We start from the raw sequence: 72,089 nt of genomic DNA on the forward strand, positions 1-72,089 counted from the left end.
ATGGGAAGCCATCTTGAGGCAGGGAATGCAATTTAAGTGGTCAAAATGTAAAAAAAATATAAACCAATACACACACCTTAAACAGTTGTAGCAACACATGTACCCTTTAATATACATAAATATACAAATATACATATAGTGTGTGCTCCTAAATTTTTTCAGTGTACATTTTTTAATTTAGGAGCACCTGTTCTCCTACCAAAATAAGTTAGCGTAAAGCCCTGTCATCTGTAATAAACCATGAGAGGCAAGGTTCCATTGATATTTGTTTCTACATGACAATGTCTGGTTTTAATTGGCACAATGACAAGCTCAGACAGTAAAATGCAACAGAATAAAAACAGTGTTATTTCTATCAAATGGCTGAACAGCCCTGTAACTTTAAAGTAGGTGATGAGACAATGCAATCAAACATTTGGAAGGCAGATTTATCATATTTTCCACCATCACAGAACTTTGTGTGTTAAGTTTACACCTTGTTAACTTGATTATTTCTAAGACTCAGAGAAGAGGAACATCACAGGTTAAGTCTCGTTTAGCAACACATTTTCCAAGCATAGTTTACAAGTGTACAAATAATTGAATATCTGTATTGCTGACACGTTTGGGGTGAATTCCTTCCAATTCCATTCCCAAATTCCCTTTTAAGATCTATTCCAACTCCATATCCTTTTTTATTGAGCAAGGTTTTTTATTGAGCAAGCAGATTTGAGCAAGTTGAATTGATCTGAAAAATGTGTATTGCAATTGTGTAATCACATTTGTGTTTGACAAGTTGTACACATGTTTGACAAGTTATCCGACTGCGATGGGACCAGAGTAAGGGCGGATATAAAAAAAAAAGGCAAATAAATGAATCCTGTTTTATATACTATTATACACAGCTGTAACAATTACTGTACTATATTATTATTGTTTTGAGATTCAGCTGTTATTACGGAGCTCTCCTAAATACCTTGTTTAGAAAGATACAGGGTATTAACCCTTAGCTGTCCATTTATTCAACATGTATCAGACGCGTCAGGTTCAATTTATTTTAGACGCGCTGTTTAAAAGTATTTTTTTTCACAGTAAAACAGGTTTAAAAGGCATTGCATATCAACAGGACACTCAGTACTGCATCTCCAGCCCCACCCCACCCCCCTTGTTCGCTGTATTTTTCACATACCTCTACACAGTAGTGCATACCGATAAATCATCTCCTGATCACTCATTTTATCACCTCATCTAAAAAAAGCTCTGCAAATGTCTGTGATATTCTTTGAGCGCTGGATGCAGAAGCAGCTATCTTGTTTGTTCATGTCCGTGTTATCTATGTGGTGTCGGGGCTATCTGTATTCATGAGATACGCCCCCTTTTTTTTCGTCTTCTCTCGGCTCCAATCGGTCTCACTCAGCCATTGAATGGTTTTCTCTGCTTTTTCCGGAGAAAAAACAACTAGAAACCTGTTTTTTATGTCTTTTTGATGATGTCGGACAGGGTCCAACATTGGACCGGAATGGAAAATTGCAATGTCGGACCAGGTCCGACATAGGACCGCAAAGGGTTAATGCTTGTGTCAGGGTATCTGTCTGCCGTGTGGGTGCGTGCATTCGCTGCTGAGTGACAGGCAAGAAATTGAGACAGAGGTTGAAGTTGATATGCCCCCTGCAGACTAAAGGATTTATTTACATATTACCACACTGAACAGCTCACGTGATACTACCAGCAATGGTAGCGCATGAAGCACATACAGCACAGTGTACGGAAACTTTGGTAGGATCTACAATCTCTAAACTTATCTTCTATATATATCATTGCGCACGAACCCTGCTTTCCTCCCTAAGTTGATTACAGCATTTCACTGGAATCAATCAGTAGAACTAGAGGCTTTCCATCCTCCTCCCTTCGCAGAGGAGTCGGATAGGAGATTATATTTCCTTTGCCCAGTTCGGGCATTGAGATGCTATGTGAATAGAATGAGCGCTGCGTCAGTCTGACCAGCTCTTCGTTTGTCATGGTGAACGGACCTGAGGTCAAGCCCTCTCTAAGCAGCGACTGTCCCATTGGTTTGTGGACACAGTTTCGACTGATTGTACTAATGCTGGCCTACCCCCGCCTGGGAGGAGGCCCACGCACTCAACCAGAGGGGTGGCTACATCATGGGCCCTCTTCAGAGGTGCCTCGTTGACCGATATAAGTACTGCGGCTAGCTGGACTACCCCGCATAGGTTTACCAGGTTCTACCGACTTAATGTCATAGATTCCTCTATGCCTTTAATAGGCACTAGGGTCCTTGGGGTTGCACGTTCACTACACCAACACTAGATGACAGTAGCAAGATGTCCCTCAGATGCTGTCTGCTCATTCTCCATCACGATGGCTCTGGTATACTTTCCCAAAAGTATTAAATTTCGTGGTCATTTTCGAATTGAAAGGGAACGATAGGTTACGGATGTAACCCCGGATCCCTGAAAGAGAAGATGACCGCCAACCTTGTGAGGTCGCATCACTCGCATTCGCGGGTTCAATGCAAAAGAGGCTGAGATCTCTGCGCAGTGACTATTTATTACCTTGGTGAGGCGGGACCGAGGATGTCACTCCGTGGAGGGGCCTATCGGCAGCTTGCTATAAATGCTCAGCGAATACCTGACAAGCAGGCATGTTCCACCAGTACATAGCAGAGAGAGGTTGTTAAGAGAGTATAACAGCCTCCCTTCCCTTTTCTCTGCTCCACCAGCACAGAGGGAGGTTGTTTAGAGTATAAGAGCCTCCTTTTCTTTTTTCTCTGCTCTGCATCAGGAGAGAGGAGAGTTCACCTCAGTCTAGAGATGATGCAGAATAATTGCTTACCTGTGGGTCTAATGGTGTCTCTCCATAAACCGAGCTGTGCAATCTAATCAGATTGCAGGACATTCAAACGGTTTCATATTATCAAGTGGCATTCAATTCAAATACAAATTACTTGGAGTCTGGGATGTAACTGAACATCAACCTTGCCAGACATCCGCAGTGCATGAAAATTTAGTTTTAATTTCCTATTAATTCCTATTAATGTAATTGAAAAACAGAGCTATGCCTAAGTCACTTTTGTATAAATCCTTTTAGCCTTCTGTAACAGGGCGAGCAGCCCTGTACATTGATTTGTTTGTTTTATTTTAGAATGGGGTCCCCCTCCGCCCCTGTGTTATTTTGTATTGTTTATTTCATTGTATTATTATTTACATGACGGCGAGCGCCGTATGTTTTGGTATTTTGTATTTTGACGGCGTAGCTGTTTGTTATTATATAGTAACGTGGATGGGAAGCCCCATCCACATGGTATTTTAAAAACTCGTGCAGATTGTGGCCGAGGGGTAATAGGATAATTACTAACTAGTTAAACCCCTCGGCCACAATATAAAAAGCCTGCAGCACTCAGTTCGAGGTGGGTGTTAGGAGCGGAGAGAGTGAGAGTGGAGAGAATGGGGAGTTTAAGATAACAGGATCAGTGAGCCTGACCTGTGTTTTATTTTGTGTTCGTGATTTGTTTCGTTTACCTGTTTTATTTTGCTCTACGAGCAGTGTGTTTTTGTTTAAATATTTTATTTATTTTTGTTTTTGTAAATAAAAATGGCACAAGCGCCTTTACCTGCAGTACATCCCTGGTGTCAGTTTTTGTTCCTGCTTCTGCCGTGACGTCAGACGACTCAGTCACCCTGCCACAACTTCACTTAGCACAGGCCTGGAGTCTACAGCAACAAGCACAGGAAAAGTCGCTTCTGTCCTCAACAAATAATCGGCTTACAATAATGAAGTAATGTTCTGCATCATTATTATGCAACACTGCTAGTGCTTACTGAAAGTACCAGTATGTCTTTTGAGATAAAATGTGTTCTTTCAGTCAGGACTTCTGCAAATTATTAAAAAAGAAAAAAAAGAAAAACTGTTGGCATAAGCACGTATCACAGCTTTTTGACTTGCTTAGTTTTGGTGGTATAGCCTCATCTTTTGGGGCACTGAGAGATAGGCAAGGATGAAAATGAGGTTGGGGAGGATGAGGTAAACTCAAAGCACATCACAAACTGTAAAACGGTTTAAACCAATCTGACTTGAATACTATTGTTAGCTGCCATTGATTGAAGGTTGACATGAATGAGTTCCCTCCTTAGCCCAATGTCTGCATCAGGGGTGTCTGTAAGGTGACTGGCTACTGTAGCTGGTGACACATTGTAGTCTTAGCTGCCAAATTCAGTGTTGGGGGCCTGCCCCAATTGTGTTGTGCTTACATTGCATCTTTACATGGCTATCATTTTTTTGTATGTAACTTGGCCCCTCTTCTTTTTATGGCTGGTTCCTTTCCACTAACATGGACATTTTTGTATATGTGAAATGTTTTTAGACGGGTATCATTTCTTTTTTTCTTCTTTTTTCTTTAAAACAATTACTTAAAAACTAGACCATGATGTTTTCTCAAATTGCTATTTTATTTTATGTATTCAAACTTGGCTTGAGTAAGGTTATTATAATCATAAAAGGTTATTACAATCACAAAAAGCATAGGGAAAAAATAATTTAAAAAAATGATAGAAGTGCTACAAAGAAATTGCATTTCCTCGTTCATCCCGATCTGCTTGTATGCCAGGTTTCATAAAGACCTGTCTTAATTTACAAAGCAGCATTATTTGCCTCTTTGACAAGGAGAACTAGAACAAGATGTTGTTCCAATTTTTGATTGCCGATCTCTCCTAATATACCCGCAGATATTATTATATTGTTTTGTATGTGAGGTCAGAGTGTTGTGATGAACTGTCCAGAAAAACAATTTAAAAGGTGTTGAAACAACTGTTAACCTCTTGTGTGCTACGGATGTACCTGGTACGTCCAAAAAATCGCTTCCCCAGTGCTAAGGACGTACGTGGTACATCCAATTGAAATACATGGTAAAAAAAAACAACAAAAAAAACCTGATTGCTGTTTTTTCACTCATATTCAGTCTTTAATTTCACTATATTACACCGACAAAATATATTTGATGTGATGCAGTTGTTCAATGTAACTTACAGCCTATTTGAACACAAGTGGTGGCTATCTTTGGCTTATACTGTGAAACATCCCAAATCAATTTAAAACAGTCTGTGTGTAACTTTCGTTTTCTTTTTCATGTGGATTGATAATAAAAAAGTTTACCTTTGATTAGTAGCTGTTTTATCGACCTGTGTTTCATGAAATTAGCAGTAACATCTGCCAAATACTCCCCCTCTGTCCTTACCTCCACTGCTCTCTCTCACCTCCCTCCTATCGACTCCTTTTCACAACTCTCCGTAGACTCTGCTACCTCCACCCTCTTCTCCTCTCTCACCTCCTCCCTCGACTCCCTCTGTCCCCTCACCTCCCGACCTGCTCGCCCCTCCCCTCCCCATCCCTGGCTCTCCTCTGCGCTCCGCTCGGCAAGAATCACACTGCGATCTGCTGAAAAGAAATGGAAGAGAACCAAACTCCCTGCTGCCCTAGACCTTTACCGCACTCTCCTCTCCACTCTCTCCTCTGCTAAATGTGCTTATTTCCAATCTGTAATCCAAGCCTCCACTAACACCCCACGTAAACTATTCTCTACCTTCTCCTCCCTCCTAAACCCTCCCCCCTCCCCTATCTCCCCTGATGACTTTGCCTCCTTCTCTTCTAAAATCTCAGATATCCGCAAACTCTTTAACACCTCTCCCTCCCCCGCACCCCCTCCTGCTCCAACCCCTACACCCACTACATCCCCTACTTACTCGCCCTCCTTCTCCACCTTCTTGCCCCTCTCCGACTCTGACCTCTCCTCCCTGCTCCAGGGTCACAGACCCACTACGTGTGCCTTGGACCCCCTCCCCACTCACCTCTTTGAAGCTGCTGTCCCTGCTCTACTCCCCTTCATCTCCTCCCTCCTCAACACCTCTCTACTTTCTGGTATCTTTCCCTCTGCCTTCAAAAAAGCCTCTATCACTCCCCTCCTCAAAAAACCTACCCTCGACCCCACCTCCCTCCAGAGCTACCGTCCTGTCTCCCTCCTACCCTTCCTCTCCAAAACCCTCGAGCGGACTGTACACTGTCAGCTCTCTGCTTTCCTGACCAACCACTCTGCTTGACCCTCTCCAATCTGGCTTCCGCTCTGCTCACTCCACTGAAACCGCCCTCCTGTCTGTCACCAACTCACTAAACTCTGCCTGAGCTGCCTCTCTCTCCTCTGTCCTAATTCTCCTCGACCTCTCTGCTGCCTTTGACACTGTTGATCACTCTATTCTACTATCATCTCTTGCTGACCTGGGGATCTCTGGCACTGCTCTGGCCTGGTTCTCCTCCTACCTCTCCAACCGCACTTACCAGGTAACCTGGCGTGGAGCAACCTCCACACCTCACCCTCTCTTAACTGGAGTCCCCCAAGGGTCAGTCTTGGGTCCTCTCCTGTTCTCTCTCTACACCCGCTCCCTGGGCCCCCTCATCGCATCCTATGGTTTCTCATACCATTTCTATGCTGATGATGCTCAGATTTTCCTCTCCTTCCCCACCTCTGACTCCACTATCTCCTCCTGTATCTCTACCTGTCTGTCTGCTATTTCCTCCTGGATGCACTCGCATCACCTCAAACTCAACCTCTCTAAATCTGACCTCCTTTTCTTTCCCTCCTCCTCCCCCTCCTCTGATCTCTCTCTCTCTCTGTTCCTCTGGAAGACAGTTTCATAGACGAGTATTTGAAATCACTTCAAGAGAATGGATATGGATCATTTACCCGTTTCAAACATGATGGACAATACAAACAGTATTTGTGTGAACGTAGTGGAATGCCCAAAGGAAAGTCAAACGGTGACCCCATTGAAACGCGAGCTAATGGTTGCACAGCTTATGTTTCATTGAGCTTTGTGAGCGCTGCTGTGAGTGCAAGGAAAGCTGTAATAATCAGAAGAACATGCAAACATACTGGACATGACAATGAAGAGAAATTCCAGGACTGGACAAAGACTATTGACTGGTCCCTGCTATCTTTTATTCAGATGCTCATTGCTCTTGGCAAAAAACAAATGAAATCCTGGTGGAAGTGAGCTGTTGGTCCAGAGAAAGAGGGTACAATGATCCCACCAACAGAGCATTTTATCCTTCTCCAACCGATATTAAATATCTATCCTCCAAATACAAGGCTGAAGGCAGATTTGACAGGAATGATGCTACCAGTGTGGCTAGGCTCCTAAAATGTGACCTGAAGGAAGATGTACTCTACTATCAGCCACTATCAAGAGAAATTGATCAACCCTTGATAATTATGCTCCGGTCAGCATATCAGAGGAGGAAGGCTGAGGAGTATGCCCAAAACTTAGTATTCATTGACGCCACATATGCTGGTAATTTTTTACATAATTGCCAAATCCCATCCCAAGTCAGCCATGGTATACAGCTTAGTCTCTGAAGTATTGTGTTTAGTGCTGTCACTTAATGCTGTCTATTTTGTGTAGCCCACAATGTACTTGTTAATTTTTTTTAAAGAACCTTAATTAGGTTTGATTGAAAATAAAACAACATTGATGCTAATAAAGTTATATACTCTCCAGGTTATGCCAACAAGGCAACATTTGAGGACAGTATTTTCACGTTTCCTGAGTTTATACTATGATTGTGTATTTATTGTGTAATTGACAGTTGCTTCTTTTGTAGGTCTCTCCTCTTACAGATATGCCATTTATGCCATGGTGGCCAGGGATTCTTTCGGGCATGGATTTCCAATAGGTTACATTATATTAAGCACAGAGACAATCCATGTGTTACAGCAAGCACTGCAGGCATTTGCTGACAGGAATCCTTCATTCCATCCAAGGTGCATTTTTCACCAAAAAGAAGCATAATACAACTGCCATTTAGCTGTTGCAGCAATTGCTTATTGTCCCTTTTAAATGTTTGAAATATGAGATTGATCAATACATCTTTTCAGAGTATGATGCTTATGAAATCACAGTGATTGCTTTGCAAGTTACTATTTCTTTTAAAGAAGTAAAATAAGCAGAATAATGTATCATGTATACAAATTCTTTCAGGGCCTTCATGGTGGATAAGGACCAGAAACTAATAAAATCAATAAAATAAGTCTTCCCTCAATCATGCATTCTGCTTTGCTGGTTCCATGTAACACAGGTACAGGTATAGTGTCACAAGTTTTGAGAGTTTAACATAGAAGTTTAATGTGATAACACTAGAATTTACATGGCCAGCTGAAGTGAAGTACAATAGCCTACTGCCCACCACTCATCCCGGTCCAAATAAGTTTGGAAAAGCCCATCTTGTTTAAAATGTTTCACATTTAAGGATAAGAGTGCCTGCATTGCGCCCAACATGTCTGGTGATTAAGGGGTTTGTTGTTCAGGCTGCCTCAAAACGGTTTTAAAATTCTAATGCTCTCGATTTTTTTCAACTAAGAGTAATGGCATGCACTGTCTGTTTGTGCCATAACTGTTTAGGCAGTTCAGAGATGGATAACGAAGAAAGATTCAGAGATAACTGGGCCGAGTTTGAAGGAGGAGCAGAATAAAGTAATGGCCTTAATGTTTCAGTTGAAGCACTGCACAACAGTAAGTTTGCACATGCTTTTAAACCAATATTTACGCCAGCAGTAGACTACCACTAATTACATCCTAAAGTTGACATCCAACAATAACATGTATTGTGTGAATGTTTATCCTGAAAGGTAACGGAATGAATGTCACAGGTGTACAGTGATTTCATTTTTCCCTGCAGGAGTCAGTTTCAGGAGGTTTTTTCATCTCACTGCAAGACTGTCCACCCTAAGGCAGCCAATTACATTAAAGAAAATTGGATTACACGTGGTCAGATGTGGTCGTCCTTTGGAAGGCGGTCCTTCCATGAGGACAGTGAAACAAATAATTTAGCTGAACGGTAAATAACTGTGAGAATACTGCTGTCAGAACTTTTGGTTTGAGATTAATATTGCTAGTTGATTATGGCTTTCATGAAATCAGAAAAGTTAAATGTATACTTATAATTTCAGATTTTTTCTCACTGTGAAATGTCAGTTTCTGAATGGGTATGCCAACTGCCGACTGGATGATCTACTACTATTACTGTGTGGACATGTTATGGAGTATTACAGGTATGTTGTTTACTATGTAGTAAGATTCAGGTTAGTATATACATAAATTATGTTATGTTTCAAACAAGTGTTATTTTGTCTTATTACTGTAGATACCTTGATGGGCTACAAGAAGCTGGACGTTTGACCAACCCAAGGGCAACCCAACCCAAGAGTCAACAGGTCTGAGGGCAGCTGAGGAACTTCTACAAAGGGACTGGATAGAGCGATGTCACTGGATGGATGACTACAGATGCACTGTTCTGTCAACCAGCAGAGAAAACTGGTGGTACACTGTGGTTCTTCCAGAGTACACTTGTAAATGTGTTGCAGCTTCTAATGGATGTATTTTGTTTCTTCTCATCTGCATAGTAATGACATACATTAGTTTTATGAAGTGTGGCCATGTGAATACAGCCTTGTATATTTACAGTATATATACAGTGGCTCTCAAAAGTATTCACCCCCCCTTGGACTTTTCCACATTTTATTGTGTTACAACATGGAATCAAAATGGATTTAATTAGGAGTTTTTGCCACTGATCAACACAAAAAAAGTCCATAATGTCAAAGTGAAAAATAAAATCTACAAATTGTTCTAAATTAGTTACAAATACAAAACAGAAAATAATTGATTGCATAAGTATTCACCCCCTTGAGTCAATATTTGGTAGAGGCACCTTTGGCAGCAATTAGAGCCATGAGTCTATTTGGATAAGTCTCTACCAACTTTGCACATCTGGACACTGCAATTTTTGCCCATTCTTCTTTGCAAAATTGCTCAAGCTCTGTCAAGTTGGATGGGGACCTATAGTGAACAGCAATTTTCAACTCTTTCCACATATTCTCAATTGGATTGAGGTCCAAGCTTTGACTGGGTCACTGACATTGACCTTTTTTTGTTTTTAAGCCACTCTAGTGTGGCTTTTGCTGTATGTTAGGGGTCATTGTCCTGCTGGAAGATGAATCTTCTCCCAAGTCCCAGGTCTCTTGCAGACTTCAGTAGGTTTTCCTCCAGGATTTCTCTGTACTTTGCTGCATCTATTTTGCCCTCTATCTTCACGAGCTTTCCAGGCCCTGACGCAGAGAAGCATCCCCATAGCATGAGGCTGCCACCACCATGCTTCACGGTAGGGATGGTGTTCTCAGGATGATGTGCGGTGTTAGCATAGCGCTTAGCGTTGAGGCCAAAAAGCTCTATTTTGGTCTCATCAGACCATAGAATCTTCTTCCACTTGGTCTCAGAGTCTCCCACATGCCTTCTGGCAAACTCTAGCCGAGATTTGATGTGAGTTTTTTTCAACAATGGCTTTCTTTTTGCCACTCTCCCATAAAGGCCAGTTTTGTGAAGCACCCGGGCTATTGTTGCCGTATGCACAATGTCTCCCAGCTCAGCCGTGGAAGACTGTAACTCCTTTAGAGTTGCCATAGGCCTCTTGGTGGCCTTCCTGACTAGTGCCCTTCACGCCCGGATACTCAGTTTTTGAGGACGGCCTAGACAGATTCACAGTTGTGCCATATTCTCTCCATTTCTTAATAATGGACTTTACTGTGCTCCGGGGGATATTCAATGCCTTGGAAATGTTCTTATATCCTACCCGATTGGTGCTTTTGAAGAACCTTACCGGATTTGCTTTGAATGTTCCTTCGTCTTCATGATGTAGTTTTTGTTAGGAAATGTACTAACCAACTGTGGGACCTCCCAGAGACAGGTGTATTTAACCTGAAATCATGTGAAACACCTTAATTGCACACAGGTGGACTCCATTCAACTAATTATGTGACTTCTAAAGACAATTGGTTGCACCAGAGCTTATTTAGGTGTGTCATAGCAAAGGGGGTGAATACTTATGCAATCAATTATTTTCTGTTTTATATTTGTAATTAATTTAGAACAATTTATAGATTTTATTTTTCACTTTGACATTATGGACTTTCTTTGTGTTGATCAGTGGCAAAAACTCCTAAATAAATCCATTTTGATTCCATGTTGTAACACAATAAAATGTGGAAAAGTCCAAGGGGGGGTGAATACTTTTGAGAGCCACTGTACACAGTATGTATATAATTTTATTATCTTCATTTTCATGATGCACAAAAATGTAATTGTAGCATTGTTCATATGTCTTTGCAAACACCTCCACATTGCTTTGGAAGCTGCAAAACAAAAGGGTCTTGACGTGGACTCTATGCAGAAGAGACTTGTCCAGGAGCTGCTTCAGCGGGGAAAGATTTCCCAGTGCAAAGACATGGTCTTAGTTGAGAGTTTTTTTTTTCAAATGTGTTTAGCTGCATTGATGTTAAGTACAAGAAATGTTCCCGCATTGCAGCTAGCCATGGGAGATTGTGCATCTGTATTCAAGTTTTTAATAGAATCTTTACATACACTGATGTACAGGACCTAGAAGAGCAGACTCCACATGACCTTGTAGAAGCTTGCCAGAGCAATGCCAACAGCAAATTATTGAAAGACTTTGCTTATGGTTCAAGGGTACAGACTTTCATGAAACATCAGAATGAAAACAAACCTTGGAAAAAGCACAGTGAATTGCTTTTGGAAATTTTGAGTCAAAATACAGTCAGAGAAGGATCCATGTATTGCACCCATGGAGAAAAAACAAGCAAAATCAATTTGCAATGAAATGCCATAATTATTATCAATCCAAAAATACAACAAACATTTTGAAAACTGAGAACATCGACAGAAATTTTACCATTAGCAGCTGTAAGAGGAAAATGCAGAGATGAAATGTCTGTTGTCAGAAAGCCATGTACTGATGTTTTTCAGCTCTGCACTCAAGATGCTCGCTACTGTGTCTTTGTTCTTATTGGACACCAGAAGAGCAGAGTCATCAGCGTAAAGAAAAAGTTGTCAGGAGCAAGCTGATTTCATGTCATTAACATGAAGCAGCAAGAACAGCAACGGACCCAGCACACTTCCTTGGGGAACTCCACATGTTATGGCTTTATCTTAAAGATTTTTGCAGTGGATACTCTACTGAAGGTGAAGGAATCTAACTGGACCCCTTTGTCTTCATAGAAATTATGTACTTGAGTACTCCCAAATTAACCAGAATTGGTTGGAAGTGTGGTAACTAGGTTGTTTGCAACTGTAGTAAACTATATTAAATTCATTGGCTAACTGTTCTCTATCAAATACGTTACCCTCCAATCAAATGCTACTGGCTTTATTTGTACTACTGCCAGTAGAACCCATTTCTTTGAGTGATTGCCACAACTTTTGTTTTTTTAACGTTACATTTTTTTATGCTCTCCGTAAATACTGTTCCTGGAGTCTGCTCCCATTCATGTGCCTAAATAATAAAAATCACCATCACAAAGAAAGCAAAAGTAATTGAGAATCATCAAATCTGCATAGAGTGATTATCTACTTAGATTCTAATGGTCTGTATATAAACATGATGAGTACACAAAATAAATGTTATCTTGTGAATATTGTTTATTTTCAGTCTTTGCGAGTTATTTTACACATTCTAAAAACATCCAATTTTGTAATACACGTTGCGAAGAGGAGAACTTTGCCAATCTAAGGTGTAACAATCTAATATAAAAAATAGGAACCACTAACTCCTCTCGGCAAGGAAATTATTTATAAGGCTGTGCTTTTGTCCAAAGGGGATGCAGCTACGTGAGTACGGCCCCTTACGCTGAAAATACTAGCACGCTGGAGTGCTTTTTGGTTTGTTTGTTGTTATTGTTTTGCAGATGAGCAGAAGCTAGGGTGCTGCAGCCACAGAGCCAGCACAAACCCTTGAGCACCACTACCTCTGCACAGCACAGCACCACTACCTGAGCACCACTACCGCTGCACAGCACAGCACCACTACCTCTGCACAGCACAGCACCACTACCTGAGCATCACTACCGCTGCACAGCACCACAACAATAACACCTTTTCTGGAGCCCTTTTCCATGCACGGGTGGATTATAAACGATTGTTATTATTTGCTGAACCTTTTTGTTGGTGACTGAAAACCAGCTGTCTTACCCCCATACCACTGCTGGTATAGGGGATGATTGGAATTTAAAATAAACTGAACTTTTGTGTTTGAAATTACCGTTATTTGGATAATTGCTTCTTACCACACCACTCACAGTGATCTAGAGCATTGTTTGTGTTTTCATGTTTTAATGACTGTGTTTTGGACACAATGGGCCAAATCTTGACCACAGCACATGATCGCTATTAAAATATGCAGCACGCTCAATAGGACTGTGACGGTGCCGCGTCCGTCCCATGTGAACTGTGTATGGAATGATATCGGGATGCTGAAATATTTATTTACAACTCGATTGAACTTGGAATATTTGTTGTAACCCAGCAACGAGGAAAAAAATAAATACTGTTGTTGAGACGGGGACAGCATGGTTTCATTCTGTACTAATGTATTGTATTGTGTGGTGAAAAAAAAACAAAAAAATAAAAAAAAAAAATAAATAAAACATACTTACCTTTGTATGGTGAAGGGCCGTGATACACGGGGTAATGATGGTAGCGATAGAAGGGAAAAGAAAACAGGAATGCAGTTTTAATCTCCCAGCAAACGGGAAAAGGTGCACATTTTTCCGCTTGCCGTGCGATCAGCATTAGCACACGCAAAGATTAAATAAATGTATATTTGCACATATTATCTTGCTGTTAGTTGCACGGAGGATTGTTGTGGTGTTTTAAAATTAATTATTTTAATAAAAAGTAACTTAAAGAAAAAAAAAGATTAGAAATACTTACCATTCAGCAGGCGGGAGGAGATAGAAGGCGCCATTTTGTGGGCGGAGACTAATATAACTTCGGGTTACCAGAAGTGATGTAATGCGGGCACTTTGAGTTTTATTTACCGTATTGCTGTTAATAGCCGGACCCTTGGATGCACCCAGTAGTAGCAGGGGGGAGTAGTTATTATTTAAACTAAGCCACATGCTATTCAGTTATGGGTTTGGGCAATAATTTCTGCATGATTTGAATTTTAATGTTTATACTAGTTATTGATATTTAATGATAAAGTATATTTTGTATGGTAACTTATGAATGGGGTTTTAGTAATCTTGGTTGAGTCCCAGGAGAGGAGTTACAGATGGGTGGCTCTATAAAGGGATTCAGTTGGAGAGAGAGAGAGGAGGTATATAGCTTGTATCAGGTACAGCGTATAATGCCGGAGGTAATAGTTTTTAGCCTGCTAAAGGAAGTTTGGTTTGTTTAACTATTTTTTGTGTGTGTGTGTGTTAAAGAAAACAAAATAAGTTATTTTATTTTTGGTGGAGTTTGTTTGCTGCACGTGGCAACTTTATTTCAAATAAAGTTTGGACAGATCCTCTATCAACTCAACTTGTCTGTCTACCTTTCTCTGCCGTTCTGCACTACACCATAATGATCATTCGACCAACCCTACAAGGACCCTGAAGAAGAAAACATGTAAATGGCTAAGACTTTAACTACTAAAGTGGCTGTACTGGGTTTTGTTATAAAATAAAAACATGTTTTTAAAAGATCATGTTGCCATTTATAATAATTTAGTTTCAGTTTTAAATAGCATTCATACATCTACTAAAGCATACTGCGAGCTTTTAGCAAATTAAACTGTATCTTATTGAACCTAACTTTCTTTCTTTCTCAGACTGCTGGTCTGCATCCACAGGGGACCAGAGGTGGTCTATCTTGTTATTTTGTTGTATGGATAAAATGTAATGAAATAAAACAATCCTGATTTTAGATTTCTTAGGCAAATCCTATGAGGATTTTTTAGTGATGTTTACTTAAAGTTCCACAAGACAAGCAGCTTATTTAATTAAAAAAAAAAAAACTAAAATATTTAGTTGAAATATGCTGTTATGTGAAGTACTCACTAAAAGTTTTGTGTACTGGCCCTTTAATACATGTCAACACAGATAAGAACATAAGAAAGCTTACAAACGAGATGAGGCCATTCAGCCCATCTTGCTCGTTTGGTTGTTAGTAGCTTATTGATCCCAGAATCTCATCAAGCAGCTTCTTGAAGGATCCCAGGGTGTCAGCTTCAACAACATTACTGGGGAGTTGGTTCCAGACCCTCACAATTCTCTGTGTAAAAAAGTGCCTCCTATTTTCTGTTCTGAATGCCCCTTTATCTAATCTCCATTTGTGTCCCCTGGTCCTTGTTTCTTTTTTCAGGTCAAAAAAGTCCCCTGGGTCGACACTGTCTATACCTTTTAGGATTTTGAATGTTTGAATCAGATCACCGCGTAGTCTTCTTTGTTCGAGACTGAATAGATTCAATTATTTTAGCCTGTCTGCATACGACATGCCTTTTAAACCCGGGACAATTCTGGTTGCTCTTCTTTGCATGCAGCAATATCTTTTTTGTAATGAGGTGACCAGAACTGAACAAAATATTCTAGGTGAGGTCTTACTAATGCATTGTAAAGTTTTAACATTAATTCCCTTGATTTAAATTCAACACTTCTCACAATATATCCGAGCATCTTGTTGGCCTTTTTTTTATAGCTTCCCCACATTGTCTAGATGAAGACATTTCTGAGTCAACATAAACTCCTAGGTCTTTTTCATAGATTCCTTCTTCAATTTCAGTATCTCCCATATGATATTTATAATGCACATTTTTATTGCCTGCATGCAATACTTTACACTTTTCTCTATTAAATGTCATTTGCCATGATTCTGCCCACTTCTGAATGCTGTCTAGATCATTTTGAATGACCTTTGCTGCTGCAACAGTGTTTGCCACTCCTCCTATTTTTGTGTCGTCTGCAAATTTAACAAGTTTGCTTACTATACCAGAATCTAAATCATTAATGTAGATTAGGAATAGCAGATGACCTAATACTGATCCCTGTGGTACACCACTGGTTACCTCGCTCCATTTTGAGGTTTCTTCTCTAATCAGTACTTTCTGTTTTCTACATGTTAACCACTCAGTAATCCATGTACATGCATTTCCTTGAATTCCTACTGCGTTCAGTTTGAGAATTAATCTTTTATGTGGGACTTTGTCAAAAGCTTTCTGGAAATCTAAATAAACCATGTTGTATGCTTTGCAATTATCCATTGTCGATGTTGCATCCTCAAAAAAATCAAGCAGGTTAGTAAAACACGATCTGCCTTTTAGCCAGACAAACCCAAATTTAGAAGTTTTACCTTATTGTTCTGCAGGGTCTTGTTGAAAGTGCTGTAGATGGTATAAGTGTTTGCACTGTGATCAAGATATAATAATAATAATAATAATAATAATAATAATAATAATAATAATAATAATAATAATAATAATAATAATTATTATTATTATTATTATTATTATTATTATTATTATTATTATTATAAATCATTATTATTGCTTATAATGATTTATTTATTCATGGCCTGTTTGGTTTACCATAATTGATTATCTGTATTTTATGTTGTTAAATTTGACAGTTTCAATGGCTCATTTTATATCTAAAAGCATGCATTTATATAGGAAAAGATACAAGTATATACAAAATGTAAAAAGGTTATACTTTGAAAACTTTAATGAAAAAAATGCATTTTTCTCAAGTCATACAAATATGAAGAACAAAAGACAGACAGATGATTACAGCCTTAATGTAGCACTAATTAATTACAGTACTGGTTAACTCTCTTGGTGCAACTTCCATTCTTTGCATCTTAGTACAGTGAAGATGTGACATGGTACACATGATACTTTTCAGCTATAATAATCAGTCAGTCCTTACTAATGACTAGGACCATTTACAGCAGCTTAGGCCCTAGTTTACCTAAACCTACATTTTACTAAAGTTTACTTAAACCTACATTTCTAGAAACTTTTTATTATAAAACAAAATGGAGTTTCTATTAATCTGATTATGTGTTGGATGTATAAAACAATCATGACTTTGTTATTAACTAAAAACAGAAACAAATATTTTCTAGCCTGTAAAAATGTATAGAATGATTGTATTCATAAATATCAAACTGTTTAATCAAAACAGACTTTTCATGTAACTCATGAGGCCTGGTATTTCACAGGTCATACACAAGCCTGTGGTGTTATTTAGGGTGAAGGGGGGGTGAAGGGGGGGTAGGGGGGTAGGGGGGATTTGAACTTGATAAAAACCACAGTATGGGTCAAAAAACTGTGATCAGTCTATTTAAAGTTTATACAGTAACTATAAAAAACAAGAAATAACAATAAGTAAAAGAATAAAATGCAAGCGCAGCACTGTAAATCAGAACTGGGGATAGGGAATATATTCACATGTTCCACTTTCCTTTAAGGTTAAATTCTACTGGGATTTTGTCATTTAAAGCTGCGTTAAAACAATAAGTAGACAACTTCAGCTAATGCCTTTAACAGTGCTATGATGTAATTTTTAAGTTATAGATTTTTAATTTTAAAAAAATGAAAGGAGCCTGCTAATTATGCACCTGGACTCTGTGCATTCAATACATAATGTGGTACTATAAATCTGCTGGTTCTACTCAAAGGTAATTTATTACACCATAAAGGGGAGTAGAAAATTAGAGCCACTGGGGCAATCCTTAATCAAAGCATAATGTTTGCAAACAGGCTCACAAATATTCAACAAATACATTTAATAATAAGGATTACCAATGTCCTGAGAATTCACTTTAATATGCATTTTACTATAATTTATGACCTGGACGTAATCCTATGATGTTTGTCAAATTCCTAATCTGTTATAACCTGGCTAAACTGGTTGTCAATGAAAGCTGCATAGACCCATCTTTGATCCCCTGTTCTATGACAGTTTGCGGTTTGTATTTCAGTGATAGCCTCCCTAGTTGCAGACCGGTGTTACACGTAGTCAAATCTAGAAGGCTGTGTTTGCCTGCCATCGTCGCTGCGAGTTGTGCTTTTCTTGTAGTCATCATCAAATCCCCGCCTGGACCTCTCATCTCCAGACTTGTAGATGGTGTTGGGTCTAGACGCTTTGTAGGCTACTGCGTTGTAGCTAAAAACACAGAAAAAGCAGGCTACATGATACGCTACATGATACGCAGTTCATCAACTCATCCACTTAAAATGTCTGCAGGAGTATCTACACACAAACTGAGTGCTTGTACCCTGATAAAAGTTTACTATAGTCATTTTGCAATGTTCCCATGCTTTTCCTACGAATATACTATGGATTTACAATAGTTTACCATGTTTTGCCATGTTTTTAATATGCTTTACAATACTTGCTATGCTTTACCATACTTTCAATGTAGATACAATTTTAAGCAAATCATTTTATGTGTGTTATGACATACAACAATAAGAAACTAAGGAGTGTAAGGAGAATACAATTTTCAAATTAGAAATAAACAATTGCAGTGCTTAAGAGAACTTGAGTTACATAAGCACCCTAATGGCATGGGGTTTGTCAAATTGACCCCTTCATTATTTGGTTCTAGATTTTAAAAGTTCCTCTTTTGCAAAAATTAGAACAATTATTAGAGTTAACCCAGAGTATATATGAACTGATCACTCTGTCCTCAGGAGGCTCCTGAAGCGTTGTCCTTTTAAGCAAAATAATTGTACAATATGTTCCTGGAATATATTCTGATTAAATATTTCCTATAACCCAGTCATCTGAATGGTTTATATAACTGTTTCCCTTTCTCTAAACATAATGTAAGATGTTAGCAAATTAAACCCTAGTTTAACTTTTTGTGCGACAAGCAATTCAAATTAAAAAGTAAAATAATGATTTTACCACTTTAAAAACATTAACCAAAAATACCACATTCCCAACCCAGACTCCGTTCTACATATTACCCTAGTAAATCCATGACTTTTGTAAAGTAACATTGAATACCATTTAGTTTGTTGCTGGAACAGTAGCAAAAGGTGTTACATAATTAAAACAGTGAATTAGTGAGTAAAATATAGTGCTTGTATAATTTAATGTCAATATGGCCTAACCACGAATGAACCCAACTGGTGATTTATCGTATTGTGAAATATCAAGGAAGAACTGTATATAGGAAACTATTTATTGCACTACTAATGTGTCACAAAACTTCTATGTAATTTCAGTGGTAATCCCTTTGAGTTAGTAGCAAGTTTTTACTGCATGTGGAACTCAAAAGAGAGGTTTGGAATACTACTTGTATCCTTTGAGGGCTGTTATTCAGGGCAATAAGTTACGGTGGTTGCCATAGAAACTTACTGAGTCTTCTCAGGTGCCATTCCTTTGCAGGCCACACACATCATGATCCCACCCACTACCAGCACTGCTCCTCCCACCCAGCCCATGAAGAGGGCGGAGCCAAAGGTGTACCTGAAATACACAGAAAAGCATCTTTCAGCAAAGCAAGAATACACATTACAAAATAAGTTCTAACAAGTCATCAACTCCTATATGAACAGGTTATTTTGTTGAAACTGTGGCAACCACATCATTTTACTGTGTGTTTGTAAATCGTTTTCAGGAGTGTGCCATTTCTGAAAAAAACTTGTTGTCCAAGGGACAAAATGCTCTAAAAATCTACTTGTCCTTCTTAAAAATCCTTGCCACCGCCCGTCGCACAAAACACACACACAAAAGTAGTAACTTGTCGGATTTTGGTTTTATTTAACAGTGAACACAATCAACCAATTAGTGATTAATTACATTGTAGCTTGACGGGTTCACTAAATTCTTCAAGATACACAAAATGTTCCCTGTGACACTACCTCACCTCAACAAATGTATAGCATAATGTAAGAAAATGTTTCTTTCAGTGCAGTTTGGAACACATTTGCTAGTATATATTGTAACTTTAATTAACTGTCAGGTTCATCTACTAATAAGGCAGTATAACTTATTTGCTCATTTACAAAAAAATGTAAATAATACCTTAAGTTTAAAAGATTAGCCTGTGTTTTGACAGAGACCCTTCCACTCAGGCAGCCATTTCTGGGTTTCTTTGTAACCAACAGAAGATCAACTTCTTCCACAGCTAGCCAATCAGAAGTAATAGGGGTGGGATGTAAACACTTTTTAAAATGTTTGTGTATGTGATTGACTTCCTGTGACAGGCTAGCTGCAGGGATGACTTCAGGCCAGAGAGAATCACACAGACAGACAGTTGTTGCAGTGAATCTGAGACGCTGCGGCGCTCAGCGTTTTATTAACACACAGAAAATAAAAAGGTTGAACAAAACAGAAGACAGGACACGGCACTTGAGGCCAAATAAAACAGACAAACAAAACGGACTAACACTTAACAAACGGTGGACGGACAGACACACAAACACGGTGAGTAAAAATAAACAAACAAGCATTGTGCTGGTCCTACCAGCACGCAATAGCAATTGTTATTAATATTTAACTTTATTTCCCCTCCTCTCTCTCCCGTTCACTACTCACCAAACACCCAACCCCGATTGACTGAAATGTGCATCTATATATACAATTGTGCTGGGATTCAATTACCAATTAATTATTCACTTGAATCCCAGCACATGAACTAAATCTGTGCAACCCCGTGCTTACATATTATTAACTACTTTAAATGCATGTGAAGTGAAGTGCAATCCCTGTGCCTAAATACAATTATATATTTTAACTACTCATGTTCATTACCCACATTATATCCCGTGTACCAACTACAATACACCAACATAAACACACGCAACATTTAACATATAACACACAAATGCACACAGGGGTGGGGCACATTGCCACACTTCCCCAATTCAGTTTTCAGAAATTTGCGTGGCTTTCTACAAATATGCCTGGAGTGTCTTTCTAACAACAGAACGAACATAGGGAAAATAAATCAAAACTACTTGTCTGACAGGCAAAGTTTCACAGCAAAACTTGTCCATACCACAAATCTTGTTGTCTCAGGCATTGGGCAATACAAATTGCACACCCCTGCGTTTTAACAAGGAAATTGATAGAACAATGTAAAAGTGTAATTTTTATGGTGACGCAGTTCTTTTTTCATGGCAGTCGAAAGATTAATTTGGGATATGCAATTTCTTTTGTGCAGCCCTGGAATTTGTGTTGTGTTACACTTTCACTTACCTTGGCTGGAGAGACCCTTGCATGGTAGCAGTTGTAGTCGTGAACATGAAGTTGGTCACAATCAGGTTTGCGAAGACGGACACGCCAGCAATGCCACAAACACCTGTGTTTAAAAAGAAGTGATAGGTGGTACATCTGGTAGTATGTTCCATAACATTAAAAAAGAGTTGAACAGGTTTTATTCTAACATTTAGTAGTTCAGGACAAACCCCACAATGCTATTGATTAGGTAGAAACAAAGTATTTTATTGATGCAGTATGTGAGGAATGAAACAAAACTAATTTGGTTTTTCACCTATCTTGATTGAAGAGCTCGTGTCTGGCCGTCGGTGGAGGAAGTTGATCCCCAATAGCTTTGAGAATAAAAGTAATTGAAGAGGGTGAGAGGGGGTGGGATGTGGGCTTGCAAAAACAAAACAAAAGCAAAGTGCGGAGTGAGTACACAGGGTATTTATAATAGTGATGAATAATCAGTAGGGAATGAACAGGTGATAAATGAATGACGTAGTGAATGAGGGTTTGTCCACAACAAACCCCACAATGCTATTGATTAGGTAAAAACAAAGTATTTTATTAATGCAGTATGCGAGGAATGAAACAAAACGAACTTGACATTTCACCTATTGTTACTGCAACGGTGAAGAGAGGGAATGAAGGAATGAGAGGAGGCTGTAATCTCAGAGCATCTTAAAAACCAGAAAAGTAGAAAAAGAGCTTCAAGAGTTTTATTGAGTGAAGCAGAGAGGTACCCAACTCTGAGAATGAAGATACACTGAAAAGAATATCTGACGTGATAGGCAAATGAAAGAGGGAGGAAGACGCTTCGGAGGAGTAAGGAGAGTTGAGAGTTAGCGAGAATAGGGCTGGGAGAACTGAATATGAGTTTATGAAAAAATGGAATGGCTGAAGCACCTACTTTTTGATGGAAGACACTTTTTGGTGACTGTTTCGAAGGAACACGAAGAATGAGGTGATAACTGAGGTGGAGTAAGAGGGAAACGGAGCACTGAAGGTAGCGTGGATGTTTTTAAAACAGGTCCAGATAGACCAGTAAGTTTTAAGGGTGCGTGGCGAAATACCGTGAAGCAAAGTTTCCTGGGCTTGAAGGATGAGGGGATATATTGGGTGATTTACAGAAAATTTAGTTCTGAATATGGAGGGGTCAAAGTGGGGAGAGGTTCGGTTTCTGGAGCTAAGAATCTGAATCTCTGAAAATCAAAACGATCCTTTCCGGTTCGATGTCGGACATCAAAAAGACATAAAACACAGGTCTCTAGTCATTTTATCTCCGGAAAAACTCGAGAAAACCATTCAATGGCCGAGTGAGACCGATAGTCTGCCGAGAGAAGCCGAAAATAAAATACACATAGCCCTGGTACCACAGAGATAACACGGCCTTTAACAAACAAGATAGCTGCTTCCACATCCAGCGCTCAAAGAATATCACCGACATTTGCAGAGCTTTTGAGATGTTATAGTAATAAAATAATGACTTGGATCGCATTATTAAGAACATAAGAACATAAGAAAGTTTACAAATGAGAGGAGGCCATTCAGCCCATCTTGCTCGTTTGGTGATAAAACGAGTGATCAGGAGATGATTTATGAAGAGGTATGTGAAAAATACAGCGAACAAGGGGTGGGGCAGGACTGGAGATGCAGTACTGAGTGTCCTGTTGATATGCAGTGCCTTTTAAACCTGTTTTACTGTGAAAAAAAATACTTTTAAAAAAGCTGAATAAATGGACCACTAAGGGTTAATAAAAATTGGTTACAGACTGCAAACCAGGTAATTCTCCTGAGAATTTTCATAATTTGTGGAGAAGATGAACAACGCTTATTAATAATGTGAACTGTGGCAGAGTTATCTGAATGAAAAACAGCTATGGCAATCTGATATATTTCAAAAAGAGAAAATTGGCTGATCAGAAGGGGGCATAGAATTAAACTCCTGGGGCCAAGGAGCTGTAAACCATCTTCCTCTGAAATAACCTCTGAACCCGTAAGATGGGGAGGCGTCTGTGAAAAGCTGCAAATCTTCAGGGAAAAGTTTGCAGAAGCAGCAAGCTGCAGCAATTAGGAAATTAAAGAATGACCCTGTGGAATGATTCTCATTGTGTAGTTTAGATGCTCGAGGAGAGACAATAGCTCACATTTTGAGCATGGGGCTTGTGATAAAAGTGATGAAATGACCGATATGATTTTTTTCCTTGGGAAGTGAGGCTTTGAAAGAGTTGGAGTCAAGATTAATTCCGAGAAATTTCAATGGAAGTGGAGGTGCAGAATGTTTTCTCTTCAGCTAAGGGAATTCCTAATTTAGGAAAGATGTTTTTTAGAATGGATAGGTTTTGAGCGGATGGAGCATGGGGAAAGTCGATTAAGAGAAAATCGTCAAGAAGGTGGAGCAGAAATGGGATGTGGTAGTTATTAAGGAGACTGCTTTTGCAACTGAAGGTAAGGCAAACAGAAAAATAGAATTTATCACATCACCTAATGCCAAAAAGGTGCCATAATGAGGGGTCTATAGGCATGATTTTGAAAGTGTTTGAGATGTCTGCTTTTGCCAGCAATGCATTTTGACCTGCTATTTTTATTAGATAAATGGCATGATCTATTGTTGTGTACTGAATAGAAAAGTCTGCATGGGGGATTAAACTGTTAATGCTGGGGATGGAAGAGTTATGAGGTGCAGATATGTCTATGATGAGACACTTCTTTCCGGAATACTTCCTAGCTATAGGATTAATGTGTTAAGAAGAAAAGGGGTGGAGGGAGCTAAGGGACCAAATCATTAATTTGTTATCAATTTCCTTTTGCAGGAGGGAATCGATAGACAGAGGATCAGAAATAGCAGACAGGATGTTTTTGCAAATAGTGCTAGATGAAGGGAGGACTATGAGGCTGGTTGAAAATCCATTAGATAGACCATGCAAAAGGTAGTAGCCGAACTGGGGGGTCGGGGTGATTAGTGAGTTCTGAAGCGAGCGCTTGGATGTTGATGGGGGTGGATAGAAACTTTAACAGTCATTTTGGCACATATTCTTTTGGTTTTAGATGAGAGGCTTGGGTCCTTGGGGGCAGATGTGTAGGAAATAGCAGGAGGAGAAAGAGCATATGCCCTGGTTAAAATTGTTGCAAACCTGGCGACCCACTGAAAAATTAATGGGACGGTTGCGGATGTCCATTGAGCGAGAAGGAGCGAATAAGACAGGAGTATTAGAGGTAGTTCTAGCAGGGAGACGGGCAGAAGCAGGAGATGGTAAAATGTGAGGTAGAGTTACAAATAGAACATGTGAGAAGACCTAAACCGGTAAAGAAGCGAGAAAATAAATCTTGATCTATGGCTCCTCAGTAAATGCGCTGATTCCATTGCTGGAGACGTGCTGTGGCTTTTGCTGAAAATGCTTTGTGGTAGTCATAGAAAGTAGAGCCTCCAAAACGGACAGAAAGATCGAGAATGATAGAAATGTAGTCATCTAATTCACGGCGGCGATCAGGATATATCTTGCAAATTATATCTCTATACTGATTGAAAATCCAGAAGAAGCTGTGAAGAGAATGAGTGTGAGAAAACAAAGACTGGAGAGCTGAAGAGGGCTGTATAAGAGAGGGTGGAAAGACAGAAACGGTAGCTGCCGGGGCTTGTTGGGAGCTCAGAGAGAACATAGGATTGGGAAAAGAAGTCATTGGGGCTGGTTGGTCATTCGTGGAGGACATGAGATTAGGGAAAGGGGCTGAGGTGGCTAGATGAACACCCTTGAAGGAAGTAGCATTGGGAAGAGGGACTGTGGGGGCTAATTGAACACCCACAGGGGGATGTAAAGGAGGGAAATGTAATGTGTGGGCTTGATGAACGCCCATGGAGGACAGGGAGTGAGGAAAAGATTAATTAGTGTGGGATGAGGCTCGGGAGCGATTTGCTGAGAAGGGGATCTAGGAGCCGGTGTGGAGGCAGCTCTGAAAGGAGCAGGAGGGATCCGTTAACGGACGTGTACGTGCCCGCCACGGCTTGGGGAGGAGAGAGAATAGGGAGCAGAGGCAGGGAAGCTGGGCCATGACGTGGCGTCATTGTGAAAGCGACTGGAACTTGTTTTCAGGGAGGTTATGTAAAGCTATAAGAGTTGATCTTTGCAAGCTGAAAGGGACATTTTTATTTCGAAGCTGCTGTTGGAGTTTTGGGCTGTCCAGGACTTAATATCGGATGCTGGGGGATGGGTGATGATTCGGGAGCTTCGGCGGACTGTGAACCGCTTACTTGTCGAGCAGGAAATCGGCGAAGAGGAACGAGACGGGTTCTCCGCCAAGATAGCTGAAAAAGCCGGATTGGGGATAACGGCAGAACGAATCTGCTGCCGAGAGGTTCCCGGGGCAGGCCGTATCGGGTTTGGGGAGTTTCCGAATCAGAGTCAGCAGGAAACAGGTCTTCATCGGTGTAATCGAGGATAGCTTCCATTGCGAAAATGAAACAAAAGCAAAGTGTGCAGTGAGTACACAGGGTATTTATAATAGTGATGAATAATCAGTAGGGAATGAATAGGTGATAATTGAATGACATAACAAATGACGGTTTGTCCATCCCGCCAAACCAGGGTATTTAATCAGGGTATTTGTGCACGAGTATGAGTGTTCAAAAGTTCTCTTAAATTAAACAATGATCCAATAAGTGTGGGTTCTTCACTTTATCACCCACAAAAACATAGTTGTGCATGGGCTCTGCAGAAGCTTAATGAAAAATAATTGTGTGTTGTTGTTTGACTGTATAAATCCTGGTGTTCAATAAGTGGTGTGGAGGTGGGACAAGCATGATTATGGAGTTTAGTCTCTCGTCTTGACAATTACAATGTACATTTGGTATGATTAAGATTGATGTGCACCCCAATATGTGTGCATGATGAGCTTCATATTGTTGCAAATCAGTTTTGTAATTACATGTGTTAAGCATCATTGAAATTGATTAAAAGTAATCCATTAATGCTGCCAAGACAAATTCATCTTCTTAAAGCAAGAACTATTGTATATAGTGGGATAAATGGGCAGCAGTTGATCAAGCTTTACCTCCCACAACGAACAAGATCCCAGATGTTAGGGTCATGTTAGCCTTCATTGCGTCCTCCATGTTGCCCATTCGGATACACTTGAGTGCAAATATGGAAATCAGTGCGCCAATAACCCCCAGCACGATCCCCACAATCATCAGGGCTCTCACTGCCTGGAAGCTACCTAAAGAGAGAAAAGATCCATCCCACAAACTTTAGTATCTTTCATTTACCATCTGTGGCAGTCACTTTTCAACACCAAGTAATATCCAGCAGCGGTTTTCAAACTGGACCACTCCTAGTAACTTCAGCGCATGTGTTTCCTATTTTAGGCTATTTGAAAATGTAGTAATTTCAACATAATGCAATTCTTTGATGCAGATTTTACAAGGTTTTTGTAGTGTTTGGCAACATTTATTATAGCTGTTATAGTAATTAAGTATTGCACTGCAAATGCCGCTATTTCCAGTAGAAATTTGCTGTAAAAGGTCAGTTTTGTTAATTTTAGTTACCGATACTTGTTACTTGTTCCTTAAACTGCTTTTGCCAATAAACCCATATCAATAAAACATCAACATTAACAATTACCCCACAAACAAAATAGTCAGAGGACTTGATTTAAATTGGCAAGGGAGAATGATTTTAAATGTATTTATTTCTGTTGCTACTCCTCCAACTTCTCCCCTTTTAAACACCCATATGGTACTTCAGTAGCTTCAAAATGTATTTTCTTACTGTTCTCTTACCATTGTACTGTGTGTGTGATCATTCTGCATTAAATCATTGGAATAAGAACGTCAGAATGTTTGCAAACATCATAACATGGGTTACAGACTGCAACATAATGTAATTCTCAAAACTACATGGCATCTTAAAAGTATAAATCAGGATTTGTTTTCCAAACTCAATGTAAGTTCTTTCGTGTTCTGTATGACTTATTCAGAAAGCAGATTTTGTTGACTTACATCCCCCTACGGTAGTTCAGTTATAGAGACTCTTGCTACCTCCACACTTAAAACAACACTCAGTGACCCAAACATATATATATGCCCATGCTACTATGTGCTGCAGTATAGGGTCATACATGGCCTATTACTTAAATCCAAGAAGCAAAACAGAATTAAACAAAATAATTACATCTCAAATTGTATCGTTATATTAATATAATATTACTGGAAAACAATACAGAACAGATTTTTACAATATGGTAAAACAACTTTCTTAAATATTGCTTGTAAAAGAAAATTGGAAAACCATACAGAGCAATATACTTTTAAAACAAGCTTTATCACAGTAAACTAAATACAATAACATTCTATACTATAAACTACCAATTTATTGCAGCAGCAAGTTCACAAATGACATACAGTATATAACTGGTGACAAATTGACCAGTAGTGATAACAACGTACCCAGTAGTCCTAGAACAGTAAAATATGGACGGCATTCAACGAGACAAGAAGTCTCACCCACACAACTGTACCAAGGTCCTTCATAGTTGTAAATTAAAGTTACAAGTTTATAATACCGGTCTTCAATTTTCCATTGGTCCATTGCTGTTGCTGCAATGACCCCGCCTAGCCCTAGTACTGACAGAATGATGCTCTCGCTGCTCTCGCTGCTGTTCACTAGACTCTGCTGAAAGACTCCAGTGTCTAGTATTAGCAGAGCTCTCCAACCCTCTTAGTTCCTTATCAGTGTTTTCAAAAGAGCCCGAAACTTATATGAAGCCTGTGTTTGCACAACATTTGACAACATCAACAGTGGAGTTTCAACCATTGGTTTTTCGTTTGGTAATTTTATTTATTTCCTGTTTGCAAGACGATGTGGGATAGGAGTCCAGTTTTGTTGGCAGTTTAAACATAATGAGTTTGTATTGTTACCGTATTTGTAAATGCGTTGTACCAGAGGTCTTTCAACACACTTCATGAAGCATATAGCAGTGTCTTTAAAGTTGATATACATATACATTTGTGTAAAAAATGAGCAGACATAATAGGGGGTCCCCATTAAGAAAATATATTTTATATTTTATTTGCAATTTCTATTATATGCTGTGGGAAAATGCTACATTTTGATTACAAATCCATGAAAAATCCTCACGAAGAGCAAAAAAATGATGTGTACACATGATAAGGTTTTATATATGAAACAAAAAGGCATATTTTGAGCATGTTCTTATTGTTTTCTTATTGCTATAATTAATTTGTTTCTTTGTTTTTGATATGTGAAAAACTTAAAAATAAACAACAGCAATTTGACTTTGTAAGATGTGTAGTCTTACAGGATGAGTTGTAAAAACTATAATGAATCCCCCTACATACCAGCAGCTCTAAGAGTTTGATCAAGGGGAAGGATTTGTTTTATATTATAAACCTGCTTGGAAAAATCCTACTTTCTGATTGGTTAGCTGCATTCTATCAGCCATCATTAATCCCACACAACCTTTCAATGCAGATGCATCACCAAAAACGTTGAATTTAAATTCATATGCCATTATTCTATAACGTTTAATATCTGTAAATTATCATTAATTAAAAAAAAAAAAATGACAGACCGATAATCAAATTTTGATGCTTTTAATTGAAAAACTTTTGACGAATGGTATGAAGATCAATTTCCTGAATCTGACGAAGTACTGGTACCAGTAATTAACTTTACTTTAAAAGAAAAACAGCACAATTGAATAAGAGAAACAGAACTAAATCAACTTAAACAAAACAAAAAAAACACAATAAAAACTTCCAAATGGGCTGCGAACATCATACAAAACTGGCTTCAAGAAAAAGGTAAACCTGTTACCTTTAATTTACTTTCTCAGGAATAACTGAACAGTCTCCTTAGGGAATTTTATGTTTCCATAAGGAATAAACATGTAGAGCAGTACAGTATTTCCAGCTTTATCAGTCTGTGAGCTGGTATTAGTCGCTTTTTGAATGATCCGCTGTACAACAGAAAAGTTAATTTAGTGAAAGATGCTGCATTTAACACAGCTAACAATGTATTTGTAGCAGTAATTAAAAACCTGAGACAAAGTGGAAATGACAAAGCAACACACTATCCCCCAATAACACCTGCAGACCTGGAGAAGCTAAACAAATCAGAAGCCCTCAACCCAAACACAGCTTGGGGATTAGTTAGAAACATATGGTTTATACAGAAATGTACTTAACATACATGCTATATTTACAATTAAACATATGTTAATATATAAAAATAAACATGTTTAAACACATTTTGTTTACATTACACTGGAACTATTTTTTGTGCATTGTGATATTTACTGTTATTTAGCATATTTTTTAATTTGCTGCGTTAATTTAAGAAGTAAATAAATAGTCATTTTAAATTTGATTTATAATAGCATTAAGGCACTCCAGGGGGTGTGTTAATGCCTTATAACGCACTAAGTGTGCGGTTATCTCATGTTAACCCACCTCCTGTCGTACCTTAATGCTTCATTCATGGTTTGTAATGGAACCCCCTAAATACCAAAAGCTCTGAGAGTTTGATCAAGGGATTTACAGACGTGCTCAAATTTGTTGGTACCCTTACAGCTCATTGAAATAATGCTTCATTCCTCCTGAAAAGTGATGAAATTAAAAGCTATTTTATCATGTATACTTGCATGCCTTTGGTATGTCATAGAATAAAGCAAAGAAGCTATGAAAAGAGATGAATTATTGCTGATTCTACAAAGATATTCTAAAATGGCCTGGACACATTTGTTGGTACCCCTTAGAAAAGATAATAAATAATTGGATTATAGTGATATTTCAAACTAATTAGTTTCTTTAATTAGTATCACACATGTCTCCAATCTTGTAATCAGTCATTCAGCCTATTTAAATGGAGAAAAGTAGTCACTGTGCTGTTTCGTATCATTGTGTGCACCACACTGAACATGGACCAGAGAAAGCAAAGGAGAGAGTTGTCTGAGGAGATCAGAAAGAAAATAATAGACAAACATGGTAAAGGTAAAGGCTACAAGACCATCTCCAAGCAGCTTGATGTTCCTGTGACAACAGTTGCAAATATTATTAAGAAGTTTAAGGTCCATGGAACTGTAGCCAACCTCCCTGGGCGCAGCCGCAAGAGGAAAATCGACCCCAGATTGAACAGAAGGATAGTGTGAATGGTAGAAAAAGAACCAAGGATAACTGCCAAAGAGATACAAGCTGAACTCCAAAGTGAAGGTACGTCAGTTTCTGATTGCACCATCCGTCGCTTTTTGAGCGAAAGTGGGCTCCATGGAAGAAGACCCAGGAGGACTCCACTTTTGAAAGAAAAACATAAAAAAGCCAGACTGGAATTTGCTAAAATGCATATTGACGAGCCACACGCCTTCTGGGAGAATGTCCTTTGGACAGATGAGTCAAAACTGGAGCTTTTTGGCAAGTCACATCAGCTCTATGTTCACAGACGAAAAAATGAAGCTTTCAAAGAAAAGAACACCATACCTACAGTGAAACATGGAGGAGGCTCGGTTATGTTTTGGGGCTGCTTTGCTGCGCCTGGCACAGGGTGCCTTGAATCTGTGCAGGGCACAATGAAATCTCAAGACTATCAAGGCATCCCGGAGCGAAACGTACTGCCCAGTGTCAGAAAGCTCTGTCTCAGTCGCAGGTCATGGGTCCTCCAACAGGATAATGACCCAAAACACACAGCTAAAAGCACCCAAGAATGGATAAGAACAAAACATTGGACTATTCTGAAGTGGCCTTCTATGAGTCCTGATCTGAATCCTATCGAACATCTATGGAAAGAGCTGAAACTTGCAGTCTAGAGAAGGCACCCATCAAACCTGAGACAGTTGGAGCAGTTTGCTCAGGAAGAGTGGGCCAAACTACCTGTTAACAGGTGCAGAAGTCTCATTGAGAGCTACAGAAAACGTTTGATTGCAGTGATTGCCGCTAAAGGTTGCGCAACAAAATATTAGGTTAAGGGTCCCATCATTTTTGTCCATGCCATTTTCATTTGTTTTATTATTTACAATATTATGTTGAATAAAAAATCAAATGCAAAGTCTGATTTCTATTAAATATGGAATAAACAATGGTGGATGCCAATTACTTTTGTCAGTTTCAAGTTATTTCAGAGAAAATTGTGCATTCTTCGATTTTTGTGGAGGGGTACCAACAAATTTGAGCACGATGATACCAATGGTACACAAAGTGTCCTAAAATTAGATTTAGACTTTTTTATTAATTTATTATGTTTCTTTTAATATTTATAAATTTAACACTATTGAGTGTTTAGTAGTTATATGGATGAGAAGAACAGGAAATCCAGTTTGTTTCATCGACTACTGGGGAGTAGATACCATCCCTAATTTAAACACACGATCCTTCTATGCACATTTTGAGAGGTTACTGGGAAGTTGTGCGAAGTTGAGTAGATTGACTTGGAGGGAAGTTCAGTTTGGGGTAAGTTTGCTAACTTTCACCTAAAAAAAAAAGTTCTACACGCGAGTTTCCGTTTGCTGCCAGCTGCGTGCTGATTTGGACTTCCATGTGTGTTTTATGCTGAAACACATTGAGTTACAGTTACTAAAGTTGCTATGATAATGTTAAATGCTCAGTATCTAAAATCTCATATGTCCCTGTCAGTATGAGAACTTATTTTCAACATTAGAGGCAGTTATGTATTGATTGCAATTCCATCTCCAGTTGGTTTAATGCAAGATGCATACTGTATTATAATGGTGAGGCTTATTTCTGTCAGGCTTGAGCGATTATCAGCTTTGCAAGAACATTAATGACGACCTGAGAGTATAAAAGAGTTTACATGCGTAGATAACGCGCATCCACTTCGCTGTGAAAGGACTTGAATACCCATCGTAGTGTACAGCTATCGAATCAAAATGTAACTGCATTGACGCTGAATTCTGTGTCACATCTGGACATTGCAGAAATACAGGCTGCAACATCAGGTTAATGATAGATACAGATGAGAACTTTAACATCAGTATTTAAATAATCCAGCTCAATATGCCTGACATTATGTCTCAGGGACTGAACATGGAAAGTAAACATCAAGGGGTATAGTTGTACTGTACTACATGTTTGTTAAAGTATTGTGATGAGCCGCGTGGCTCAATCACAGACTAAAGAACAGCTCCTTTAAATTCTAATTGGACTGACCATTGAGACCACTGGAGTTCCCTTGCATTTGGGAAACAGAAGGAGAGACAGTATAAGAGCAATGGTTAGATTGCTCTAAGGAGTCGAGAGAACTGTTTTCTTACTGTGAGGAGTCGCTGGACTGGGTTAGAAAGTGGTACATCATCAGTGGTACACCTTGCTCTTAATTGTATTAATACTTGTACTGTGATTCTTGAAATGTATTTTTGTTTATGACTGTAAGTCGCCCTGGATAAGGGCGTCTGCTAAGAAATAAATAAATAAATAATAATAATAATAATAATAATAATAATAATCAGAAAGTGGTAAGCATACCAAAAATATGACACGTGTAATGTCAGCAAGTGGTATTTTGTCAGATTTTGGTACACATGCAATCAATTGCGATCTGATGGGTGCTTCGCTAATGTGAAAAGGAGATACATTTCTCACTTTCTAATGAGTGTTTTGCAGCCGTGCATAAGTAGTACATACTTATTTAACCCTTTCAGGACCAAGCATTTTTCAGTGGGATGCTCCCCCAGGACCAAGCATTTTTTGGCTGTATTTGACTCTCTTCCTATAGAAAATCGCTAAAAATTTAATCAAACACAATATTTAATTTTTTTTATTATTATTATGTATTCTGCTTAGAGGTACATGGATAAAAATGTGTTATTCTATGACCCGAAGGACATTAAAATACTTCCTGATGTTTGGGCAAATTACAAGACATTGTTTAACCTGAGTGACTGTAATAAAATAATACATGTTTATTCGCAGGGTCTGTAACAGAGGAGATCTGTGCTGACTTTCTGGTGTATCCATGGTTCTGCAGGAAGAGGGCAGCAGTTTTGCAAGATCTGCCTGTCAGTCATGGTGATGACACGGAGAGGTGGGAAAGAGGGTGTGTTGGCTTTCCCTCTCTCCGAGTGGCTGAGAGGCAGGCCTTGGGGGATTGCTCGGCCCATAAGAACTGTGCTTGGTTGTGCATTCGGGTAGCCGTAATTGGAAAACACACAGAGACGCTGGCTGAGAAGGCCAGTGGTTGGAACGAGTGACCAAAACAGGCAAGCACGGCTGAGGAAAACAGCCAGAAAAAAAATAAACAATTTAATTAAAATCTCTGGTTACGTTCCCAAAGGGATGTGTGTAGTGATAGGGGAACCTTGGCCACCCCAGTGTATAGCGCATATCAGCATAGGACGGAGATCCCGAGCTGACCGGCTTAGCAACAGTGGGGGCACTGCGTAAGCAGCACCTTTATTTTGTAGTTTTATTACTGTATTTTATTTTCCCTTTTCATTTCGCCTTTTGTTTTCATTATTATTTTGAGCACCTGTGAGTGCGCCAGCTTTAACTGTTTTACCAGTATTGGTATTACTGTGGTCCTGTTTACTGTTGCCGGTATTCAGGCCACAGACAACAGCGCCCTCTGCGGGCTAACAGAAAATACAGAAAATAATAAAACTGGGCACCAGTGCAGTGTTCTCAATTAAACCTTCTGTCTCCCGTGTGTGTCAGTGAATTGCCCACCACCCTTCCACAAGGTCTTATAAGCAATAATGGACACTACTCTCGATTATTTTCTCAAAATAAATATTTCTAAATAAAATAGGTTATTCATTCCACTATTATCAGTAGCAAGGAAAATGTACCTGATAACTTTAGTTAATGAAATGTTTTCCTCCATGATTCACAAAAACTGTTGGCAAAAGTTGATAAATGTAATTCTCTGCGGGAGTTTAAATAGTTACATTTTCTTTGCACACAGTACAGTAGCTACATTTTATTTCTATTCTGAGATTAGTTTAAATCGTCTGATTTAACGTCCTCCTCCATAGGAAGCTATAGAGTTTGTAGTAAAAACACAAAACAAATCTTAAGTTCATTATACATATTTTTTTCAAACTTAAACTGGAAACAGACAACAATTTATTTAAAAAGAAAAAAAAACAATTCACGACGAACAAGACAAAATGAGAAGTCCACCGCAAAGTTGCAGAAGTAAAGAGATGTACAAGACCCAATGTATTGCATATGACAAATATTTGCATACTATTTTCTTAATGTTGAAAAAATATGATAAATTAAATTACAAAAAAATCGAAAACAGCATAAAGTATTGTGTTTTCAAAGTGCTGCGTACCACTTTTTATCCGGGTAACTGAAAATAACATTACACAGGGGCTGCCTGTGTGTGATTGTGAACTTTGACTTGGTGCTGTGTGTGAGAAGAAGCTTACTCTGAGGAGTGCTGGACTGGGTATCTGTGTAGTACGATGTGACGAAGAGCGAATGAATCCGAATCAACAATCTCCCTCTCGACCGGTGAGGGCTGTACAACAGGAACTGCGGGCTTCGTACTGAATGGTTGGGCAGTTCATTCCAGGGGCAGTCGGAAGCTGGCCATTTAGGAAGAGGGCAGCGTTACGGTACCTGGAGTCATCGCCCTAGAATGGTGAGCGAAGTTTCAGTCATGAATTGGAGGAGACGTGATTGAACTAGCTATCGGAGGGGGCGGGGCTTAGTGTACTTTAGGGGGACGTGACGCCGTAATCGGTTCCTTTGTTGTGATTAATGGGAGAAAACAAGGACGGGAAATGTGAATGAAACAGTGTTCCATTGATAAAAACGGTTGTGTTTGTCTTTGCCAGACGGCTGATACGAAGCCGGGAGCTGCAGCCAGAAGCCAGCCCGGACCTGAACGCACGACCTCGCGGTTGGTGGTCATCTTCTCTTTCAGGGAACCAGGGTTACGATAAGTAACCTAACGTTCCCTTTCAATTCAAAGACAACCACCAACAACATAAGGTATGGGATAATGTATACCAGAGCCGTCGCAAGGGAGAAGGAACAGCAGCATACGAGGGATGCATCAGAACTGTATAACCAAAGGTTAGCGGTGCAAGCATGCAACCTCAAGGACCCTTGTGCCTATTGAAGGCAAGGAAGCATCTACCACATTCAAGCAGTAAAACGTGGAGAATGTATGCGGCATAGCCCAGCTAGCCGCCGTACATATATCAGACAGTGAGGCCCCTCTGAAGAGGGCTCAAGATGTAGCCAACCCTCTAGTAGAATGAGCAGGTGGGAGTAAGCCAGCACTGGAATACAATTTCAATTTCCAGTCCTCCTCCAAAGCAAACAGAAGTAGATGGAAAGACTCCAGTTCCACAGATTGATTCATGTCGAATGCTGTAATCACCTTGGGGAGGAAAACAGGGTTTGTACACAGTGACACCCTGCTGCCATCGTCCCAAATACACATACAGGAGCAGTGCACAAATAGCACCTGCAACTCACTGACACGCTTAGTGGAGGTGATAGCCAAGAGGAAGGCTGTCTTCATAGACAGATGTTTCAACTCTATGGAGTGTATAGACTCAAAATGGGGCCTTCGTGAGAGCCTCCAGTACAACATCATGGCTCCACTTGGGGAGAACGGTCCTCCTAGGAGGACGTAACTGCCGATCGCTCTTAAGAAACCGGATCGCCAAGAAATGCGCATCCGGAGATACCGAATCTATGGGGGCATGGCATACAGAGATAGCCACTAAATACACCTTCAATGTGGAAGGTGACCTACCAGCATCAAGCAGTTCTTGCAGAAACTGCAAGATAACTGGCATTGGGAAAGAAACTGGGTCATGACTTGTAGTCAGACACCAATTTTGGAAATACTTCCACTTATAGGCGTACATCGACCTAGTGGAATGTGCCCTAGTGCTCTGCAGAGTACCCACAACCGTGTCTGATAGTCCTAGGGCTGGGCTGTCCAGTGATCCCGTTCAGGGGCCAGACCCATAATTGGAACCTGCCACATTCCAGAGTGTCTCTCACCTGACTGAGGAGATCCAGGCGATCTCCCAGGGCTTACCTTGTATGAGCTAGCATAGGGTTGAGAACCAGATTGTTCTGGGCCATCGAGAAGCCACTACGAGAACTGTTGCTTTCTCTAACCGGACCTTCTCCAAGAAGGCTGGGAGAAATGTTACTGGCCGGAACGTGTAAAGAAGCGTCCTGGGCCACTCTTGGGCTAGGGCATTGACGCCGAGTGGACCACAGAAGCGGTGGAGGGAATACCACAGGGGGCAATGTGTTGTCTCAGCCAAGGCGAAGAGATTGACCTACGCCTTCCCAAACCCTTCCCAAATGCCACTCTGACAGATGCGCACCCTCCCTCGACAGGAGGTCCACTGCCCAGTTTGCCACTCCAGAGAGCTCATAAATGCTTCCCTGAAAGGGGAAGTGGAGGTACTTTCTGTGTTCTGGACAAATGGGAACGTGAAAGTATGCGTCCCGTAAGTCCACGGTGGTGAACCAGTCACCCGGCCCGGTTGGAACCGCCTTTCCTTCAAGAAATTGTTGAGGAATCTTAGTTCTAAGATGGGGCGAAAGCCACCATCCTTCTTGGGTACTAGAAAATATCTCAAGTAGAACCCCTCTACGCAGGAGGTAGGGTCTACGAGACGAATGCTCGTTTACACAGCAAGGTGGCCACTTCCTCTTTGAGTACCGAGACCTGAAGAGGGTCCGACACGGATGTGTGCATGACTCCTTGGAAGGGGGAAGGTTCCAAACGGAACTGCAGCACGTAACCATTTTGCACGGTAGCGAGCATCCAGGTGTCTGAGGTGCATGCACGCCAATATTGCAGCTGTTGTGTGGTGAAAGGGTGGGTCTGAGGCCGCAAGCCTTCAGGGCCTCTGCTGGGGCTGCTGAGATTGGGGCGGAACACTCCGAGGTGGCTGCCTAGGGCGACAGCCCTGGAATTACCGTGGCCTGCGTTCCTCGTGCTCTATTGAGGGGCTCAGTTTCCCATCGCCACTGTGGCCTGTAGGCGATGCCTCAGGTCACGCAGCGGGGCCATTGGCACTGGGACCATCCTTGGGATGGTACGTGCCTGGTGGGCCTGCCAACGGTTCGACCTACCCCGCGCCGGAGCACGGGGAGGGAGCAAAGCCGCCACCTGCTGAGATGCTTCGCACTACCGAAGGGAGCGCTGTAAGATCTCCTCCACAGCTGGATCGAATGTATGCCCCTGGGGATACCGGTGCGTCCAGTACCGCCGCATTATCTGTGTCAGGTACCCTTGCTTGCGACAGCCATAGCTGTCTGCAAGCTACCACCAGGCTTGCCCGGCTCCGGCCTAGGGCTTGCCCTTGAAGACTGGAGATCTGGAGCAGCGTACTAGACAGGAGGTGGAGCTCGGTGGCCACAGGCTCTGGGATCGGGGCCCCCGTGAGCATGCCATCTAAATACGCGGTGAGAATACCTGCCGTGTTAGCCAGATGGGTCACCTGCGCTTCCGCTGCGTAAGCCCTCCTCAAATGTGTCACCGTAACTCTACATTGAGGGTTCGGGCACATATGGTCCTTAGAGAATCCATCCACCGGCGGGGCCTTAACCAAGGCCGCGATGGTGAAGTCAACCTTGGGGAATCCTGCCAAGCCCAGCTTCTTTCTGCCATCCAATGAAGAAAGTCGGATGGCTTGCTTCAAAATACTCAAAATACTGACACCGGTCGATCCCAAGAGGAGCATACTGTCACAGAGTGACCCTAAAACCCTTCCCTTGTACAAGGTGTGAGCACCTTTTTTGAGTGAAGGCCAAGAGATGCCTGACTCTTTGATAGAAACAGTTTAATATATTTGAAGTCTTCCCACTAATGATGGGAATGGGAATGTAGAGATGGGAGCCCAGCTAACAAGAAGTTTTTGCAGGTATCAAGTAAAGGCCCTGGTTGCCCACACCTCTGATGTAAAATGCTGGATGCACAGGCCTGTCGTCGTGTTCGCAGAACCAGTCCAAGCTGAGCCTGGTGCTGAGTTCGAATCCTGTTGGGAACGTGCTGAGTTATTAGACATCAATTGGATGACTTAAACTGCCCTGTATTGACTGAAATAATACGATATACTCAATAATTATAGTAATACTGTATATGTTCCTTTTAAAAAGACCTGTATACTCAGTAGAAAACAATGGATAGATGTTGTGTGCAGTCTATGAAAGCACCTGCTGGAAGGAGTTAAACTTGGCAGGCTCTTATCATAAGGCCATGTTAACGTATTCCAGTTGTATGAGAAAAAGTAGCTTCTTTCGTTACTTTACTTTCATTACTTCATGTCTCATATTAATCAACACCAAAAATTGTCCGAAGGCTAGGATGTATTAACACCTGCTTCAGCTGGATTTTGTATAAACAGAGAAAGGGGTCAGACTTAATTCAGTAAAATAATATTACCGTTTCTAGGAGCAACTGTTATACTGAAGTAAACGAATTAGAAATACATGTTATAAAATCATTTAAAGTTAAACTGTTATACAAATAACTATTATTGTTGAAATAACATATTACAGTTAAAAACGAAAGAAGTTCAGTACTAACTGACTGTCAGAATATTGTAATAATTGTACTGTGTTTTAAAGAATATAAAACCAGCATATATAATATTTTTTGCAGCAAATTGTGAACAGGTTACAATGATTTGAACTAAGAAAACATTAGTGCACATACACTTTTGGAAGCTGGTCAGATGGAAAGAAGCAGGCATCTGGGGGAACTAAACACGGAGGCTAGGTATTGCAATCGATCTAATAATCGTTTAATCGTTTAATCGGCCTGTATTTCGGTCTTTCGACGCAGGCCCCAACAACTTCGCCACACTTTTTGGTCCCTGGCCAGACCCATCCAGTCTCTGCCGATGTCTTGTCTGAGTGAGTCCCGCCATCGGGTTGTGAGGCCGCCGAGCGGTCTTTTAATGTCGAGAGGCAGCTATTCGGTCACGGGCCGCGTCCATCGCCCGTCCGACCTCCTGGCCACGTGTCCGGCCCAGCGCTTCTTGGCCTGGTCGGCCTGGTTGACAGCGTTCTTGACCTTGCTCGTCTTCCTCAGTAGCTCGTTGCTGACGTGGTCCGTCTTCTTGACGCCGACCATCCGCCGCTCGAGGGTGCGTTCGGTCACTGCCAGCTTCTGCCTGTCGGCCGCGGTCAGCGACCAGGTCTCGGCCCCGTAGAGCATGGCTGGCAGGACGGTGCTGTTAAACATGTGGGCGCGCAGGGTCGCGTCGGCCGTGTTGGTGACCACCTCTGCTATGGACGCATAGCTGACCCAGGCGGCCCTCCGTCGGCGGGCCAGTTTGCGGCTGTTCTTGTGCCCAGCAGTCAGCTCCTGGCCAAGGTAGACGTAGCTGTCGACCTGCTCGATCGCCTTCTGGCCGATGTGGATGTTGTTGTTGGCTGCCTGGAGGTTGCGCATCCACTTGGTCTTGGCCAGGTTCATCTTCAGGCCGACCGCTGCGCCGGCCTTGTTGAGCTGGTTGAGTCGCAGCTGTATGTCGGCCACTGACTCGCCGATTAGGACGATGTCGTCGGTGAAGTGCAGATGGCTGAGCCACTGGCCGTTGACGCTGATGCCCTTCTTGTCCCAGTCGAGTTGTCGAAAGACGTACTCCAGACACGCCGTGAACAGCTTGGGCGAGATGGGGTCACCCTGCTTGACGCCTCTGGCGACGGGGATGCGCAGTGGCCGGTCGAACAGGGTGATGTTAGTGGCGCAGCCGCTGTTCAGCTCCTGCAGAAGGGCCACGTACTCGTCGCCGATGCCGTGTTGTTGGAGGGCGAGCAGTACGGCGTTGGTCTCCACGCTGTCGAAGGCCTTCTCGTAGTCTACGAAGGCCAGAAATAATATGTTTTAAGTATTTTGATCTAATAAGGAACATAATGTTTAAACTAACAAGTGTTTTTGCTTGTTTAAGGCTCTACTGTAATACAAATAGACTGTAAAAGCAGGAGGGAGCATTTAATTCAATAAATTTAATAATTAGTTGTTTCTTTCTCCAACTAAACAAAAAATATATATTTTAGACATTATACAATATCCATTAAATTAAAGAATAGAAATGTTTAGTTTATATAAAGGTTTTACTGCAATAAAAAACAGGAATGTGTAAACTGTATTCAATAATTCAATAATTTTAGTACACAAAAAACCTACTGAAAAATAGCCTTGCCCTTATCTGCTTGCAAGCAGTGCGGTGCTAGATATGTAAGGTTCTTTTTGGCAGTCAAAGTGAGATTTACTTGTAGTCTGCAGTACCAAGCATTCCACAAATTAGGGGAGTTGTGTCCAGTATCAGGTTTTTTTTTTTTTTTTTTTTTTTTTAATTTAGTCGTTGCCAATTATTTTTATTATTATTATTATTATTACTGTCCTCCGAAGCGTGTGCCGTCAGCCGACCACTTTTTTTCACACTGCGGACTCACCATGCAGCCACCCAAGAGCTTCAGTGTCGGAGGACAACGCACCCCTTGGGCACCCTGGCTGACCTAGCTCTCCCTCCCCCCGGGCGGCGCTCGGCCAATTGAGCGCCGCCCCTTGGAAGCTCCCATCTTCGATCAGCAAAGGAATAGCCTGGACTCCAACTCGCAACGTCCAGACTATAGAGCGCATCCTGAACTCCACATGGAGTGCCTTTACTGGATGCGCCACTTGGGAGCCCCCAGTATCAGTTCTTATTTAATAAGTAGCGACTTTCTTTGGGAGAAAACTGACTTCATTCGGTGAATTCGGAGAATTGCTTACAAAGGTGTTTCATATTAATCAAAACAATAGTCTTGGCAAGAAAACAGTGTCTGAATCCTGCTTGAGCAGGCAACTTTTAGAAACAGAGAGAGGTCAGGCATAGTCTGAGAATGGCACAGTTAAATAAGGCTATTATACTTAACATGTTCATTATAGTTTAAAATTTAAATGAAAATAACTGAACTGACCACTGTATGCTTATTCAAAGGCAGTCTTTGTCCCATACTTTGTTAACACACATGTATATGAAGTTAAACTGGCCCACTGACAACACACTGAAAAGGTAACATAACATGCGGCTAAGAGGGACATATATTTTTGACCCAGCTTAATATAATCAAATAGAGCTGGTGTTACACATATTAAAAACATCTCTCACATATACACATATACTTGTATTATATTATAGCAAGGATTCTCTGAACTTTGGTCCACCTGACTTTTTAGAAAAAGGAGGGAGGTGGAAAAAGAGAGCGATGAAATTATGTTCCAATATTTTTGGGCAAGAAGTTATATCCAATCAGTTTTGAAAAGGGAGTTGACCAGATTCTTCTAGAATGTATAATTAACTTATAGATAAGAAATGTCAAGGCAAATGTCAAGAGTGATGATTAGATTTACTTAGGACTTCTGATGTATTCAATGGAGGGAAAATCCTATATAAGCCCAGAGCAAGACCCCATTCGATACCATTCAACTTGATCTTGCAAGCTGACATGGTCCATGCTCTGAGGGTCTCTGAAAAACTGATTGCTGTTTGGTCGAAACAAGTCTCTGCCTTTTGAAGACAGTTCTTATTTTTCAATATATCCTACAATACACTTCCATATACTGGAAGGTAAGCATATATTTGAATTTATATCTCTTTTATATTGATGCATTGCTATAAGGTATAGAAATTATGTTTTAGTCTATATATATATTGAATGTTCTAGAATGTAGCGGTGGGCGCTTTAGCTTTTTGTATTTTATAACCTAAGAGCTAAATATATGATAACCATATTTGTATTACGGTATTGAAGTATTAATGCTGTTAAACCTGTAAAGGCACTGGAAACACCCAGGCTGTTTGTCAGCTGGGATTGGAAGTAGTCTGTAACTACTCAACTACTTTTAAGCATTTAATAAACCGAAGGAGTGCTGATACTACTCTGATTCGTTACAACTACAAATTAAATGAGTCTGTGTCATTTTCTTGATTATTAAAAAGTCATCTGGATACGTTGCAAGCTCAGTGCACGAACAATCCACTTACAGGAGTCAAAACATCTTGATGTCCTCCTGAAAAGTCTCCCCTGAGTTTAAGTGTGTGCTCAGAGCATATATATAAATAAAAAGAGTATGTGCGAAAATTCTGACAGTACCTCCTCCATAAAATCAGGGAACGGTGGGAATGTCTGTGCTGTGGGAGCTACTGCCTGCGTCCGAAACATGGATTGGCGGGGCTCTGCCAGTGTCGTCCAGGGGATCTGCAAAAAATTTGCAGCTCGCCCCATTAATGCCAGCAAGGAGCTGGGCAATGGTGGTAAATAGTCTCAGAGGCAATCTCGGAGCTAAGTTCCGCCACAGTTGGTGCCAGCTCCTCCTCTTCCTCCACATCCCTGGGGAAGGAGTCTTCATCCCAGGAGGCCACTAAAGAAAGAGTGTCCTCCTGCCATCAAGGGCTATGGCTCCGGCTCAACCTGGCACAACCGAGCACCGTGTGCACTGAATGCACCGATCACCTGGGGGCAGCTGAAGCAGCGGTGCCTACCATAACCACGTGTAGTCACACGCATGTTCAGCACGCAGCGTATACCAGGGGACATACAGGCCGAATCCGCGACGGGCAAATCTGTGGACAGAGTACAATGCAATATATATAGGGCTTCTGATTTTCAGTTTTAACCAATAAAACCCGATAAAACACCCCCGATACAAAAAAAAAGAAATCGGTGGATAGCCAATAAACATCGGAAAACACCGGAATAACTGTGGAAATGGTTAATCAATTCACATTGACTTTTCCCTTTTCCCATTCCAAAATAAAAGCTACTACAAAAATAATAATGAATACATTTCCCAGTGCTGCTGGGCAATGTCCCACCTTCCTGATTTGCATCTATCTTTGATTCGTTCTCAATACTTTAAACCTGCCCCAACTACTGAATGACAGCACATTCCTACATTTCTATTGTAGACTCTGCTTGCGAGATTTAAAACAAGATTACAATCAGGATGGAGGCTTATTAGCGGGGTTTCAAGCTGTATTACAGTTAAGATACAAAAAATTGGACACTGATGTGATCAAATAAGACAGAGTGGGTGCCATTTTATACCATTTGGCTCAAAGCTTAGCTTTGCTCACTTGTATTTGCTGTTGCATACAGTACTGCAATCGTATAATGGCGGACACCATGTGTCAAGTGACAAAAAATGCCTACACATACAAACCCCAGAAGAATGTGCCGTGACCATAGGGATTTCGTTGTGGAAGACAGCAATGAAAAGAAGGTACAACTTATGGGTGCAAGTACTGTCGAGTTACTACTATACGTATTTTGACAGAGAAAAAAAAAGGCTCAAGCATTTTGGAAAGTAACCGAAAAACACTAATTTCATACAGTATATCAAAAACAAAAGCCCCGAAAAAAACAAATTTACATGAAACTCGAAAATAGCTAAAAATAAGCACAGAAAAATACAATTAATAAAACCCGAAAAACAGAAGCCCTGAAATATATACAATTACAACAATATTACACGGGAGTACACTGCTGTTGTTTTTTTGAAGGCCCGATGTACCTAGATGGGCGGGCCAGGACAGTCGGTGAGGTCTACTCTACAGTGGGTCTGCTGCACAACGCAGGCAAGTGGAATACCGCATGTGCACTGCATGTCATGTTCGAGGCCCTACAGTTTACATGAGACTCACTGGATTAATTAGGCTGCCGTTTCAGCTCGTCTGGTCTTGTTGGGTCTTCACAATCCTTGTAGTCTCTATAATGTAGAAACGTTGCTCTGGAGATACACGACTCGGACAGGTGTAACTTTGGAACAATACCTCAAGTTTTATTAGCGAGTCATGTAACGCTGCTTACAAATCCGAACATGCTCTCCGTCTAAACCTAGCCCCGCGCCAACAGCACGTTGCGTCCTGCGTAGTGATGCGGCTCAACATGATGCATAATGCATTATGTGGCACTGCAGATGTGCTAGCAAGGGTATTTAGTCAACAACAATAACAATAACAATATATATTTTTATATATATTAAAACTGCCACTCAGCAGTCAACTGAGTCGCTCGACAGCGGGGGTAAGGCTGAGCCTAGCCCCGGTGGAGGACGTGCTCCCACACGAGTGAAAGGCTGTAAAAGATTACAACACTCACTCATTTAAATTATTACTGCACAGGCAGTCGACTCACTTTCCACAGATAGGAAAGCAGCAGCCTGCAACGCAACCGCACGGCGGTTGCTAAGGAAGAAAGAAAGAAGAAGGCTAAACCATGAGTCACTGATTCTGTGAAAGTGGCAAGCTAGCTTTCAGTCTGAAAGGCAAGGGAACTGCAGTAGACTGAAGCTCTTTTTCACAATACGCTCAAATACCAACACATAGGATCTTACCTTACCGTCTTGAGAGGCAAAAAGAGCAATGGCTTCCTCAGTATGACGGTTTTAACCCCTTGGTAGGCGGGACCGAGGGCGTCACCCCAGGAAGGGCCCTATCGGCAGCTGTGGTATAGGGAGCTCAGGAAATACCTACCAATAGGCAGGCATATCCCATACCTAATGTTGTTGTTGGTGGTCGTCTTCGAATTGAAAGGAAACTGTAACTGTACAAACGTACTGTATATCAAAATACGGAGTTGAAATACAAAGCGAACAAAAAAATAAAAATTAACAAAATTAACTATATACACATTTAAAAAAAACACACACACACACACACACACACGAATACAGAAAATTGGAATCTATGGCTAACGGGTAACCCTATTTCAAGCATACTGGTTTAAGTTATTTTGCATTTATACACGTTTTTAATGAAAAAAATACAGAATTACATTAATATTTAGTCTCGTTTAGACACATTTAATTAGCACTATTATTACACATACGTTTTACGCATGTTTAAAAGAAAACAATACATTGACGAAATAAAACTAATAAGCTAAATGTATTAAATGTAGGTGTTTTTATTTATTAAAAGCAGTGATTAGAAATGATGGTATATGTACGTATTAGTATTAAACTGTGTATTGATATGATTGTGTTACAGGGGATTGTTTTCGGCGTACGTAGCTATAATGTTTTGGTCTTGAAAGGGACTGTTTTGAACGTGAATTCAAAGCGCAGCAGAGTGTTTTAAACTTACGCTCATTACACTCTGAGTGTTATCAACTTACATTCAAAACACTCGAGTGTTTCATACGGTGTAGAGTTTTAGGCATCCTACACTGGGGCTTCCTGCGATTGTGAACTTGGACTTGATACTATGTCTGAGACTATGTGGGGGTGGGGATTCGCCATTAAAAATTGAAGTTTTTATTTTTTGTATTTTAGCCATTGTTTTATTCTAAAGTGTTGCTGTTGCGAGTTATGTAAGTTGATTAAACTAATGTATAGTTTACAGTTTAAACTAGCGCGTTGCCGCACTGATTCTTAAGCACAGTCTATAAAGTACTGATACAATTAGGTAGTTTAACTAATAGTTATTGCTAAAGCTCTGTGTATAATATGTAAAGTACTGAAATAGCTGGGTGTTTAAATTACCATTTGCTGCTATTCTAACCCAGTCTACTGCTTGATTGCTGCTAAATTGCTGGGACTTGATTCATGCATTTGATGTCCTATTGTACTGAGGGTTAAGTTGCTGGGCTAGAACAACTAATCTGACTTCAAGATTGTGTACCTATAGTTATTGTGATTTAATTGTCTTTAATTATTTTCCTTTACTTAATCCTTATAATTATGTTCACTTGTGTATAATGTTCACTTATGTAGTTCCTTGTTTATTGTGCACTTGGATTAATTAGTTTTGCTGTGTGTGTACATTTCAATGGAGTCAGATTAGTTAACCTTTTTAAAGCTGTTCATTAAGTTATGACTATTCGAAAATCCTGAATATTGTAACCACTGCTATACAGTCATTGCCTCTGTATTACTTGATTGCATGTCCAGCTTGTTTGTTTAAGTAAAGTACCTTTTTACAGCACTTCCAGTTTCACCAGTCACTAGTTGATGCAAAAATACATTTACAAAATAATAAAGCACAATTTCACTTTATAGAACCGTTTTTAATAGAACACGTCAAGGTTTTGTAGTCTGTGTAACCATGAAATAGGTGGTACTGTAATTGTACCTCTACAGAAGCTTGTGTTATTAAAATATAATTTTGATAAATTAGATAAATATATTTATAAAATTGTCTAAACTATTGCTGGTTCCATTCCAGGTGAGAATCTAACAAACTGACATTAACACTAGCCACCACTACTCATATCATACTCGTATAAAATGTACTGCACAGTTTCCTAATACTATCCCAATAGTAGAGAACTGTCCCCAAAACTCTGGCAGTAATAGACTTCAAGCACTTTTGGAAAAGTAAATATTCTGAGAAAAGTTAAACAAACAGCATAAAACTATTCAGAGCAATAATGCTACTTTCTAGTTTTATTCCTTTGTGAAAATATACATTTGCTCTTCAAAATGGTGTTCCAAATCTGTTTTAGAGAAGTATTGCCAACCATCCTTTCTCCATGATGCATCAATTATATGGTTCCCCAGTCCCAAACAGTGGACCTACCTGGCAGTCCGAGAATGGTAAAGTAAGGTCGGCACTCTGTAAAGCCAGAGCTCTGTCGGACGCAGGACCGCCAGAGACCCCTGTAGTTGTAGACAGATGTTACTGGGTTATCGTACAGGTCCTGGGTGCTCCACTGGTCCATCACTGTGGAAGCGATGACACCCGCAATCCCCAGAAGGCCCAGGATGAATCCCATCACTTGACACATGGTGGCCGCCATTATACGATTGCAGTACTGTATGCAACAGCAAATACAAGTGAGCAAAGCTAAGCTTTGAGCCAAATGGTATAAAATGGCACCCACTCTCTGTCTTATTTGATCACAACAGTGTCCAAACGGTGCGGTCTTATCGCTAAACATTGGCTCACCTGTTTGACTTTCTGTTTGACTCAGATATGTTTGTAATCGGTTCCCTGTACGCCTCTGCACCTGTTTTTGAAATTGGTATATTTGTTCTTGTCCTGTGAAAGGGAGGGCCGGGGTGGGGGTAGAAATATGTTTTTGTATTTCAAGGGGGTTTGGGGCAGTTTTTATGTTCCTAAAAAGACTTGTTATTGTGTTTCATCATAATTGTCACCAAATTGGCTTTGGGTTCGCTCAATTGCATTTGAGAATTACAGTGAGCGGTTTAAACATATTAAACTTAAAATTAAAAAAAATAAGAATAATTGACATTCCACCAGGTTTTTAATGCCTTTTGGCTGGGTATATAGCCTTCATTTACCTTGCTCTAAATTAAACCCACAATTCTTAGGATTGTTTTTTTAACAGTGTTTTTGAACAATCTATTCTGTTAAACAGTCCTTAACAAAACATTCCTGAAAACATATTTTGTGAGTTTTGAATACAGCAGAGTTTCAATGGTTTAATCTAATCCAATGTAACTTTTTTTTTTTTATTTGACCTTCAATAGGCGTGGCTCTACCAGAATTTGGTTTCAGTTTGTAAAGTAATTTTTCCCCTATAAAAGGTCTGGAATACACTCAAAGCTTTCAGACTCAAGGTTAATTGATGAAGACAATTTATTCACAGATGTTTTGTGAAAAGCTTGTTTTAAGTAAGTTAATTTGTTTTACAATATCTTTTCTCTATAGCGTTTTATTTCCTAAAGCAGGGGACAGCTCTTTAACCATTTATGAGCTCCCCAATATGACTCTTTTACCCATTTTAAGGCTCTTAATGAGTTTGAAAAGCCTACAAGAGCAATCAGTAACCTTTGGTAGGTCCAGTCAAACTGCATCAAAATTGTAACCTTTTATATGTTGTTCAGGGGGAAGGAGCTAGGGCTCCTCCCCCCATTTCTACCATGCCAAAATACCTGCCAATTTCCCTATTTAAACTTAGGTCACCAGTGTTCCAATTACCAACTGTGAATGGCCACCATAAAAATTACAAACTAAGACATTTCTTTAGAGGTGATGTGGTTATATACAAATAGTCCAAAGTCATTTGGCTCAATATTATCAACAATAAGGAATGTGTTAATTACCAGTTGACAATGAAGTGGTTTCCTAAGCATAATTTAGCTCAAAGCAGCATTATGCCCTATGCTGTTAAACACTCACTGTAGCAACAACTTAGTTTTAACAACTTTTTTTTTAAATCCTTTGCTGTATTTCCAGGTAAAAGCTGTTATCTGAAAAACCTCTCTATTGCAAAGCTTTTAGCATATTGTTTGTTCCCTGTTTGTTCAGGCTTTGGTACCAACACGTATCTGATGCATATATAGGAGGCTGTGTGGTCCAGTGGTTAAAGTAAACAGCTTGTAACCAGCAGGTCTGCGGTTCAAATCCCACCTCAGCCACTGACTCATTGTGTGACCTTGAGTAAGTCACTTAACCTCGTTGTGCTCCGTCTTTCAGATGAGACATAATTGTAAGTGACTCTGCAGTTGATGCATAGTTCACACACCCTAGTCTCTGTAAGTCACCTTGGATAAAGGCATCTGGGTCATGGGTTATCAGTCTTCCTCTGCTTGGTAAACACAGGAGAATCAGCAGTGAAACTTGCTCCACAGTTTCGGTCAGTTTTTTGTAACACCAAGGCAATATTCCCCTCAGCAGGGTTATTTGCATGGAGGCTCTGGTTACATTATACAGAGTTAAGCTTAAGTGCTTTATGGTTAAGTCATGTTCCCATTTGTAATTTGTAATAATGTAGTAGAGTGTGAAGGCGGGTACCCCCTATAAAATGTACAGTTGCAGTTTCTTTGCTGTGTTATTAATATTTGCTTGCTGGTGAATGATTCTAAAGCTTCAGGCCACAGTTTGTAAGACACAATGAAAATGCTTATATTAATAAACTCCAGCAGTGTATTAAGAGCAATACAAAAGGAAACAGTCCAAAATAGCAGATCAGATTACATCACTTTGACTGGTCTAGCCTATGTTACTGGATGGAGTGGACTCTCCTATCAAGAATTGGAGGCTTTAGGTGAAGTTACCAGGCTGCCTCCTAAATTGGATAATTTATTGGATAATGAATGATAATTGAGAAAATACTAATAACCTGCGACTGATCACGGTGGTTAATAAAAAGACCACAGTTTGAATGTTCTGGTGGTTGGGGGTTGGAGACAGAGTTTGTGTATGGACTGGGAACAAAGGAAAAAAGGTGAAATAAAACAAGGAGAGGTTTAGCCATCCTGGATAGTTAAACTTGGGAAAAATGTAGTTAGAGCTCCAGAGAGGAGTTAGGTTTTGTTTTGTTTGAATGTAATAAAAAATAAACACACAGGCATTGTCCTGTTCAACTGAAAGCAATTGTGTGAGTATTTCATTTGTTACACAAAGACGGGGCTGGTGAGAGCGGACACCTGGAACAGTGGGTACAAGGGTCAACTGCATCACATTTGGTGTTACAACTGGGATTGACCACTGACCCAGCATGGAAAGAAAAAAAAACATTTTAAAACTAAAATCTGTAAGACTCCAGAAGCACAGCTGAGGGTCGTGGGAGGCCAAAGTCCTGCGCTGGAGTAGGCTCTCGAAACCATGCCCAAGATAGTCAGGAAGATACTGAGGGAGCAATGGGAGGCCGAGCAGTCCAGGTCGGCCCGGGAGGGTGCACCAAAGTGTTCTTGGTGTCAAGAGTATGGACACAAGAAGGCAATGTGCCCACTGCATGAGTGTGAAATTAAGCTGGGCTGGGGAAAGCCTGAGGTGCCGGAGGGGCTAGAAGAGCCAGAGAAAGATGTGCAAGCCGTGCGTGATCATAAGCAGCCACAAGAGGTGCTGCTGATAGAAGTAAAGATGGTGTGGCTACTACAGAAGCCAGAAGTTTTCTGTGGAGAAGTGCACACTGCAAGGGATCGTCAGCAGCCACAGGAGACGCTGCAGAAGAAAAGACAGTGTGACCTTGTGACAGAGATCGAATGAGTCTTGGTGTTAGATCTCCCTCCTGACCTGTGAGGGTGCTGTATGAAGGGAACAGAGTACCCTGGACTAAATGGCATGACAATTTATTCCATGGGTTAGGTGGAAGTTGGCCATCTAGAAAAGGGGCAGAGCTACGGTACCCAAACTCAATGACCCAGATGGGAAACGGCATGGCATCCGCAGATTGGAAGAGTGGATGCGCTCGTTAACCTAGGGGTCATGGGGAGGGTATATAGGGGTCGTAGTGTAAGCAATCTGCCCCTTTGTATATGGTTAGATAAAGACCTAAAAGGAGACCCCTGTGTTTTGCTGAGATCGTGAGTGTTTGTTTTGTGTTTGTTCGTGTTTCATAACTGTTTGTCTGTTTCTATAGACTACTCATAACACGGTCCGGAGCTGTAGCGCAAACCAGCACCAACCCAGACATCACATTCACCCCTTCATTCACGGAGGACTGTCTTGCACCAAGAACCAATGGCAGGAGGTAAAGACAAGCATGGAGGTTCTTAACCCAGAGAAGGCAACTGCCCTTGACCAGGCCGAGCAGTGGGAGAAGAAACTGGCAGAGTGGAAAACAAAGGCCGCAACCAAGTTCATGCAGAACCACAGAACTGTCAAGTCACTGCAAGGCAAGTTGACAAAAATTGGAGGAGCAAGTTGTTGAGAAATATACCCAGTTAATTAAGCTCACTAGTGCTATTGCTAAACAGTCCAGAAGCAAGTCTGAGAGGGTGTGGCCAAGCTGTTGTTGAGTGGCGTGTGAGTGGTGACGTCACGGACCAGGAAGTAACAGAAACCAAACAATGGATGGCGGATGTGAAACTGAGCGCTACGGCGCTCAGCTATTTTATTAAATAATAACAAAACAAAAGATTTAAACAGAACACCAAACAAAAAGGCACAAGGGCCAAACAAACAAACAAACGAAGAAATGGTAATGTTAAACAAGTATATTGTATATAGCAATTGTTTTTTTCTCTCTCTCTTACTTTGCAAAACACGTCTCACCTCTGACACTCTCCCAGAGGGTAGAGAGCTGCAGGTTTATATACAGTGACCATCTCCCGATTAGCAACAATTAATCATTTAATTAACTCGGGAGATGGTCACCGTCTGCACGAGTTTAATAAGTGATTTATTTAACTGGCTGACAGTCACGCATCCTCACTAGGTTTTTAAAAACACAAAAACAATAACAAATACGCAGAGCTTTTATCCGCGCCGCAAACAATAATACAAATAATAATAAAACATTACACATATATATATAGGGGTGGGACACTCCGCCACAGAGGGACAAGATGCTGGACAAGAAAGAAAAGAAAATAGGTGAGGTAACTGCTGACCTACAGAAATACGTATGCAAGACAAAGAAGCTGGAAAGACAGCTTGAAAAGAAAAGTGAGGAACATGAGCGGTGTACAGTAGAGCTGCACCAGGTGAAGAAAGAAAAGGAAACGGAAAAGGAAACCCTGGTGCTGCAACTTCAGCAAGCTCAGAGGCAGTCTTTTGAAATGGGAAGCAGAGTCAATAAAACTGCTGAGAAGTTCCGGACTCTGAAAAGGGAGACTGAGAGTCTGAAGCATGCGCTTAAACTCCAACAAGAGGGCTTTGAAAGGTCCAGCATGCACAGCAAGACAAGCGGCAGGAGCTAACTGACATCAAGGCTCAGTTGGATCAAGGCAGCACCAAGTTTCAGAATAAAAATGAGCAGTGCAGTCAACTGGAGAGCAACCTGAAGGAGATCAGGGAGAAGCTGCTGAACTCGGAGCAGAAGAGGAAGCAACTTAAAGGACAGGTTAAGCAACACGAGACTGACCCCCAAGAAGTGCAAATGAACAGAGAGCAGCTTCAATAGGATGAGGAGATGGAGTTCAGATATGAAGAACCAAGTGAAGGAACTCTGCAAGCTGCTTGAGGCAGAATAGGGAGTTGGAACTGCGAAAGAAGTCCAGTGCTCTTGAAGAAGCAAAACAATAGCTGACCAAGCAGGAGGAAGACAAGGTTAACCTGAAGGAAGACTAGGGGAAGCTGATGCGGGAGGCAAAGATGCATCAGGAGGAACTGCACAACAGAGCTCAAGCCTTAACGGGAAGCCTGCAGAAAATTCAGCATGAGAAAGAGCCCCTGTTGAAAGATATAGCAGCAATGAAAGAGAATCTGTCCAAAGTTTCACATTCTCTGAAGGAGTCACAGATGCATATAGAGAAGCAGAAACAGAATGGAAAGGAAGCCTGTGGCAAAGTGGTTAACAGTGTGCAGGTGCAGGTGATCAATGAACAGACACACAATTATAATCCCGGTGCAATGTTGTTTTGTGTTTTTGGCCACGAAATAATAACAGTCTTGTTTTTAGTTCACCCACATGTAACACTGTGACAGAAAGACAATGATTCTTGGTGGTAAATCTCCCTCTTGACCTGTGAGGGTACTAAGTAACAGGAACAGGTATTCTGGACTACTTGGCCTGACACTTCATTCCGAGGGTTAAAAGGAAGTCGGTCATGTAGAAAAGAGACGGAGCTTCGGTACACAAACTCATTGACCCGGAAGGGAAATGATGTGGCAGCAGTGGATTGGAGGAGCAGCTGCAATCATTTGCTAAGGGGTCATAAGGGACGGTATAAATAGCGATGCTATCTGTTTCTTCGTTTTGGTTATTATGAAGTGGCCTGGAAGGATCTGTATTGTTGTGAATAATCATGTCTATTTGTTTGCTTATAATCACTAGACAGCTAACACGTTCCGGAGCTGTTGCCAGAGGCCAGCACAAACCTGGAACAGCACTTCACTCGTATCACTATAAACTGTATCTGTACCACAATCACTAATTCATGCATTACCCAGACTTGTGTATGTGTATGTGTTTTGTGTTTAATTTGGGGATACAATAAAAGGACTATTATTTCGGGACTAACCAGGGATTATAACGTAAGTAATACATGCCACTGTATTACTTACCAGCATTATTATTTACTGTTTGTTTTGCTGTCAGGCAATGGACATAAAGAAATAAAAACAAACCTTTGCACCTGGATTACAATTGTTTGTCTGTTCTTTGATCACCTGCAACTGCACAGTATTAACCACTTTGCCACAAACACAAACACCGGTCCACAGTGCGTGCTCTAGTGCTCGTGGTGAATACCGTTCTTTAGTGAAAACAAAGTGCAGTGTTGTTGATCCGGCTTTAGCTTAGAGGGCTCCAAGACCTTTTAAATAATATGTTCCTACACATGTACAGACGTGCTCAAATTTGTTGGTACCCCTCCACAAAAAATGAAGAATGCACAATTTTCTCTGAAATAACTTGAAACTGACAAAAGTAATTGGCATCCACCATTGTTTATTCCATATTTAATAGAAGTCAGACTTTGTTTTTGATTTTTTATTCAACATAATATTGTAAATAAGAAAACAAATGAAAATGGCATGGACAAAAATGATGGGACCGCTAACCTAATATTTTGTTGCACAACCTTTAGAGGCAATCACTGCAATCAAACGTTTTCTGTAGCTCTCAATGAGACTTCTGCACCTGTTAACAGGTAGTTTGGCCCACTCTTCCTGAGCAAACTGCTCCAGCTGTCTCAGGTTTGATGGGTGCCTTCTCCAGACTGCAAGTTTCAGCTCTTTCCATAGATGTTCGATAGGATTCAGATCAGGACTCATAGAAGGCCACTTCAGAATAGTCCAATGTTTTGTTCTTATCCATTCTTGGGTGATTTTAGCTGTGTGTTTTGGGTCATTATCCTGTTGGAGGACCCATGACCTGCGACTGAGACAGAGCTTTCTGACACTGGGCAGTACGTTTCGCTCCAGAATGCCTTGATAGTCTTGAGATTTGATTGTGCCCTGCACAGATTCAAGGCACCCTGTGCCAGGCGCAGCAAAGCAGCCCCAAAACATAACCGAGCCTCCTCCATGTTTCACTGTAGGTATGGTGTTCTTTTCTTTGAAAGCTTCATTTTTTCGTCTGTGAACATAGAGCTGATGTGACTTGCCAAAAAGCTCCAGTTTTGACTCATCTGTCCAAAGGAATTCTCCCAGAAGGATTGTGGCTTGTCAATATTCATTTTATCAAATTCCAGTCTGGCTTTTTTATGTTTTTCTTTCAAAAGTGGAGTCCTCCTGGGTCTTCTTCCATGGAGCCCACTTTCGCTCAAAAAGCGACGGATGGTGCGATCAGAAACTGACGTACCTTCACCTTGGAGTTCAGCTTGTATCTCTTTGGCAGTTATCCTTGGTTCTTTTTCTACCATTCGCACTATCCTTCTGTTCAATCTGGGGTCGATTTTCCTCTTGCGGCCGCGCCCAGGGAGGTTGGCTACAGTTCCATGGACCTTAAACTTCTTAATAATATTTGCAACTGTTGTCACAGGAACATCAAGCTGCTTGGAGATGGTCTTGTAGCCTTTACCTTTACCATGTTTGTCTATTATTTTCTTTCTGATCTCCTCAGACAACTCTCTCCTTTGCTTTGTCTGGTCCATGTTCAGTGTGGTGCACACAATGATACCAAACAGCACAGTGACTACTTTTCTCCATTTAAATAGGCTGAATGACTGATTACAAGATTGGAGACATGTGTGATACTAATTCAAGAAACTAATTAGTTAGAAATATCACTATAATCCAATTATTTATTATCTTTTCTAAGGGGTACCAACAAATGTGTCCAGGCCATTTTAGAATATCTTTGTAGAATAAGCAATAATTCATCTCTTTTCAAAGCTTCTTTGCTTTATTCTATGACATTCTATGATAAAATAGCTTTTAATTTCATCACTTTTCAGGAGGAATGAAGCATTATTTTAATGAGCTGTAAGGGTACCAACAAATTTGAGCACGTCTGTACATACCTAAACACATACAAGTAAAAAGAAAAACAGGAACACATCCTATTATTTAGTTTCTTTGTCCAAGAAAACATTCACAATTGTTAATGGATCATATATAATATACCGGTACATATAAAATAAAAGATTAGTTACATTCTAGGCTTACCTATTGTGCTACAGGCACTTTGATGTGCTACGATAATTTAACTATATCAATCAATCAATCAGTCTTTATTTTATATAGCACCTTTCATAGTGGACCACTATAACAAAGCGCTTTACAAGATGCAGTAACAACAAGAAAATCCATAATACTTTAAATACAGAGAAATGCATAATACATGATTTACAGTAAAAAAACAATGCATAATACAATAGCTTTAACTTGACTTGTAAATGTCAAAAACAAAATGTTTCACACAACTGGCATATTACTACCACTATGTTCTATTTACTATAAAACGTATGTTTCATAGTTTAAATATTTTGTCAAATATCCATACCACGATACTCAGTCCATTCTCAGTTCGTAATTGTTTTTACAGTCTCTGTCTGTCTATCTGCACACAGTAAACATTAATTCTATGGTCTGAAATGCAGGCTTGTGTACAAATGTACCAATGAAGCAGAAAAAACAAATGGATTTGCTTTTCTGCTTCATCAAGAGCCTGCAGCTGGTAAAACCTGAAATGTCTCAAACTGCTATGCAATGAGTGTCTTATTTCTATCCCTGCGCTAGTATATGCAGATGTATTCTGGCATCTGGTATTATACAATATGCGTGTTCTAGACAGATTACAAAAAAGACGGACTGGGGTTGTTATTTGTTGACCTCTGGTGTTCCGTTTTGTTATAAATTCATGTAGATTTTATTTGCACTGTATTGCAATGCAGGCTAGCTCATTCTGTTATTTTTATTGACTGCATTCTAAAAAAACTGTATGTAGTAGGTAGGTTGGTAGCTAGATTAGATAGACAGATATCGTTTGAGAAATCATTTGATTTCAAAGCTTGTCTATTCATTATATTCCATTTATAATTCAATTTTATAGTCCTATAGTTCCGCACTGCGGTTCTTTAATATTATTTGAACATATATTAAGATATGACAGTATGATGACATTATGTGCCGGTCAAAAAGAAACACAACCTTGCAGGGATAGGCATTAATTATACTGAGCAGCTTTTCAAAAAGCCTCATTCATTTTAGCATTCTATCACCCAGCAACAAGGTCAGCGACGAGGTTGTACACTCTAAAAAATAAAAGTTCTTAGAGGTTCTTCATTGAACCAATGAGTTACTTAAAGAACCTTGTGGTTCCAAAGCAAAACATTTTCTTCTTTATGGTTCTTTATGGCACCTTTAGGTTCTCAAACTATAACTAGTTACCCTAATTTTGGTTTAACCCTCTGCAGCTCGTGCTTTTTCAGTTGTTAACTCGTGAGGGTATCACCGTCCACAATTTTCACCTGAGGCGATTTGAGAATATAACAGATGTTGAGGTAACTATTCGTCTTTTTCACATTAATAATATTTGTGTTTATTATTTTCTGTCATGGTTATTGTGTATAATATTTTAAAGTAGGCTACCATTAGAATATATAGGTTAGATATAACAAAGTTTTATAACTACAAATACTCTTGTTTAGGCTGCCTGTGTGGCGTTAAAAAAAAGTGCTCTGTCACATTCCCTCGTGAGCCTGATATTTATATTAAAAAAAAAAAAAAAAAAAAAGCTTCCGGTAAATTAAGGGAATAAAAACGCCAAGTCTATGGATAACAGAAACTTTGGCCTGCAGTTGTACTAATTTTTGTGTAATTTTGTAATGTATACACTTTATATCCTAAACGATATTTGTTTTATCGTTATGAAAAAAAAAACTGTAGGCCTAGATCTAAAGTCCGAGTATACGAGCAAGGGACTCGTGAGTTCATTGGTCAAATGAAAAGTACATAATTCTTGTTCAAAACAAAAGACTACAACGCTGACTTAAAACGAAAAAAAAAGTGTGTGTGACAACGTTTTGGTGCAAAAAAAGGACTACAACTTTGTATTTTGTTTTTTTTCAGGTGGCAGCAATACGCTTCCGTAATATGTCACGGTATTGGCCCAAATTTACTGCGGGTTTTCCGCTGAAAATAATATCTCAAAAATAGCCTAACTCGCCTCAATACAATACAGTGATGGTGATATATATATGTCACCGCGCTGGCATGGTTCAAGCAGGAGCAATACTCTTTTATTTGAGATTTTACATTTTTTATATTTACACCCATTCTTTATTCATTCATTTTACATTTCTTTTAAAGATGACATTCATGCATACAGACATACATTTTGTTTTAAAAGCATTTTAAATACATTTAAAAACACCAAGACAATTGTGCTTCGTACAAGGTTAAAACAGACACAGATTAAAATCAACATGATAAAACCTGTGCTGCTTAAAAAGTGACTGGAACAAAAGAACCATCTATAAAAACCAGTGCTTGTGAGGGCCGGGGAGTGCTCTCTTAAAAAAGTTCAAAAGGTGAACATAAAACAGAACAATAAACTATAAAACTAAAACTAAAAGGGACAGGGGCAAAGGGACAGTGTATAAAACTGTGTGTTATAATTGTAAAATTTTAAAACACTTAAAATTTAACTTTTAATAGTTTACATTAAAAATATTTTAAAGATACATAAATACAAAACAAAACAAAATCAAATAAAACATTCAAAGTAAATCAAAAACAAAAGGGTCCATAAAACTGAAACAAAAAGACTACATAAAACCAGGGCACCGTTCGAAAACGGTCATGCCAGCTAAAAAGGGTGGAATGCTGGCATGACAAAATAAATAAAAGGCTCAAACCGGTGCCCCGTAGTCCCGCTCCTAGGAGCCAATTTTTGGTGCTATTCCATCTTCACGTCCTGGAGTCGGACGATCCTCCAATCCACGCAGGCCTTGTCCTTCCCGAGGGTCCTGATATCCAGAATTACAAAGTCCTTGATAAGAGTTTGTGCCCTTCTGGTTGTGGTGATAGTGTCTAGCTCTTGCTTGTGGGTAGACACAGACGTTATGGCCCTCCCACAGGATGTGCTTGACAACATTGATGACACGCCAAACGCACTTAGCTGTGCTGGTAGTGATTCCTCCCGCAGGCCCATAGAGCACAGTCTCAGCGGTCATCTTGGTCGTGTCAGCAAACCTGTTTAGGAAGACACAGACAGAGAGCCAGACACTGCCAGCCACATCACACTCCCAGAAGATATGGGCTGGTGTTTCTTTCTTGCGGCACTTTGCATAGGGGCATGTTTCTACTTGGGCTAGTCAACTCCTGAACATGAATGCTCGAGTGGGGAGTGAATTGTGGATGGTGTTCCATGCTATATCCTTCTGGACATTACTGAGGCAGCTGTGAGACACATTCTCCCAGATCTTTTGGCTTTGGGTGAGGGATAAAGTAGTTACTTTTTCAATTTCCTGGGAACCGGCAAGATGTTTAGTTACAGCATTCCCAGGAGGCCACTTTTGCTTTATCTAAGCCCAATTTATATATAGAGTCCCTTAAAGTTCTATAATACAATGAGGGGTCCCAAGAGTATGGCACAGTGTTGTCAATAGTGCAGAGGCCCAAGGCCCTGAGACAGGTGGCAAAACAGAAACTTCATGTAACACATCTTCCTGTCCAGGGCCTGGATGTTCTTGCTGTTTTGCGTGAGCCCCTGCACTCGGGTGAGCTGCACAACGTCCGGGACCCCCTTACCTCCCTTCTTGTCGGCTTTACTCAAGGTGGCTCGCTTTACCCTCTCCATCTTGCTGCCCCAGATAAAGCGGTGGATAATGCGGTCCACCACTTTTTTGGTGGTCCTGTCTCGGGGAAAGATTTTTCCTACATAAGAGAGGATGGGGAACAGTATAGACTTGGTTATTAATACTCTACCCGTCATTGTTAAGGATCTTGTGCTCCATCCGCCAATCTTTTTACGGACCTGGTTAATGGCCGCGGTCCAGCTCTGGGCCCACGAGCTATTGTTCTCGAAAATGAGGCCCAGAATCTCTACCTGCCAATTTTTAGACACGTAGACTTCGCTGTTGGACTTATTAATCACTGCCCCGGTCGCCGTGCAGTACTTCTCAAGGATATTACTAATCCGAGGTACTGACGATGTGTTGGTGCAAATTAGTGACACATCGTCCATATATGCTGTTGTTTTGACCTGGACCCCGTTGGATCCAGGCAGCTGGAAACCAGTTATATTGGTATCCCTACGAATTGCCTGCAGGAGGGGTTCAATGCACACGACATATAGCAGTGGGGATAGTGGGCAACCCTGTCTGACCCCTGACTGGATAGATATTTTACCAGTCAGGTGTCTGTTCAGCAAGACTCGGGTACTAATGTTTGTATAGATAGTTTTAACCCACTCCCTAAGTCCAGGAGCGAATTTCATCTGGTCCATCACTTTGTACATATATTCATGGCTTACCCTATCGAACGCCTTCTCCTGGTCAAGGTTGAACAGGCAGAGGGGATGGTTCCGTTCTCTAGAATAAGCCAGAATGTCCCTTGTTAACATTAAAATATCGGTGATGGACCTCCCTGGGACACCACAAGCCTGGTCGGAGCCAATGACCAAAGGGAGGTGTACTTGTAGCCGGAGCATCAGAGCTTTGGCTAGTATCTTGTAATCCACGCAAAGGAGGCTGATTGTGCGCCAATTCTGTAGATCTTTAACTTCCCCTTTCTTATGAAGGAGAGTAATTACACTCTCCCGCATAGAAGGGCCCAACCGCTTCTCCCTGTAGACCGCTCTGTAGACCTCCGCTAAATGGACTTTTAGCGTGTCCCAAAAAAGATGGTAATACTCACCCGGGATGCCATCTGGACCTGGCGTCTTACCGGTGTTCATGGTCTTAACCGCCTGGGTGAGCTCCTCCAGCGTGAGTTCTGGGTCCTTCTCCTCCTCCTCCTCCTCGTCCCTCATTGAGTCAGGCTCCAACTGGCTCAGGAACCACTCTATCAGGGTGTCATCTGTAGCTTTGATGTTATATAGGTCCCTATAGAAGTTCTCTACCACTTTTTTCACTCCCTCACTATCCTCTACTATCCTCCCACTGCTGTCGAGCATGGAGGACATCAAGTGCCGCTTCTCCCTCGTTTTCTGGAAGAAGAAGCGGGTACACTTTTCATCTTCCTCCATTTTTTGCACTTTTGCATTGTGCATGACCTTTCGTTGTTCCTCCCTACAAAGCACTGAAAGATCTAGCTTGGTCTGGGCTATCTCATCGCTTACAGGGAACCCCCGAAGCTGAAGCAGGCTCAGACGCTGGAGGGCAGCATTCAGGTGTTTATATTTGGCCCTCCTTTCTTTTGCTTTCCTCTTGCCTGCTGCTATGAAATTACCCTTAGTTCTCATTTTGACCATCTCCCACCACTCTATAGGGGAGTTGAATAGGTCACGCAAAGTGGTCCACTCAACAAGCCTGCTCTTATGGCTGCAGCTATGGAGGGGTCGTCGAGTAAGGAGGTGTTCAATTTCCAGACCCCTGACCCCATCTGGGAGGTCTGAGGGACCTGCAATGTTACCTGCAGGAGTCTATGGTCAGAGAAGAAGACGGCCTGGGTGTCTACTGCCGTCTTTGTAAGGGAGCTGGTATGCAGGACGAGATCTATACGGGAGAAGGAGGTCCCAGATGAGCTCACCCAGGTAAAGGGAGGCACCAGGTCCTTACCTGCATCACACAGGGAGAAATCAGATATTACGGAGGACAAAACTACTAGAGCGGTCGTTGCATGGCCTGCTCCGGTCTACATCATTAGAGCACAATTAAAGTCACCTGACACGATGACGGGTACGTTCCCCAGCAGAAGTGGACGCAGCTGTGGAAAAAATTGAACTCTTTCGTTTTGGTTAGTGGGTGCGTAGACATTGACCAGTCTGAGGGGAGTGTTGTTGTATGTCACATCCGCGTTCAGAACTCTACCAGGTTCTACCTCCCTGCTGCTGCGGGAGGTAATAAATTGGTTTTTAAACAGGATACCTACTCCATCGGCTCTGGCTATGGAGCCCGACCAGAAGGAGTCCCCCAGGGTCCAACTCTCCTTCAGGTCCCTATAATCAGGGCTCGATGAAATACCACACTCCTGCAGAAAGATGATATCTGCTTTCAAGTTAGTTAGATAGTTTAGTACATCAAATCTTTTTTGTGTCTCCCTGATGCTCCTGACATTAACAGACACACATATCAGGGCCATCAGGGTAGCTAACAAGAAAAGGAGTCGCTGCGTCCACCCCATAGCGACTATGATTGGGAGGTCAGGACACTCTTCCTACTCTTAGCTCTACGCTTGCTTCGAGGGGGCTTGGGCTTATTTGCAACTCCCATCACCCCTGAGAAGGTACTCACTGCTGCCTCGTCCAAGAAGGCACCGTCTTTGTATGCACAGTACGTGGAGTTGTTTGGGCTATTCAACTCCCCACAAGGTAAGTTTGGTGGAACTTGCTCAGGGCCCCTCGGAACATGTGGGTCAGCTTTGTCCTGGGGGGGGGGTTATGACAGACAGCCTTCTTTGGCTGTTACCGTCTGTTGAATTTGAGCTGTTAGCCGACTTCTGGCTTACCGCGTCCAGGGGTATTCCCACGTCCTCCAGTGCTGTATCTAGGAGGACCTTTAGGGGGCCCCTGGTTTTGCCCATAAAAGGGAGGGGGTCAAGGATGCTTTGAAGGGAGGCCCTTCGCTTGAAGAGGGTCATTGCTACCGAGGTACTGCTGGTCAGGGAAGGTGTTGACCCCGACCTCTCCCTCGGTGCATTAGTGAACACCTCTTCTGCGAGGTGTGCTAGGGTTTGTGTTAATGACTGGGAAGGCTGGCTGGGGATGCCCTGGCTGGCTGCTACCTGCCCACTAGGCGGCAGTGTAGCCGTCCCACTCGCCTCCGTCTCTGCCTGCGAGGGCAAGACTGGGGACTTTGTGTGGACATTAGCTGGTTTTGGATCTATGGGGGCCACCTGCAACTTGCTGTCTTTAATCTTTATCTTCTTTCTTTCCCCCCCTCGTCTCTACCCTTTCTTTTCCCCACCCTCAGCTGGTTCTTCACTCCCTTCCCCTCCTTCTCACTCTCACTTTCACTGTCGCTTTCCTTCCCCACGGACTCAATCCTCATGGCGTCATAACGAGAGCCGAGGGGGAGTGCTGGTGCTGAGAGGGCCCTACTCAAGGGGGGGCCGCTGCTGGGTCCGGGCTCCCTCCCTGCCTCGTGTTCTGTATCAGAGGAGCTACTGGAGGAGCTAGTGGAGTAGCTATGGTACTCTCTCTCTGGGCTGGGGGAAGGGGTCCTCGTAAAACGGGACATGTCTCGGGGGCGGGGGGTGAGGGGGGTGCTGGTGATGATGGTGGTGCTGGAGTCTGGGTTTTTGATGCTGTTGGTGGTGATGTGGACTGATCTTTGTTACTTGCTCCCTCTTCCTGCTCAGGCCTAGGCTTGTTGGTATTTGCCTTACTGGCTCTGGCCATGTTGGCATAGGAAGAGGGGCAGTCCTTAAACAGGTGCCCCTTCTTTCCACACAAATTGCACTGCCTCTCTTCTCTGCAGTGGCTGGTCTCGTGGAGGGCGCCGCAGTTCCTGCACTTGACTACAGTACATGCGGCCGCCAGGTGTCCTAATTCCCCACATTTCCTGCAGAGTTTTGGCATCCCATTATAGAATACCAGCCCTCTGTTGGGCCCTAACACTATGGAGTTTGGAATGTGGCGGACGCCGCCAATGCCCGATGGATCAACATTGAGGCGTACCAGCCACTTTCCGGCTCCTGTCCAAACCCCATCTTCGTCGGTAATTTTTCTCCCTTCTGATGACACCCTCCCATAGCGGTTAAGCCATGTTGTAATGTCGTAGTCGCTAACAGCCTCATTGAAAAATTGGACAGTAACAACTTTCATTTCTCTGTCTGTCAGTGCATCCACACAAAATTCTTAGTATGGAGCGAGATATTTATTCTCCCCCCAAAAGGACCACATTTCTTTAATTTTTGGAGATTCCTAAAACTGACCTCAAACACTTCCTTAAGCCCTGGCAATTTCACCAAACAATTCAAGTCAGAAGGGGAAAAACCCATACCCCTCTGAAGAATGGTCCGGCTGAACTCCAGTCTCGTCAGTCCTGGTTCCGTTTCCTCTTGCTGGTTTCTTGTGAAGCGCACCTCATTTTGCCTCCAGGTCTCCTGGGTTGGCCGGAACGCCATCCTTCAGCTGGCTCCTCCGATTGGGGTGGGAGAAGCCTCTGGACGTCCGGGTTGTCTCTGTCTGCGGAAAAGAGACAACGTAAGCAGCAAACCTGGGCAGTTGAAGGAACTATTACTTTAGTCCCTGAGGAGATGGTCCCCTCGCAAGAGGGACCCCCTCCCCAGGTGAACGGTGTCCTTCCCTGGCGGAGTAGGGGGCGCTACTTGGCACTGAGACCACGCAGGAAGAATCGTGGCTGTGACGCCTCCTCGGGGTCCGGGGCCGCCTTCTGCTGGGTGCCGGCTGCTCTCTCGGTCTGGATCTCGATCACGATCAAGGGCTGGGGATGAGGTCGTCTAGGTCATCAAAGGGTCCTCAAAGGTCGTCTGGATGGTAGGTCCTCCTTCTCTCGAACTCCAGGAACGTCTGGAAAAGCCGGAACCGCCTGAAAAAGAAAAACTGCTCTCAACAGTCAACAAAATCTTGAAAGACCCTCGGCCTGGATTGGGCAAGCCAAAACCAGACTGAGCATTAGTCTTCCAAAAAGTTGCAGAGCTGAAGAAAAGCCAGTCAAAAATAAAAAAAGACTGTTCCTCTTCCCTCGAACAAACCTCTCACAGACCCTCAGAGGGAGCGGGAAATGCCACTACCCTCTAAGCCTTAGTCCTTAGAAAGATTTATTCGAACTGAAAAGAAGCCAGAGTTTGCTTTTTATTAAGCTATTCAAACAGCACTAACAAGTGCTAGAACTAGGTAGTGACAGAGAGAGAGACACACAAGCGAGAGGGGGAGGCCACCCCTGAATGGAGACAACCAGGTGAGGGTGGCCACGGCAACATCGGGGAAACACACAGTAGGGGAGACACGGGGACACAGCAGACAACAGGAACGGGAAAGGTAACCAAGTAAACACATTCAATAACTCTCAATAAATAAACAACAACAACAACAACAACAACAAGGATAGTGCGGTTTGCCCGACCGCACAGCATTCTGGGACGCCGCTGCAACAGTTCCTTCTCAGTCCTGCAGACTGCAGCAGCAGGCACGCTACATTGCCCCACCTAGCAGCCGAACATCCCGTTGGCTATCTGTGTGTCTCTAAAGCGTGCCGGGAGTTTCTTGAGGCGGCACCCTCGGCGTAATGAAAGCCTCCCAGGGTCCAGACTTCACGTGGTTGCGGTGTTGTGGTACAGTAAGGATCCTCCTGGACTGGCAGGTGGTGACACTGGCCAGGATACTGGTGCAACGGCGGCCCTTGAAGGTGGCAAGCAGGCTGACGTCTGTACCCCGGCTGGCACTGATCTAGACGAGGAGGTCGACGGAGAGGTTGACTCAGAGGCAGGCAGAGTGGTTGGTCCTTGGGGTCTGTACAGGGCTAGTCGGTCGACATGGAGTACCACCACTGTTACGGGTCTGAAGCTTCACCCGGTACACCACGTCAGAGAGTCGCTCCAAGACAGAGCATGGCCCCTCCCAGGACCTTGAAAGTTTGGGGCATAAGCCCGCATCCCCAGCTTTGAAGTTGCGTCCCCGGCACCTGGTGTCATATGCCCGCTTCTGCCTGGAACCAGCATCTATCTGGTGCTGCCGGGCGAAGTCGTGGGCACTCTCTAGTCAGGCGCGCAGCTGCAGTAGGTAAGCAAGTCCAGGTGCACCAGAAATTTCAGGCTCCGGGGGCATTGCTGTGGAGTTCTTCGGGGGCCCCGAACCGGGTGAACATTTCGTTAACCAAGAAATTGGCTACAGTGTCTGTGCTTTGGTTGGGAACCGCATATGACTCAGGCCACTTGGTAAAGTAATCCATCGCCACAAGCACAAAACGGTTCCCCGCTTCAGTCAAAGGGAAGGGACCTAGGACATCGACCCCCACCCGTTCCATCGGAGCTCCCACCTGGTATTGATGGAGCAGTGCATGCGCAGTGCAGATGTCACAGCAGTGGCAGTGCAGCTCCACGTCTTGCCGGCAGCCAGCCCTGTAGAACTTCTCCCGTAGGCGTCGCAGTGTCTTCATAACACCAAAGTGTTCCACTGCAGCTGCTCCATGCACGCTGCGCAGCACTGCAGCACGCAGAGCCTTTGGGACCAAGAGCTGCCACCGAGTTAGATCCCGAGCCGTCTCCTTCCAGGCTCGGTAAAGCAGCCCACCCCCGCAGCAGCCCCGGCCCTTACCAGCTCTGTTGCGCGCTGCTGCTCCTCCTTGTCTTCCAACCGGATACAGGGGCGGCAGTCTTCTCCCTCACATGGCCAACAGGAAAGGGCATCTGCGTTGGAGTGGAGGCGGCCAGCACGGTGCTCGATGGTGAAGTGGTAGCCCTGCAGTACTTCAATCCAATGAGCCACCTGTCCCTCCGGCTCCCAGAAGTGGAGGAGCCAGGTGAGGGAAGCGTGATCAGTCCAGAGCTTGAAGGGGCAACTGTACAGGTACGGGTGAAAGTGACGGACCGCCTGCACCACAGCCAGGAGCTCTCTCCTTGTCACACAGTAGTTGCGCTCCAGTCGGCTGAGGGCTTTGCTGTAGTACGCTATCACTCTCTCTCCTTCAGGTCCCTCCTGTGACAGCACTGCACCGACCACCACATTGCTCGCATCAGTGTCCATGATGAAGGGTTGCTCCGGGTCAGGGTAAGCAAGGACAGGAGCTAAAGCCAGGGCCTCACAGAGCTGAACAAAGGCAGACTCACAAGCTGGAGTCCAGTCGAACTGACTGCCCTTGTCGGTGAGGCGGTGGAGGGGACTGGCAATGCTGGCAAAGTCTTGGACAAAGCGACGGTAGTAAGAGGCGAGACCAAAGAAACTGCAAAGCTCCAAAACGTTGGTTGGTACTGGCCACTGCTGCACGGTTGCCACCTTGTTTGGGTCTGTGGCCACGCCATTTGGTCCCACTACATGCCCCAGGAGCCTGGCTTCACACCGCAGTAGGTCACATTTTTTTAGGGTTCAATTTCAGGCCAGCACTACGAACACAGTCCATGACCAAGCGCAAGTTCCTCAGGGCACCGTCGAAACTGGGAGCATGTACCAGCAGGTCATCCAGGTACAGCACGCATTCGGAACTGGGCACAGCAGCCAACACCCCCTCCATGAGGCACTCGAAAGTGGCTGGCACATTGCAGAGAACAAACGGCATGACGGCGAACTGCCACAGTCCTTGTCCGATGGAGAAAGCCGTCTTTGGCCTGACCTCTGGAGCGAGTCCCACTTGCCAGTAGCTGCTGCGGAGGTCCAAGGAGCTGAACCAGCATGACCCTGCGATGTAATCCAGGGCGTCGTCAATGCGTGGCAACGGGTATGAGTCCTTGCGGGTCACGCCGTTCAGTTCCCGGTAATCAATGCAGAACCGCCATGTACCGCCATTCTTTTTAACCAGGACAGCTGGAGCAGACCATGGACTGTCTGAGGGTTCGATGACCCCGGCAGCAGCCATCTCCTTGATCTTCTGTTCGGCAGTGTCCCTCTTCACCAGAGCCATTCGGGATGGTCGCAAGCGAATCGGGGCTGCTGAACCAGTGTCAATGTGGTGCTGTACCAGGTCTGTACGGCTACAGTCCTCGTCCCTCGCAGCAAAAGTGTCCTTGTACTCCATCAGCAATGCCCCCAGCTGCTCCCGCTCCTCTCTGGTCAGACCCTTACTGCTTCTCTGTAGAAGCTCCTGTACGGCTTGGCAGGTTTCCTCTGAAGGCTGGACCTTAGGAACTCCCGCCCCAGGTGGGGTGCTGTCATCTTTTTCTGGGCCAGTTTGGTCACCGTTCTCCTGGTTTGGCTGTCGGACCTCCCCCGCTGGCGGCTGTCTCGGTTGGCGGTGCGGTGGCTGTGCTTTGGTGGTATGGCAGCCATGTCGGTTGTCTCTCTCTCTCTCGCTGTCAGTCTCGAGCTTGACCCGTATCCTGCCAGTCCGCAGCTCCGGGTGCCTTAGGTCAAGGGCCGCCCCCACATGGCTGAGAAAGTTCAGGCCCAGTATGCAAGAGTCTCTGACTTCGGCCAGCCAAAACTCGTGTTGGAACCTGTCTGTGGCCCAGCATGGGTGTGCGCTGGCCTGTTACCGTCCACAGGTAGACTTTAGTGGGTGTCCAGCATAGCGTGTCGAGTTCTGTGTCAGGTGGCAAGGTTCCGGGTCGTAAGATGTAAATGGTGGACCCGGTATCAACCAGATCCCGGCAAGCCACCCCCTCCAAGGTGCACGGTAGGTACTTGCTTCTGCCCTGGCCGATGCGACCCACAGCGGCAAGGGCTTCATCAGGAAGGGGAAAAGTAGGTGGACAGGGCGGCGGTCCCCTTTCTACTCCGCTCCTCCGGAGTTTCCCGGCTGGCCAGGTAGGTGGGCGGCTGGTGGTTAGCAGCAGTTGCGCTCCAGGTGCCCTAGCTTCCCGCAGCGCCAGCAGCGAGTATTGCGTCTGGGGCCGGTAGTCCGGATCTGGCAGGCTGTCTCCTCCCGCTGTCTTCCTCGGCTGGGGCTCCTGCCCTGCAGGTCCGTGGCGGAGTGTCCCGCCGCTTTGTTTATTATTTATTTTATATTATGATTTATGCTTATATTACAGCAAAGCGCTGCTTATTTGTTATTGTTTTGTTTTTTAAAAACTTCGTGAGGATGCGTGACTGATCAGCTAGTGATTTACGCATGTCACGCATCCTTATTAAGCTCGTGCAGATGGTGACCATCTCCAGAGTTAATTCATTGATTAATTGTTGCTAATCGGGAGATATATATAAACCTGCAGCTCTCTATCCTGACGAAGAGTGTCATAGGCGAGACGGGTTTTGAGAGAGAGAGGAGATTAAAAGATAAACAACTGCTAATTATCGTGCTAGGGTAAAACCAGCACGCTTATTTGTTTATTTCTATTTGTTTGGCCAATGTTCCCTTTTGTTTTTAGTGTTTGTTTCATTTAAATCTTTAGTTTTATTGTTCAATAAAATAGCTGAGCGCCGTAGCGCTCAGTTCCACCACTGCCATTCCATCCATTGTTTGGTTTCTGTTACTTTCTGGTCCGTGACGTCACCACTCACACGCCACTCAACAACAGCTCAGTCACACTGCCCCGGTGGAGCACAGCCTCGACCCGTTTGGCTTGGGTCAGGGCCTGATCCAGGGAAACCGGGGCAGTGAAGCGCACCTGTTACTGTAGGTTCTCCAGGGTCAGGGCCCTCAGGAAGGACTGCAGTGCCAGTTCTTCTTCCGCCGCTGCTGGGAAGTCAGAGAAACCTTCTTTGACCAAGATGAGCACGTCTGCTGCTACCGCTCCCAGTCGCTCTCCTGGTTGCCTCTTCTTCTCCAGCAGCTGTTTGCGGTACCGTTCACGTGGTTCCTCCAACCCAAAGTGGCGTTCCAGGGTGGCCGCAAGAGCATCATAACTTCGGCGCTGGTCGGAGGAGACGTCTCGCAGGACTTTTTCTTCTGGGCCCCAGTTATTCACCCAGGCAGCGAGTTGGAACTGTGCTTGGTACATCTCCCAGGTTGTGCTGCCATCAAATCTTGCTGCCCGAACTGCGAGGCTTCGGAAGTCAGGGACTGGCTTTGGAGCTTACCCCGCCAAGTGAAGCATGCGGGGGTATCTCTGCCAGCCTCCCACTCTCAGCAGGTCTCTGGTCTTCCATCAGCTGCTGTATCTCCTGTCGCATCACCGCGACCGACCACGGCGAGTTGGGGATAAGCCCTCCCAGCGTCGGCAGCCCCTTGTCATTGGGGAAGCCGCCGGTCCCCGCAGGCTCCCGCCGCTGCTTCAGCTCTGCCGCGAGTTGCGCGGCTTCTTCCCGCAGTCGGCGTCTCGCTGCTCCTACTTCCTTCCTGGATTATAGTGTTGTGGTGTCTCCCGATATTTCTTTTTTATATATTTATATATTTAATATTACTGTGTGTCTTTTATATTGCTTTGTATACATGTTGGTTTAGTCTAACGATATTGTATTGTTTTTTTTTACTAAGTCAGGCCGCATTGTATTGTTCGGTTAGTATTATCTATTTAACTACAGGTCTCCCAGGTTTTATATGTGCTTTTTCTACAGTTGCTATGAGCTTCCCCCAGCTGCATACAGAGTGTCAGATGCTAACTTTCTCTTGAACCACTGAAACTAAGTACCAAGATTTCTACCAAGGCTAACTGGACCCAAGATTTGATTCTACTCGGAAGACCTGTTTACGTTGCGAGCGTGGTAATTAGAGCTGGAAGATACAGGGTTTTAGAGGGGTGTGTAACATTTGTATGGGTTGGGAACAAATTGGCTATACTGGCCTACTTAGTTTAAAAGACAGTTTTAAATTGTGGGAAGCAAGTGTTTGTGCATCCTGGCTGCCTGTTTATCCCAGACAGTGGCACTAGAGATTTGAATCAATTTTAATCTAGCCCTGTGATGTGAACTTTCCTTGTTTTTTCTTAAGTGTGAACACCCTCCTATTTTATTTCTTGTTTAACTGTACAAGTAAATATTAATAAACGTTTTAGCCTCATTGGTTGGTCTGTGCATCCCTATTTTGCCTGGTGGTGGATCTTAGTGGTGTGGCTCCCTGTAACAGGGCGAGCAGCCCTGTACATTGTTTTGTTTATTTTTAGATCGGGGTCTCCCCCTCCGCCCCTGTGCAGTGTATTTATTTTGTATTATTTTATTGTATTTGTCGGCGAGCGCCGTATGTGTTGTTGTTTTGTATTTTGACGGCGTAGCCGTTTGTTTTTTATACTGTTTAGTAATGTGGATGGGAAACCCCATCCACATGGTATATAATTAAAACTCGTGCAGAAGGTGGCCATCTCCCGAATTAATTAGGTGATTTAATTTGTTGCTAATCAGGAGATAGTCACCTGTTAATAAAAGCCTGCAGCTCTCGGCACTCGGGGTGGGTTTAAAGAGAAGAGACGGAGAGCGAGAGAAAGTTTATTTAAAAACGAAACTAACCAAGGATAGCGTCAGTGAAGGCGATTGCCCAGCCTGACGGGTGGTAGTGTTCGTGATTTGTTTTTGTTTCAAACCTTTTATTTTGCTCTGTGACCGAGTGTTTATTTTTGTTTAAATATTTTATTTATTTTTGGATTGCTTTAAATTGCACCATACCTTTTGTTTTGTTGTGCCTTCTTCTGGTCTGACGTCACCACTCAGCCATTCCTGCCACACTCCCCTACAGAGATAACTTTGAACCTGTGTAAGCCTATAGTAGGGTTATTTTACTTATGCCTAGAGGCAGCGAAGGTGTTTAATAAGTCAGTTTGTACGGCTGACTCCCGTGCTGGCGTAGTCGGTCTACAATTGCACACACACCTTGCTGTTGCAACCCCTCGCCTCACCACAGTTACATTTCTGTGGAAAAAAATTGTGTATAATTCCATTTGGAGTATATTATTCAGGAATTGACCAATACCAGATATTTACAGTAGCATTTGCCAATATTGTATTTTACTGGGATAGCTTATTTACATTCTTCTTTTCAATATTTGACACCTGGACTTTCACTACTATTGTGCAGAATGATACTATAGTAAACAGTGTAATTAGATTTTAGCAATAGAGACATGAAAAATAAATCCATCTCTGCCTGCATAGGTTGTTCTAGGACACTGATTTAATTTCCTTGGTGAACCACGGGCTGCTTTAAAGATCCATTGTTAAAATTATTACAGGGTTCTTGGGAGAACTTTCATTTAGAGTTCTGTAAAGAACCAAAAAGGGTTCCGTATAGGGGACAATCCAAAGAACTATAAAAGTTTTTTTGAGGAACTGATTGTTCTTAGAGTGTAGGAACAATTCAATAATAGATAATTTAATGTTTAACTGGGTTGATTAGTTCTCTTTTTAATAATATCTAATTGACATGTTACAAAGATCAAGGATTTACTATGAACACACATACACGCACAGACACAAGGAATGTTTAATCAATTGTAGTATTTTATAAGTACACAAATAATAAACAGAAATCAGAAAAGTCAGAAAGTAAATCTCTAAGCACAAACACAATTCAAAACTCTCACTGCACTCATGCTGGCTAGCAGGCAATTGAAATATCACACTGCCTATCTCCTCACACACAAGACTTCAACTTCAACAGCAAGCAGGCTGTGACATAGCTAGTACCTTGCTCACACACAGACACACATGCACCACCCAACCTAACTGAAATGAACCAGACAATCGTAGAATATATCACATTAAGCTTATTAATGGTATATAGATTAAGTATATAGCAAGTTTACTTTTAACAAAATTCTTCATACAACAATATGAGGTAGATTACTTATAGTTACTTCATCAAGTCTCACTAAAGGTTAATTCAAACGCAAAGTGTGCAAACTAAATAATTAACAGTTCAATTCTATATGAATGTGTTACAATTAATTAATTTAGTTCCATGAAAGGAAAATGCAACTGGTATTATACTCAATGGTTCTTTGAAGCTTTGACTTTTGGTCCGCTGTTTGGAAAACACTGTTGAAGTGTCCAGTACAAAAAGCTCTCCTCTCATAACAAAGTCTTTAATCCCATGTTGGATCAAACTCGGCAACAAAGCTTTCAATTCTCGATAGAATCAACAAACAGCTGCGACACAACGAGTGAGGCGACAAAGCGAGTGAGGCGACAGCGTGGGAGAAGTACAAGTGGACAAGTACAGCGCATTTAGAAGCAGAAAGGAGGAATTACATCTTTAAATTAAATTTTTAATTGCTTTAACCAGAAAACATTGCAGCTTAAAGTCTAACAGCCGCGTGTCTTTTTCTGATAACAAGCTGAAACTCGGAGCAGCTGATTCAAATTCCGTGCTGTTCTGAGACATGGGAGAGGGGCGGAGCCCGCAGCACAAACACAAACAAAGGCAGCCAGCTTCCCAGCGACAGCGTGTGGAAGCGACATCGTGTGAGAAGTATGAATGGACAAGTACAGCGCAGTTAGAAGCAGTTTGAAAGCAGGTTGACAGCTGCAGAAGCTAAACTGAACTAACAAAAAAATAATAATAATAATAAAACATGGTCTTCAAGCCAGTAATCTGTGACAACTGCATGATGTGGGAAATCCGAGAAAACCCAACATAGCTCAACCAAGTTTGTGTTA

General features: G+C 42.2%; 1 protein-coding gene across 2 annotated transcripts; it reads right to left on the reverse strand.

Annotated features, from left to right (window-relative positions):
* Positions 1 to 17,140: 17,140 nt before the first annotated feature.
* On the reverse strand, positions 17,141 to 46,918 carry LOC117416645 (claudin-18-like). Of its 2 annotated transcripts, none has more exons than XM_059034676.1 (5): positions 46,621 to 46,918; positions 26,144 to 26,304; positions 21,089 to 21,191; positions 19,244 to 19,354; positions 17,141 to 18,040 (listed from the first exon to the last, which is right to left on the reverse strand). In XM_059034676.1, the coding sequence occupies exons 1-5, from the start codon at positions 46,842 to 46,844 to the stop codon at positions 17,884 to 17,886; spliced, it is 756 nt and encodes a 251-aa protein (XP_058890659.1). In that variant the 5' UTR covers positions 46,845 to 46,918; the 3' UTR covers positions 17,141 to 17,883. The 2 variants fall into 2 exon arrangements, with proteins under 2 accessions (XP_058890659.1, XP_058890660.1); XM_059034677.1 differs by lacking the exon at positions 46,621 to 46,918 and adding an exon at positions 44,440 to 44,486 and having other exon boundaries at positions 26,144 to 26,308.
* Between the last annotated feature and the right edge of the window lie 25,171 nt (positions 46,919 to 72,089).

The sequence above is a fragment of the Acipenser ruthenus genome, chromosome 12, assembly GCF_902713425.1.
Source record: "Acipenser ruthenus chromosome 12, fAciRut3.2 maternal haplotype, whole genome shotgun sequence".
Classification (NCBI taxonomy): Eukaryota; Metazoa; Chordata; class Actinopteri; order Acipenseriformes; family Acipenseridae; genus Acipenser; species Acipenser ruthenus.

Bases quoted from the DNA above. Each gene is read 5' to 3' on its own strand.
- LOC117416645 (XM_059034676.1), bottom strand. From the start codon at position 46,844: ATGGCGGCCACCATGTGTCAAGTGATGGGATTCATCCTGGGCCTTCTG. The intron at 26,305-46,620 runs GTCCACTGTTTG...CTCTTTAGGTAG, and splicing joins ATTCTCGGACTGCCAGGTAG to CTTCCAGGCAGTGAGAGCCC. The intron at 18,041-19,243 runs GTAAGTTTCTAT...CTGTGTTTTTAG, and splicing joins ATGGCACCTGAGAAGACTCA to CTACAACGCAGTAGCCTACA.